Genomic DNA, 71,905 nt, shown 5'->3' with positions numbered 1-71,905 from the left:
CATCATTTGCATACACAAAGACTGAAGACGGTGTTGCCATGACTCAAGAATTTCATGAGTAGGCAGGCTTGGTTCTCAGGGCTGTGCGCACTGAATAGGTGCCTTGTCAGTCTTCTCATAATTTCTAACGCAGTAGGGAATACTTCTTGGTTCTGTGACTGAGCTGAATGTTGAAAGTTGGCAGTGTCCCTGGGGAAACACCCCACCATGACAGCAGCACAACTGCCAAACCCATGACTCCAGACAAGGCCTAAAGCTATCTGATGTGGAGTATTGCTCTGGATGAGAGATAACACTGTAAAGTACTATATAAGTAAACCTTCACATTGTGATTTGCGAGTGGAGGAAAGAGACTTAATCCTAATTATCTGTTTTGAAGTAAAGGAGTATAGACTGTTTCTTTCAGATGCTACCGATCCTCTAATGTCATCCACAGTCTTCTGAGTACTGTAATGACAGGCATGCACCACTAAGATAGCCAAGTTTCTGTTTTTGAAAAGATCACTGGTGTGGGAGAATTGTCTGTATTCTGTCAATCATGTTTTAAATAAATGCTGATTGGCCAGGCAGGAAATATAGGCAGGAAAACCAGACAGAAAGGAATGATATGAGAACAGAAGAATTCTGGGAAGGAGGAAGTTGATTCCTACCATTCCTGCCCAGATCACCAAAGCAGCAGGATGTGATATGCCCCACTGAAAAAGGTACTGAGCCATGTGGCTAACATAGATCATAATGGGTTAATATAAGATGTGAGAGTTAGCCAGTGAGAGGCTAGAGCTAATGGGCCAATCAGCTTATAATTTATGGAGACCTATGTGTGATTTTTCATTGGGGCTAAACAGCTGGGGGAACCTGGCAGGACAGAAAACCCCAACAACAAACAGGACCCTTCATGTTACAATCACAGGTCTCTCTCTCCAGGCAGGGGGATGAAGGTAGACAAATATTTTCAGGGTGTGCCTCTTCTCACTCCTGACACCTCTGGAAACCTGCATGCAGGGGCCATATCTTCTCAGGGCCTCGCTTAAGTATTTGTGCATTTTTCACTCTGGTCTTTTTTCTTAGACTCTTTGTGGAGAAAATGCAAAAACACACTAAATATCAAACACCTGTTACCACTGGAAGAAGAAAGAACATCCTCAGGTGTGTTGGGGGATAAGGACCCCTGGACCCTAAATGGGGGTCTGGCTTGTTTTCCAATGCTTGCAGATGCTCTGAACAAAACAACTTATTTTTCTCTGCTCTGAGCAGGCTGCAGCTGCTCTGAGCACGAGACCTTGCTGGCAGGCTGGTCAGTCTGCATGTGAAAGAGCCTGAGAGCTGGGGCATGGCCAGAGAGCCCTATAGAAGCTTCCCCTGAGCTCAATAAAATTGGCACTCTTAAATCAAGAGTGACCCATGTCTCCGTCTCTCTCTCTCTCTCTCTCTCTCTCTCTCTCTCTCTCTCTCTCTCTCTCTCTCTGTGTGTGTGTGTGTGTGTGTGTGTGTGTGTGTGTCTTTATATGTTTAAGTTTCTCAGCCAAGTTCCTGGTTCGCACAATTGGTCCTGTAGTGACACAGGAGCTACAGGATGGTCGGGAGCTATAGGCATAGTACTGTACAGCATGTAGTACAGGACCATTTGGGGCTCTAACAGTGGAGGCCCCAGCGAGATCGGGAAGTAAGAAAACGCTGAGAGATCATCCATAATTATATAGAAAAGGGACATTCTTGGCACTCTTGTGTCAAGAGTGACCCATGTCTCCATCTCTGTCTCTCTGTGTTTGTATGGTTTTAAGTTTCCAGATTAGTTCCCAGATTGCACACAGACCTGTAATGGCACAGAGCTACAGGCATAATACCATATAGCATGTAGTACAGACACCAGGTTCTAACAAGGGTGGGTCTTCCTTATTACTGTGGTTGACCTAAAATCTTCTAAGCAGCATGGGACTATTGAGACAGAAGCCTCAGGTCCCGAGCACCAAGCATGAGACCGGAACTAATACTGTCCTCACAGAGGGGTACAGACAGGCAGCATGGCAGGGCAGGGGTTTCGATACACGAGAGACACGGCTGCCTCTCCCGATCTGTCTTCTTTCTGTCACTTCTGACATTAGAACTATTCACATTCGCCATTTCAGTGCTGTATTTCAGACTGAAAAATCATTTTTTCAAAGCCAAGAGCCTGAAATGTGACCTAAAGCGATACACCAAGGAGTATGAACAGCATCTGACAGCAAGGTCAGCGTGGAGACCACAGAGACAGAGGACTGTGTGCTCCCTACTCAGCCTGTGCTGGGCTGCACCAATGGAGTCTGTGATTTTAATGAACCAGTTCATTTTGGAGACACGGAGGCCAGTAACTCAAAAAAATGGCCAATAGTGATACAGAGGATTCTTACAGATTCTGCCTACATGTATAAGAGGGTGACTGAAGGACAGATAGCTGTGACATTTCTGCTGTATTCACACTGCCCCCAGTGAACATTCTCGCTAGAAAATAAGGTTTTTTCACAGGGCTGCAGCAAGAAGTTTTGATCACATTTGGTTATCCCATTTGTAGTCAGTGATCTTCCCAGAGCTATGCATAGTGTCTTGTTGGGAATAGTTACTTTTAGCTCGAGGAAAAACATGTAGGGCTCAGCAGTGCTCCCTAGATGGACAAGCATACACACTGTCAGCAACTCCACACTAATTTACAGCTGTTTGCTGAGGTCTTCTGAAATCTGTTCTGTAAGGTATTCTGTTGTGCATCAGTAGAGGACTGAGCAGCCCTGCAGTATACATCTCAAAAACCTCGAGTGGAGGGAGTTGATTACTTGATATTTTGTGAAGTTTTAAATTTTAAATTTCACGGGATGTGAGCACCAGGAAAATGTTGCAGGCTTTATTTTCAGTTCAAATTCACTAGAGCCTGCCAATCAGCAGGGGTAACATTTACTGTCAGCCTTGCCTGGGATACAGAATATACATGTAGGCACAGCTACAGAACAGAACTGTAGATGACAGGTTGTCAGATACAGACAATGAAGGGGCACCAAGACTTCAGGAATGAATAACGTGAAGGTCTAAGAGACCCTCAGTCTATAAAAAGTGCTTGTCAGGCAGAGTGAGAACCTGAGCTCTAGGCCCTGAACCCAAGTATCAGCAATACTGATGATAATATAATTCAGTGGGATGGTGGTGCACACTTGTAATCCCAGCACTGGGAAGGAAGAGACAGGCTGATCCCTGGTATATGATGGCCACCAAGCATAATTAAATGGGTAAGTTTCAATACCAATAAAAGATTCTACTCCCAAAATCGAGGTAGTCCACAACTAAAGATTGACAACTGAGCTGTACAAAAACGTGCAAACACACACACAAAAGTACAGTGGGGTATTAGAAATATTGACTTCACTGTTCCTAAAAACAGCCTATATCAGTAAGGGTGTAGTAACTGTGCTCCATGGCTCTTGGGGTATGCTGGAGAGTATGGATTCTGTGCTAGTGAATTAGACCAGAGCAAACTACACCTTGGTTCATAGCCATGCTGAGACTTTTTGTTTTTTGATATATGAACTATAAGCCTAAGTACTTTTCTTTTTCTCTGCAGAAGAAAGAAGAGGAAGTGGCCCAGAATGTTGCCCTCTGGTATAAACTGAAAACGTTTTAAAAAAATTGTCTAGCTATTTCATCAAGGTGGACTCTGGTCCAATTAGGCCAGTGGTGACTGATGCAGAAAATAACTGTGTAGGCTTCACTACAGCATGATCATCCACTGAGACTGAAGCTCCTGTATAGAAAACACCCCAATCCACTACTGTTACATGGTGTAGAAGATGCCTGTGAAGATGTAGCCTGGACTAGGAATACTGCCATTTAAAAAGCTGTGGCCCCAGCTCATCAACATTGCCCTTTCTGGATGGACAAGCATTACTCTAAAGGAGGTAGTCTCCAACATATCAGCACCAGACACTCTGGTTATAAAAGAGTATGTCATAACAAATGTTAACAAGGCCAAGAAAATTACAACTGCTCCTGACTTGGAAAATTCTTATGCAGAGGTGGTCCTCGTCTCATCTGGTAGCCTGTGAAGTCAGCAATCCACACAGATCCAGATACAGGTGAGAGTCAGCATTCTTTGGCTTTGAGCCTGTGCACTGAGCAATCTTCACACTTTCAAAATTAATGGAGGTTCAGGAGAAAAATGTTAGTTCCATTCAGAAGTGAGAAACAAGAAAGAAGGAGATGACTAGTACCAATCAAGCCCAGAACCCTGTCTACTATGGCTTTGCGTGTTTTGGTCTACCAGCTGCTGGCACAGTTGGGAATCCCAGACTGCGCCTTTTTCAGGCTGCAGATGTACACTGATCGCCATGTCGTTACTGGCTCTCGATTAGACTGCCACACTCCTACACTTTGCCTTAGATGAGACTTACTGTGGAGATCTTCTCTTGAGAACAGTCTGTGTTGGCACTGAGTCTGGCCCCAGAATTGTTTAAAATATACGTGAAGTTCCTCCAAGCCAACAGCTCTTAGAGGAAGTGGCCTGCATGACTGAGCATTCTCATAACAGGCTTTCTGCAAGGTGGAGGAAGCTCTGGAATACTGGGAGATGGGCTCAGTCTATGTCCAAAATGCACAGAACAGACAAGCCACCTGTCTGAGACCAGAGATCTGAGGACTCAGCACATGTCCACAACCCAGATACCAGAGCTTAGCAGGTCTAAAGGCTTAAGGACAGAGGAAGAGCATGTCTGTCCCAGGAGACACACAGAGAAGATCTTTTCTCTGTTCCCTGCAGCTCCCGGCTGGCTGCACGCTGTCCACCTGAGTTGAAAGTGGACCTTGCCCACAGATCCCAGGCACCCACATACATACCAGTTTCCTTAGAAATTCATCATGGTCACATCCAGAAGTAATGCTCCTCCAGTCATGTGAACACTAAATTCCATCATATCAACATCCAGTCAGCTGTGGCCAAAGGTTGGAGAAGACTTTATACCCCCTCTATGGTACCATCAAGAAAGAGAGCCTCATGGAGGGAAGCCAATGACCTAGAATTTTTCTCATGTTCTCATTTTAAAACAGGGTGTTTTAAACTAACAACTTTTGGCTTGGAAGAAGTACTCTGCTGCCCACATAGAAGGTTTCATCCACATAAACAGGGCACAGCTCTCTTCTGTATACACATCAAAGAAGAAGAAATAAAGGCCATGTCTGCAGTCAGGACACAGAGAAAGATGAAGCTTATGGTCCTTTCTGAGCCACTTGGAATTTCAACTTTGTCACTCACTGTCCTAGCAATCCATAGTGACCGTGTATCTAGGATGCAGTAGGTAGTAGAAACAGGCTTTCTCAGCTTTGCCACCTGGATAATAAATGAAAAAAGAATTCATTTAATTATTGGTTCCTGAAAGTTCCTTTAAAATGAAACAGAATGGGACCAGTCAGATAAGAGTACAGATGAAATTTGGCTTACACAGGCAATGGAATATTCTGACACATGCTACAACCCAAATGAAGTTTGGAAACGTGATGAGTGATTAGCGACGTAAGCCAGGAAGATAAGAACATTGCATGATGCTGTTTGTGTGAGGTGCCTAGAAATGGCTAATTCATATAGAGAACAGAGACTTCTAGGGCTTGGAGGTGGGGAGAAGGAGAACAATGTTAAAGGGTCATAGAATTTCAGTTCAGGAGGATGAACTGTATTTAGAAACACTGACTAAACATTACAGGTCTTTCATGTTTCTAATATATCGAATATAGTCTCTGTACACATTTCTATGGGTGCATGCATATAAGTGTACAAGTGTGCACACCCTTGTAAAGGCCTAGAGTCAACCTTAGTGATCCTTCCTCAGGAGCCAGCCAACTTTCTTCTGGAGACAAATGTCTCTCAGTGACCTGGAGCTCAATGAATAGGATAGTGGCCTGATGGAGGAGGGTCATCTGTCTATGTGTTGCTTTCATTGGTTGATAAAGAAACTGCCTTGGCCCTTTGATAGGACAGAAAATTAGGTAGGCGGAGTAGATAGAACAGAATGCTGGGAAGAAGGCAATGAGGCACACACTATAGCTCTCCTCTCCAAGATGGATGCAGGTTAAGATCCTTCCTGGTAAGCCACCACCTCGTGGTGCTACACAGATTATTAGAAATGGGTTAATCAAGTTATGAGAATTAGCCAGTAAGAGGCTAGAACTAATGGGCCAAGCAGTGTTTAAAAGAATACAGTTTCTGTGTAATTATTCTGGGGCTAAGCTAGCTGTGCAGGACTCGGGCAGGACCAAAAGCAGGCCTGCCCGCAGCTCCTTACTACAGTGGCCAACCAGCAACAAGATCTAATACTTTTCTAGTTGGGCTGACAAGCACTATCCTGGTATCCCTACTTTCACATGGGTTATGGGGTTTTTGCTCAAATACTCAGGCTTGCAGGGTAAGAAATTTACTGACTATGCTATTGCCCCAGCCTTGATAGTGTTTTTTCGGTCTAATTATATTATCGAGGGTAGCCTTGAACTCATGATCCTCTTGCCCATTTCCAAAGTCCAACCTCCATTTGAGACACCAAATATAAACATGTTACTAAGGAAAATGTTAGATAACCTGTCAAAATTACCCATGAAAGGACAGACTTCATATCAGAAAAGGGTACAAGTCACTGAATTCTCAAAAGACAGCAGCAACGACAACAGAAAAACCTGATACTAGTAAAGTGGAGATCAGCAGATGAGGAGACGACTCAGTGTGTAAGAGAAGTCTCTATGCAAGCATGAGAAGCAGGGTTCAGATCCCAGCACCTAGGGAGCCAGGTGGAGAAAGGAGGACTAATTGAGCTTGCTGACTTCCTAGCTTAGTAGGAAAGAAAGAAAGAAAGCTCTGTGATTGTCATTCTTGGTTATCAGCTTGACTACCTCTGGAATTAACTAAAACCCAGGCAGTTGGGCACAATTCTGAAGGAATACTTTTAATTAAATCATGTGACATAAGAAGACTTACCCTAAATCCAGATCATTTGAGGTGGGAAGATGGTGTAGGAGTTCCTTCTGTTTGTGTGTTGCTTTCATTGGTTAATAAAAAAAGAAACTGCCTTGGCCTAGTTGATAGGGCAGAACTTAGGTAGGCGGAGAAAACAGAGCTGAATGCTGGGAGGAAGAAGGGCAGAGTGAGAGACACCATGAATCCACAGCCAGAGGTAGACATACTGAAACTTTTCTGGTAGGACACGACCTCGTGGTGATACACATATTGGGTAAAATTAAGATGTAAAAATTATCCAATAAGAAACTAGAGCTAATAGGCCAAGCAGTTATTTAATTAATACAGTTTTTGTGTGGTTATTTCGGGTATAAGTTAGCGGCGTGGCTGGGACGAACAAACAGGCCCTCTCCTTACAACAGGAAGATCCACCTTAAACCTGGACCACATTTGCTGGAAGCCAATGTAAAAGACATAGAAAAAGGACATTGTAGTTCTCGGTCTGCTTGCTCTCACTGGCAAGTTCATTCCTTCACTGGTATTAAAGCCATGGAAGGAATTTCTTTGGGATTCCAGTGTATACAGAAGACCAGATGAGATATCAAGCCTCATGGACTGAATAACTACTGGATTCTGGAAGTCACTCTAATAAATCCTTTATTTATGGATGGATGGATGGATAGATAGATAGATTAGATAGATAGATAGATAGATAGATAGATAGATAGATAGATAGATAGATAGATAGGCAGACAGAGAGAGAAACAGACATTTATTCTTTCATTCTATCAGTTCTTTTCCTCTAGAGAACCCTGACTAATATAGGTTTCACATTCAGGAAGAGGCCCTGCCTAAGAGGAAGAGAGGAAGAGTCATAAAAAGGACAGAGAACTCCTCTAATCTCAGCATAGACGTATACTACTCATGCAGGCCTCAGCATAGACGTATACTACTCATGCACACATGTACACACAGGCACATATGCAAAAACACACACAAAATTTCTTTTAAAAAATGCACTCCACTTACCTTGCTTCATACACGTTGAATTAATAATCAGTTTTAGCTCCTCATTTTATTGTCACATTTTAAAAAATCCAAAGGAGAAAAACATTATTTTGGAATTACAACACTTCATAAGTTCGGTCAGAGAGTGAAGTAAAAGAGAACAAGCCTTCATTAAGTCCTGTCTTTGGCTGCAGAGACAGCTCAGAGGTAAAGAACATTTGTTGCTCTTACATAGGACCGAGGTTTGATCTCCAGCACCCACACAGTAGTTTCATGACCATCTATAACCCAGTTCCAGGGCATCTGGTACACTCTTCTGACTTTAGTGAGCACCAACATGCATACTGTGTACATACAAATGTGCAGGCAAAACCCACAAAACGTAGAATAAATAAATCTAATGAATAAAGTATTTCTTTTAAAAAGTCCCATTGTAGTTTTCTACTGCCATGACAAACACCATAGTGAAGGCAACTTATAAAAGAAACATTTAAACTGGGTCTCTGTCATCCATGATCGTCAGAATGTAGAACATGGAAACGGGCTGGCAGGCACATTATTGGGACAGTAGCTCAGAACTTACATCTGATTCCCAAGCAAGAAGCAGAGGGAGAACACTAGGAATGGCAAAGGCTTTTGAAACCTCAAACACTACCAACAGTGATAAACCTATTCCTCCCTTCCTCTTCCTCCTCTTCTTATTCCTCCTCCTCCTCCTCTTCAAATAGCTCCACCAACTGGAGACCAACTATATTCAACTATATGAGCCCATGGGGACATTATCATTCAATCCACCTCAGGTCTTATACCACACTATGCATTTATTCCGGCCTCATGAGATGAACACACAATGACAAACACACACAATTACTGTGGAACAATCTTTGTACACTATAAATATGTATTACTCTCATTGGTTAATAAAGAGCTGACTGGCCAAAATACTGGACAGGTGGAGGTTGGGTGAGACTTGTGGACAAAAAGAGCACAGAGAAGAAGGGCGGAATCACAAGGAGTGACCAGAGCAAGCAGGAGATGAACATGCCATGCTAAGGTACTGAGCTATGTTGTAGAATTAGATAAAAATATGGGTTAATTTAAGTTGCAAGAGCTAGTTAGTAATAAGCCTAAGCTATCAGTTGAGCATTTGTAATTAATATTAAGTTTCTGTGTGATTATTTGGGAGCAACTGGCAGGACAGAGCTGACTGGTGGGACAGAGCTGACCAGCAAAGGTCCCAACAAAAACTCCACCTGTAGAGAGGGCAGTTTTTACTCTCCTGGAAGCTCCATTACGGTATCTATTCCAGAGTTTGGAAGAAAGAAAGCTCACTTTCAGGAAGGTATGAGTGTCTTAGGGAACTTGGAGATTGAGTATGTCATATACGCGCATGTATGGATTTACAGTCATTCACACATATGTAGAAGGCAGAGCACGATATCAGGTGTTTTTCTCTACTTCCTCTACAGCCTTGAGTGAGATAGGATCTACCACTGAAAGGGAAGCTCATCATTTTGGCTAGACTGACTCGGTGGTCAGCAAGCTCTCAGAATCTGTTTTCTCTGTCAACTTCTATACTGTGGTTACAGAAATATGCAGCCATGCCTGGCTATTTACACAAATGCAAGGTATTCAAACTGAGGTCCTCACACTAGCATAGCAAGGATTTGTACTCCTGACCTATCTCCAAACCCTAATTTTGAATTTTTTAAGGCAAGTTTTACTCTGTAGTCCAGGTTGGTTTGGAATTTACTATGAAGACCAGGTTGGATTTGAAACTGTCATTCTCTAGGCTCTGTCTTCAAAATACTGGGATAATAATGGGTACATCTCCATCCTTGATAAGCATAAACACACACACTGAACTTCTGTGCTTATTTGTGACCCACATCTGAATTAGCTGAGAATTTCAACATTAGAACAAAAATAGCAGAAAAAGTTCCTATTTATCTACATTTTTTCACCTGATTCTATTTCACAAATATTCATAATATTTTCTTCCCCCATAATTCTAATTTTCATTGAATTTCCAGTAGTAATCACCTTTTTGACACAGGAGAATGAACTATTTATGTTTCTGGTCTAGTTAAGCCAATGTTTCACACATTGAAACACATTATTATAAATTTGGCTTATTCGTTATGTTGGAGCATTACTATCATGTCTTTTCCTGAAACTACATGAAAGTAGATCAAACTGATCTGTGAGTTTCATTTCTGGTTAATAAAGTAATATCACACAGTCATTTTATTAGAACAAGGGTGAATGTTAGCAATCTTGTTGAGAACTGGCATTCTATTTGGGGAATGTGCATTTCTGAAAGAATCCTCAACTCATTTCACTCACCTTTCGCAAAAGGAACTTTGAAAGTAGCAAACTGAGTCCCAGTCATCCTCTGTCCACTGGATGCAGTCTTTCCACCTGTTACATAGGATTGCTGTTGGCCAAATTCCAAGTTAGCCTTGTTCTCTTCAGGGAATGACGGTGTCTTTATGATGGAAAGCCAATCCCATACAGCATGTCCCTTCTCTCTGCCCTGACTTTTGCCACTCAACCTATACAGCTCCTAGTAACCACCTCTACTTTCCTTCTTCCTGTTTTCATATCTGGAAAATAGATGCAAGGCAATAAAACAGTGTAGTGGTCTCCAAATATAAGAACAATACCCCAAACCAGGAATGGTCAGAACGTCTGTATACCTGATAAAAATGGCCTGGCGTCAAATACTAAGGAGACCGGAAGGACATATGAGCAGGACAGGGATTATGTCAGGGGAAGAAAGGTTCGAAGAGGAGGGAAGGGGCAACAAGAGATGAGACTGGAGACAGAGGAAAGACAAGTAGGATTTTCTCACATATGCAATTGTGTGTGTAGATAGGTTTAAATGCACACACACACACACACACGCCTGAATATGCAAGGTCAACAATTTAGGAAGCCAGTGGGAGGAGCAAAGGACACAGAATCGTGGGGAGTGAACAAGAGCAGCTCCTGTGCTTTGTTGGCTAACTAAAATTATTAATGAAAACACATTAATAAACACAGCTGAAAGAGACCAAGTTCTAGTCTTTCACTACACCGTATTTTCAGTCTTCACACAACTGACACCAATTCCGTCAGTAGAAATCTCCAGGTTCTCTTGTGAATAGACAACTTGAACTCCAGTCACACTACGGACCACCATGGAGAGTAAGGCTTGAGCTGGCTTCTGTAGCTACAGGACAGCTAAGCAGAGATCATCCATAAAGGTACCCTAAAAGTAAGGACTGAGTGGCAAGAGAGGGCTGTGTGAAGAGGACCCCAGATCACCAGAACCTTATGTTACAAGCCACAAGGGGTTCACGTTTTTTTTTTTTAAACTCTTAAAGCAATGCTTTAACTTGACCTGTCTCCCAATTTCAACTGCATTCTGGTTTTAAATAACTGCATAAAAGTGAAGAGTAGGTTGGAAAGAAAGAGTAAATAAATGAACGTTCATCTGTAGAACTTGTCTGCAGCTATGTCAGGCAAATTCTGCACCAAGACGCCGAAATGGGTAAGTTGACAAATTCGAAATATTTTCAGGGGATAAAACAAGGACTTACTAAAGTATGAGAAGAGGGAATGGACAGCCTGGGTCAACCCTGGCTTCAGGTTGCTACTTATATGTGGAAATGAAAGAAAGGGCCACGAGGGCAGAATGTCTCCTACTTAGACCGGATCCCTCACACGGTCAGCGCTTAAACAACCTGAGGCCTGTGGAAAAGGGGCAACCCAATACTAGCAGCGGTGCCCCACATTCCATGCAGGCCCGAGCTCCACTGACTGAGACCTGTCTGGATCAATGAGGGGAAGCAGCATGGGGCCACTGGGAGGAGGAAGACAGGCCCGGAGAACGCTGAGACCCAGGGAGGTGGAGGCACAGGAAAGGTCGAGGCCAAACCAAACAAGCCCCTAACCTACTCTGGACATGGTTCCTTCCCTTCTTCCTGAGAAGGGCACATCCAGCGACGTCCATAGCCCACTGCGACAACTACGGCCATGATGACCCTGGCTCATGTGAGCGCTGAGATGCTGGGAACTAACTCGGAGCAGCTCTAACGGCAAGAATGATGCCCTCTTGCACCCAGAACACAAACGGATCAACGGACGCCTAGTCTTGTGCCTGGCTAGTACGCATGCGCAGCTGCCAACGAAGCCTTGCGAGGCACTGGAAATGCGGGCTTTGTCAGCAGGCTTCTGGCCGCCGAGCACCCTCTGTCGTTTGAGGCCGGTAGCTCAGGAAGGTTTGGTAGTGCACTGTACTCAGGAGAAGCTCCAGTCACTCAGGACAGGGGTCAAAAGCTCAGTCTTCCTCCGACCCTGCTGCAGACACCTGTGGGTCTTTAGGACATTGTCAATCATCTGTCCAAAAGCAATATATTACATTTTATACAACATTTCTCCCAATCTATGTACATACCTACTTAGTATATCCGTTCTAGCTTTAAAAGCCACAAAACATTTCCCTGAGAGTAATCAACATACCTAAGAGTGCCATATTTAACTGTTTGATGTTGACATAACTGCCTATTTTGGAGGCTCCCATTCGTTTCAGTTGCGATTTTGATCTTATGGTACAGAAAGTGCTGTAGTGTGAGCATCATTTTAAGTGTGAACTACATCTAAATTCCTAGACGTGGAACTGCTGAAGAGAAAGAAACACACTAACAGTTCCAGCAAAACTGACGGACTGCCTCCCAAAAGCTCTATCAGCCCATCCTTCCACTCAGTCAGTTTTCCTGGTCACACACCTGGTGTCATAGCTGTGCACAGCGTGGCTTTATGTTTTAACCAATACCAAAAAGAGCAGAGAGCTAGATTTCCACACAAAGTTATGCATAGAGAACTATGGGTAATGTTTGAATTCATCTTCAAGAGGAAGACTAAATGACAGACCATCCGAAGTTAGAAGAGTGGGGTATGCTTGTTCCAAGTTGGAACGCAAATATTTATGAGGGGGCTTTTAAAATAGGTTTTCCCTTTCGGTTTGAAATGTCTGAAAGTGATTTACATACACTGCTAATATGTTTCACCATGTTAGATCTGGATAAACTACAGAAAAGTCAGCGACTGAATGAATGGCTGGATGAATGGGCAAAAGTCACTAACTATAACATTTTGGGGAAAACCATATTCTAACCAGTTTAAAGCCAATTACAATTCTGAAAATTCTCCCAATGTCAGGTGTGGTGACACATGTTTTTAATTCCAGCACTGATTCCAGGGAATCAGAGGCAGGTAGATTTCTATAAGTTCAAGGCTGTCCTGGTCTACATGGTAAGTTCCATTCCAATCAAGGTTACATGGTAAGACCTTGTCACAAAAAAAAAAAGAAAGAAAAAGAAAGTTCTCTCACAATTAAAAGTAGATCTGTATGCCTTTAATCCCAACACTCGGGAGACAGAAGTAGGTGGACATGAGTTCAGGGTCAGTCTGGTCTATAAGAGCCAGTTCCAGGACAGCTAGGGCTGTAACACAGAGAAACCCTGTCTTGAACCCTCCCCCCGAAAAAAATGTAGATCAATGTTTTCGATACTGCTATTTGGAAAAAATAAACAAATTAAGAGCACATAGTTTGTAGGCCTATACTTAGACTCACTCCAAAATGACATTAAATTATGAAAGACTCTTTTGGGAATGTATTGAAATTTCTTGATATGTACCCAATAGATAAATAATTCAAATTCCTGCTAGCATGATGATATACAAGCATGGCAGTAATATATAAAAAAGAATTCATCTTTGTCCTGATTAGTTTTTATCAACTCTACACCTAGACATATCTAGGAAGAAGTAATCTTTTATTTATTTATTTATTTATTATTGAAAAAAATTTCCTCCTCCTCCCAGCCTCCCATTTCCCTCCCCCTCCTCCCACTCCTCTCCCCCTCCCTCTCCAGTCCAAAGAGCAGTCAGGGTTCCCTGCCCTGTGGAAAGTCCAAGGTCCTCCCCGCTCCATCCAGGTCTAGGAAGGTGAGCCTCCAAACTGGCTAGGCTCCCACAAAGCCAGAACATGAAGTAGGATCAAAACCCAGTGCCATTGTCCTTGGTTTCTCATCAGCCCTCATTGTCCACCATGTTCAGAGAGTCCGGTTTTGTCCCATGCTTTTTCAGTCACAGTCCAGCTGGCCTTGGTGAGCTCCCAATAGATCAGCCCCACTGTCTCAGTGGGTGGGTGCGCCCCTCACGGTCCAAGGAACTAACTGGGCAGCATGATCATCTACAAAGGCTAAGCCCCTTCCATGGGAACCAGACTTGCCAAACCACTCCCACTGTGTGGCCTAGAGGATGTCTCTAAAGACAGTGACATCAGCCACTCAACCTGGGGAATGTGTGATGCTAACAAGGCCAGGTAAGTCACCACAAGCTCCTGACTTGGAAAAGACTTGTGTAGAAGTGGTCCCCATTGCATCTGGATCAGCCACACAGGAGTGAGACTGGAGCTCACTGGTAGGGTAAGGCAGTGCTGGTGGACAGGTGTCTGAAGTCTGGAGCCCTGAGCACCACAGAGAATGCTGTGCCCCCGACCAGGTCTCAGTCTTTTGCTTCCAAGGTCACACTTACTCTGCTGTGGTAACCGAACCTCGTGTGACGAGTGATGTGTTTGACTATCCTGCCACCCTGACTGTCGTGTAAAAATGGTGTTTAACTTGCCCAGGGCGATGTCCCCAGTTAGTTCCTGGGGCAGCTGAGGATAGGGAACCTGAAATGACCCTATCCTATATGAATATCCTATATGAATATCTTGCATATCACCGTAGAACCTTCATCTGGCGATGGATGGAGATAGAGACAGAGACCCACACGGGAGCACTGGACTGAGCTCCCAAGGTCCCAATGAGGAGCAGAAGGAGGGAGAACATGAGCAAAGAAGTCAGGACCACAGGGGTGCACCCACCCACGGAGAAAGTGGGGCTGATCTATTGGGAGCTCACCAAGGCCAGCTGGACTGTGACTGGAAAAGCATGGGATAAAACCGGACTCTCTGAATACGGCGGACAATGAGGGCTGCTGAGAAGCCAAGGACAATGGCACTGGGTTTTGATCCTACTTCATGTTCTGGCTTTGTGGGAGCCTAGCCAGTTTGGATGTTCACCTTCCTAGACCAGGATGGAGGGGGGAGGACTTTGGACTTTCCACAGGGCAGGGAACCCTGACTACTCTTCAGACTGGAGAGGGAGGGGGAGAGGTGTGGGGGGAGGGGGAGAGAAATGGGAGGCTGGGAGGAGGCAGAAATACTTTTTTTTTTCAATAAAAAAAAGTAAAAAGAAAAAAATGGTGTTTAACTGAAGCAAGGTCAGTTTTCTGAAAGCTTGTTGGAAGTCAGACCCTCACCTTTTAAGGGTTCTGTAGAGATTTGAAGAATTACAAGTTAGTATCTACTGAAATCATTTCCCGTCATAAGGAATGTGTTTTTGTGCACTGTAATTCTCAGAAAGCTGGACTCTTGATAATCTTGTCACATAAAGAAGAGAAGCAAATTCAAGAGAATTTCAGTTGCAGGAGATCATGTTCTCAGCCCTTTTGAAGATCCTCCAGAGATTCTCAAGTAGGGCCAGGGAGACGATGACTCCATGAATGAAGGGCTAGTAGTGACTGAGATGGAACCTCCAGAAAGCACATGAACAACAGGTAGAGTTCTCACCTCTATATACAAGGTTCTCTTAAGGTGTGGGGATGTGGAGACAGGAGAATCTCTGGATTCTGACAGTACAGAGAGCTGGGCAAACAAGATAGCACCGAAGAGACTGACCAAAAGGCCAGATACTTTAGTCTGTCTTCCAATATCAGTTATGAAGGAAAAAAGGAAGAGAGGGAGGGAGGGAAAGAGGGAGGGAGGGAAGGAGGGAGGGAAGGAAGGAAGGAAAAGTGGAAGGGGGAGAGAGAGGAAGGAAAAATTGATAAATGTCTCAGAAAAAATAAAATTCTCAAATTATCTTAGTAAATTTGTAGCATCTGTCTTTGTAGCCTGAATAGACTTGACTTGAGATCCTGCTTCCTTAGCTTCCAAATGCTGAAATTCCTCATGTGCATCACCAGGCCTGGCTTTTGGGAAGATCCTAAAGTACTGGCTGATCCTTGTCTTACCTTGCATGAGTCAAAACCTCTTCCTAATGAGGAAGATCTTCACATTGCAATGCTTTTTCTCAATTAGACACCAGTGAGACAGTCAGCCTTCCCCAGCTGTGGGCCTGTGCAGTCAGCAATCCACATGCAAATACAATGGAGGTTCAGGAGTAAGGTGTCCAGTTACATTTTAGAAAGGAGAAAGAAGCAAGAATGGGGTAAGTGGTCCCAGCTAAGACAAGAACCCTGTCACTATGGCCTCACAGGCCTTTCTACTGATTTTGCCTCACTTTTAAGAATCTGCTTCCACAGGGAATACATGTACCTCAGGATCTAGCTATACTACTCTTGAGCACCTACTCAAAGGATTGTATATCCTACGACAGAGACACTTGCTCAGTAGTGTTTGCTGCTGCTGTGTGTTCATAATATCCAGAAACTAGACACAGCTTAGAATGTTGATGAGTGAACAGGTGGATAAAGAAAATTAAGTAAATTTACCAACCTATAAATTTTAAAAATATCTTGACTTCAAAATTTAAGTCAAAAGATACATTACTGTCTCAGCAGTATTCAACTATGTAGTATGTGATCTTGAACTCTGTAGTGTCCACGTTTTATTTAAAATCTCTTGAAATTACCAAAGAACTACCAAGTATCTATACAATAGTGTTGTTTGCAATGAACTGTGAAGGTTAAGTGTGTTACCCTTGGCTGAAAACACCTCTGTACTTGAAAAGAAGGTTGGAGCCAGCTGGTAAAGCTCCTTGGCCTTGCCTTCTGTGGTGGACCAGGCATGGTAGCTGGGCTCACTGGAAATTCTTGCCTTGTTTCTCAGACCCATCCAATCCAATAGCCCTCCTGCTCAGTGTTGATTTATACACAAACATTTTTGTACGTCAAAAGATTCTGCCTGAATCATTCGCAGTAGTGTGTTCTCCCAAAACTGTGGGTCTCCTTTTCCTCATGGGTCATTACTAGCAGCCCATGAGGGTGTAGAGAGCAAAAGCTGCCAGTAGTAGGGCTTGGAAAGCCACTAACTAGTACTACAGAAAGAACTTCCAGGAGTCAGCTTCAGAGAGACAGCTCATTTTATTCTTCCAGGGGTAAGGTATATAAGGGTTCTTAGGGTTACAAGCAGGAAGGGCTGATTGGTCATAACACAGCACCTAATTATCATATGAGCAAGAAGAAGGAACAAGACTTATGTGCTGAATCATACAACATTTGCAGGGAGCTCTGTGCAGGGTCACCCTCCAAATAAGATCAGGCATCTAAGCTTAGGGACGCTCTCCAAACAAGGTTAGACAGAGAAGAGAAAACCTGGCTGAGAAAGGGAGTACTCCATTTTGCACTGAGCTCGGAGAGCTATCTGGGACATGCTGAACTGCCACCTTAATAGCAGGTTTTTCCAACAGAATACAGTTCTGAAAGGTACAGAAACAAAAGGGCTCTGTGGTCAAGACCTTTTAACAAACAAATAAAATCCATAGATTGTCTCCATTGGCTGCTCTAAAGACCTTCTCTTAGGCCCCATTTCCCGATACACATAACCTTCTCTTTGGAAGATATCTTAACATTTTTGCTGGTTTTCTAAGAAAAGCCCTCAAGAAACCTGAATTATTTGATGTGAATGGCAGGATCTTGAGAGCCAAAGGTTAAAGAATTCCCACACCCCAAACAGTTTTTGAGTATCAGTTCTTTCCATTCAGAATATCGAGTTTGCTCTGAATTCCTCAGTGGAGCTAATGTGGAGACAGTGATGCACCAGCCTGCTTTCTTTGTTTTGTAAAATTTACTTATGTTTTTTTTTTTTTTGCTGGATGTTATCCCACAGGGCCTTATGAACATTTTTACCATTTTTTTCTCTTTTTAATACCTCTTTTTACATTGAGTAATCTGAACAGACCCAACCATAATTTTTCCTTTCTTCTTTATATTCATTTTGGCTGTTGAGTTTCTGGAAGGAAGGTTTCAGTTACAATCTTCACCTTAAGGATTTTTGTTTGGTCTGTATTTATAATTTCTAGATGAATCAATCTTTATGATCCATCCACTGGAGAAAAGAACTGACAGCCAATAGACTATGAAAGCTGTCTCAAAATTACCTCTGCTCCACTGAGTCAGTGTGCAAGACATAGAGAAGGCCAGAGGAGAGAGGAGATGTGGGGATGAAAGAACACCTCTGCTTCATAAGTCTTTCTTTGGACTGCCAGTTCCCAAATAATAACATGGAGACTTATTATTAATTATGAAACCTTGGCCTTATCTAGTTATTCCTAACTAGCTCTTATGACTTAATGTATTTATATTTTTCTACATTCTGCCACATGGCTTGTTACCCCTCCTCCATACCGCACATCCTGCTTCCTCTATGTCTGGTTGGTGAATCCCCAACTCTCAAATTCTTCCCCAGAGTTCTTCTCTCTTCCCAGAAGTCCTGCCTAACCCCTCCTGCATAGCGACTGGCCATTCAGCTTTTGATTAAACCAATCACAATGAAAGATATTAGCTTTTTCTCATTTCAGAACTGGACTTTTTAAAATAACAACTTATGGCTTGAAAGAAATATAGTCTCCCCAACACAAAGGGCCCATTCATAGAAACAAGACTCAACTCTGTTCTGAATACATATCTATGTAGAGGAAATCTAGGCTATATCTGTAACCAGGACATAGAGATCATGAGGCATATGGTTCCTTCTATCAACCTAGAAGCTCACTTTTCACTAACTTTTCCACCCTTGTCTCTAACTTTTCCAGAATTTCACAATCAGGGATCTAGGAAGCAGTGGAAACTGGAAGTAGGTCTGGATTTCAGCTCTCTCGCCCCATGACTTCAGGTCTGCGGGGCTACTGACCCTTGCTGGGTCTTTCATTTGATATGCGTGTTAATAATAGCATGTACTCTATAGAGTGATTAAGAGGAAGTGAGACTAGGACATAGTTCAGTAGCAGAATGTGTTCTTGCTATTCATGATCCCCAGCATCACTGGAAAAGGAAGTAATCATAGAAAATACCTAATGCATTGTCTGCTTATTAAATGTTACTTTGTTCTCCATCAATCTCTGTGACTAAGTTTCAGTCAGCGGTCTGAATGCAAAGGAAAAAGCCATGTAAGATAGGTAAATTAAGCAGGTTTAGTTCTGAAATTTTGCCTAAGAAGTAGGGTTCTTGCCCCCTAGTTAGTGAATTCTTCTCCCAGATTAGGTTCCATCTAAATTGTGTACAATTTAGATGATCAAATCTCAGCACTTCAGATCGGCCTCAGATCAATGAGATTCTGTTGCTTGACTCCACACCAGCCCAAACTTTTTCAAGAAATACAGAGAAAGGAGCAAGAGCCCTGTTCCATATGATATGAAAGATCTGGAGACAGGTAGATGTGAGACCCCTGTAAGGTTAGGATCAGGGGATCTAAGAGCCGATTTTGCATGGTAGAACAGTAATTATATATGTATATTCATATATATCTATGGGGGCTTGGGTGTGTTTCACACTGCTCACAAAACTAAAATTAAGGCCTCATGAAATGACAGTTTTTAAAACAATATACATATATTATTGATTTATTACCTTTATGTTTACTCATTCACTTATTTCATTTGTTCTGACTTGTGAATAGATAATACTTTTCAGCTGAACATGAGAAAGAACTTTCTGGCAGATTTGTTCAAAAACCATTCTTCTATATTGGAATACAACAATGTATAGGTACCAGGATGTTAAAATAGAGACTACAGCATTTAAAAATTGTGTTTTCTACAGTGCCTGGGTATCCAGTTACAAAAACCCTTTCTGAACCTGGTCATGGTTCAACACATCTTTAATGACAGCACACAAGAAGCTGCTGCAGGGGGATCACTAGTTTGAAGCCAATGTGGGCTATATGACTAGACTATCCCATATTAGCAAATCAGTAAGGATTTGTATGGCAAAAGGGAACAAAATCCACAGGGATTTGTAAATAAGTGACCTTTATTATTGGATAATACCCATCAAAACTGAAGTGAAACCACTGATTCTTTTTAATGAGGAATGTCCCACAAGCGACTGAGTGTAAAGAGAGATGGGAAGACGACTCAGACCATGAAGTGAGCTCAGCGGGAGGGGAGGTTCCCAGACCCACTGCCATAGGGGCAAATGATGTCATGGTTTCACAGCATGGCTGAGAACCTCTGGCCTTTAGTGAGCATCTTAAGAAAGAAACTTAGAGCTGGGGTTGTGGCTCAGTTAGGAAAGCACTTGACTTTTGATCACAAGACCTTGAGTTCACTCACCAGCACAACCTAAGTCTGTTGTGGTGGTGTTTGCACACAATCTATTACTACAAAGGTAGAAGCAGGAAGATAAGAAGTTCAGGGTCATCCTGGGGTACCTAGGAGGTGTGACTCAGCCTGGGTCACATGAGGATCATTTGGGGTGTAATATAAAAACCAATACATGGATTCAGAACAGGGCAGTTCCATTCCTTAACCATACTTCCTTTTCTTCTATTTCAGGACGATAACCATGTCACCATTCTGAATAGCATGGTGACTGTCACAGATTTAAAATGAGTTGCACCCCACACACACCTATATCAGTGGAATGTGTGTGTGTGTGTGTGTGTGTGTGTGTGTGTGTGTGTGTGTGCGGTGCATCTGTGGTATGTATCTGTGTGTATGTTCCATCTGTGCCGTGTATATCCACTTGTGTGTGTGGATGGCATGCTGAGCAGATGCAGAGGCCCGAGGAAGATGCTGATATTCTAGTACCACTAATGGAGCTTTTATCCAGACAGGAAAATAAGTTTACAACTCCTGTATGTTGATTTTTGTTAGACAGTATGTCATTGAATAAGTTAAGATAATATTTTCTTCTGAAATAAAAGTTAATTTTTGTGCTGCATTCTAGAATGATATGTTTGATTAGGAATTCCATAAGCATATTAAATGAAAGATGTAGGCTTGGCATGAGCTTTCAAAAGCCCACTCCCAATGACACACTCCCTCCAATAAGGCCACACCTCCTAATCTTTTCAAATAATGCCACTCCCTGATGACTAAGAATTCAAATCAATGAGCTATTCTTATTCAAACGACCACATTCCCTGTCCCTGCCTTGTGTATAGCAGGAGCTTATGACCCTGGCACTCAATACTGTGACAAGCAGTATCCTTACTAGTATAACTGATTTCTTCCACCATATTTCATGTAGCATACTCAAGGAGGGAAGGGATCTCTATTAAGATCTTCAGGATAACCTGGAAAAACTCCAAGTTCGGAAGGAACCAGGATATATAGAAGTTTGGGGGGCAGGAGAGAGAGGTTTTGGATGCTGAGCTTGAAGAACCCACAGTCACCCGGATGCAGCTCTCCAGTTCACAACTGAACATTTTATAGATTACATGTTAAGTGAGGTGAAGTGGGAACTAACTGTCACAGAGCTGGTGGTGGGCACCGTGGGACATGGAATGGTGCCCAGGGAGATAATGTGTTATGTAAGAAAACCCACCAGCACAGGACTCTGGAAACTTGTGCCTGCCCATGGGTCTTGCTAGGTGTGCTCAGTCTTGAGGCTGGCCCTTCATTCTGCATTTCCCAGTACCGGGGGACTGGCGGAGCAACTCCAGGAAGGAGATCAGAAAGTGTGAAGGTCTACAGTAGTGGTTCTTGACTTGTAGGTCACGACTCCTCTGGAGATTACACATCAGATATTTATACCACAATTCATAGCATTAGCAAATTTACAGTTATGAAGTAGCTGCCAAATAATTTCATGGTTGGGGAGGTCATTATAACATGAGAAACTGTATTAAAGGGTTGTAGCATTAAGAAGGTTGAGAACCACTGCTCTAGTTTAAGGTCAGTGAGAATCCTAGGTTAGCAAGACAGTGGGGTACAAGGGATTTCTTCCCAAGTGTTAAGTTGGGGAGCATCACCCTAGCCCCTGGTATACATCCCAGCCCCCGGGGCCAGGGAGTTGCATTGGTCTGAACTCCAAATCCCAGCATGCCACTCCCACAGGGCATTTAAGTGGGATCCCAGAGGAGGAACATGTGGTCCTGGGTTTGCATGTGCTCCCTGGTTTTTTGTCTTCCCTGCCATGCTCTTGGCCACCTGAGAGCACGGGTACTTAATAAAACATGGGCATTTTAATTTGGTTTAATCTGACCTAATTGGATTTTTTGTACACCAGCGGAGCAGCTCGTCTTAGGATTTTTTTCCTAACACCGAGCATAGATAGAATTTCCCCTCAGCCTTCAGTTGTCCTGGGCTTGCACCCAACAAAGCATGACGGTATTCATTTTGTGGGCAGCATATGAGTATCCCAGGCAGACCCTGGGGGCAGTGGGCAGAGGGCCTGAGGAAGGAGACGGGGACAGAGGGGCCTCTGCCACAGTTGGTACAGTTCTCTCTGTCCTCCCTCTGGGCAGCTTTATAAGCCTACTGTGAGCTGTGTTTGTGCAAGCATGACTGAAAAGTTGCAAAGCCAAGCCTCATACTCTTACTACTCTAATAACCCTTTTGCATACATTTTTCAAATGATAGTTCACTCCATCCACACCCTCTCCCTAGCGGGCATATTAAATAATACACCTTACACTAACTTTGCTACCACACTATATGGCCTTTATGGGGACTCTGAAGAAGACCAGCTTTGAGGCTAAGAAGATGGTTTCACCATTAAGAGCACTGTGCTCTTGAAGAGGAGTTTCATCTCCAGTACTCAAGTCAAGCAACTTCACAGTTGCTTGTAAGTAAATCCAGCTCCAGGGGATCCCATGCCCTCTTCTGTCCCCTGCATACCAGGCCACCTGCACACATGAGGCATACACATAAAGAGAGACATGCACACATACACAGAAATAAAAACAAAAATAAATCTTAATAATAAAATCATCCGCATGGTTTTATGTCGCTCTGGTGTTTCTGAAAGAAGCTCTGTCTTCCAGTTCTCATGGAGAAGGACTGACTCCTGCAACCTCGACCTTTCTGAAGTGACCTGCTTCCTGTGTGCCTGAGGTGCCTTTAAACCAACTCAAGTTTCTCTGAGGCCGGCCCACTTCATTCTTGAAGGTCTATGTGGCAGAAGTACCTTGAGGCATATAGCTGTTGGGGGGAGGGGGAGAAGAAAGTATTTCTGGCCAGGGAGTGTCCTGGGGATGTGGTAGTTTGGAGGCAGCTGTGATGGGGGCCCGTGATCTCTATGTATCCTGCTCTCCTTGCCATGGGTCAGCATCTGAGGGAGGCTGTATTAGGGGAGAGTGTAGAAAACAGTTTCCTTTTGGGTATATGGATCAAAGTGGACAGTGTCGCTGGTATCCATGATCCCTACTTGTGATCCCCGCTTGTGTCGGAGATAGAAAACAACCTTCTTCAGTTGGCCTGGGTTGAACTCTCTGTTCTCTTGATTTGATCTTTGCTGAGATGGGTGGAGAATTTTCACAGTATCAGAAAGCTCTAAGGTCATTGCATGATGAGAAAACTCAGGGGTGAAGGAGGAACAAATGACATATGGTTTCCTGATGTTTTAGGGATAAACAGCAGCTAGCTTATTCTCCTCTGAGGTCACTGAGGCCTGAGCAATTAACTAACTTTTCCAGAAGATTTGAGCTTGCTGGGTGTATAGGCTCACACCTGCAGTCCTGGCACTGGGGAAACTGAGGTAGGAACATAACCATGGCAAGCCTGGGCTACAGAGTAAGACCCAGCCCAGCTAGGAGGTGGTCACCTCCTGAGGTACTGTTGCTTCTCCATCAAAGAGTGCCAAGAACCTCTCAGATGCTGTCCTTATCTCAACATAGACAAGAAGAAGTTGGTGTGGGGGCACAAGCTGTAATCCAAACATTCAGGAGTTCAAGATCAGTCTTGGTTACATAGCAAGTTCAAAACCAGCCTGGGCAACATGCTACCCTTTCTCAAAAACAGACAAAAAAGGAAGAAGTGATAGATGAGGAGGGACATTTTAAGCCCTTCATCCTCCACCCTTAACTTGACTCATTCCCCATCAATACACGGAGGAATTCGGATTTTTCTGTCTGTCTAGACAGCCAGTAATGAAAACAAACCTTCCTCTTTCTAAGGTTTGTCACAGGCATTGAAGTCTGACTGACACAGACTTAAATGCTGTAGCCCAATGTTAGAAGTTCCCAAAGATCAAAGCCTCTCAAGTCTAAAATCCCATAAGATCAAAATTTGGACAATACAATTCTGGAAATAACAATTTTAATGTTTTAAAAGACAGTTATTTTCATTTTAAAGGAGCATTATTGAAGATGTATGTGTATACAACAAACATGCTACTTCCAAATTAAAATAGGCATAAATAATATACATGCCTTTGCAAGAAGAAACACTCAGCTATAATATAGTCCTACAGGTATAGCAACTGTGAGCAAATGACATGGGTTCATAAGTAGGTTAAAAACAAAACTTACAAACAAATGAAAGGGCTGGTGAGATAGCTCAGCTGGTAAGGGTGCTCATGTGGGAGCCTGAAGACCTGAGCCAAACTCCCAGCTCACACAAGACTGGGAATGAGATGATTCCCAACAGCTGTCCTCTTACTTTTAGGCATAAGACATCATGCACACAAACACATACACACTAAAGAAATATAGCAAACAAAAATTTAAAACTGAATAGAGTAAAAAGAAAACTGTAAATAGGCATGTCATTACTATATTGGCTATTTTTCTCAAGCCACTGTGAGAAAATGCTTGGCAGAAACAACTGACATGAGGAGAGGTTCACTCTGACTCGTAGTTTTGAGGCCCTCCATGGTGGTAGGAAGGGCAAAGGTGATGGGCCTGCTGAGTGGCGGCAGCATCACGTGTCAAGCGTTAACTCCTCACATCTTGGTCATCCAGGAAGCCGAGAGCCTTGGCCAGAGAGCCATGTATACATTACCTTCAATGCCTGTGCCCAGAGAGCCACTTTTGCTAACTAAGCCATAGTTCCTAAGGTTCCACAACTGTTCCAAACAGTGCCACATCCTGTAGACCTGGTTTTTAAGCCTGTGGAGAATGTTTCTGAGTCAGGTCCTGATGACTGTGCTTGCTAACTGTATGCACCCAGCTTTTTTAATGTAGTCAAATGGAGTGATTTGATGGGCAACCAACGTCTTCTTGAAAGAACGAATAAACAAACAAAATGAACGGTAAGTGTGAGAGCCAAAGCTACATTTTAAGTTTTAATTACTATGCCTAAAAAAGAGATCAATGAAACAAAAATGTCCAAGGACAGTTTCTTAAATGCTGGAGGCTACTGTTTATGGGAGAAAACAAGTCACATGTTTTCACTCCCTAAACAAATTTGTTTGACCCATCTGCACACAGGTAGGAAATATGTCAGGATGTATAATTGCTGCTGGTTGGGTGTAGGTAGGCAGTATGAGGGATGCATACATTGTTGTTCCCAGATTACGGCCCCCAGAGAGAGACCACCAGAGAGGCCCAGACTATAATAAGCAAAGTTTAATCAGCATAATACAAACATGTTTGGAACTCATCTCCACCCCTGTAGTAGTGAGGTAGAAAGGAGTTGTATCTCCTCTATAGGGTAAGCTTTTAAAGGCATAGCTACAAAGAGGCTTTTTGAGGCTGTTTTGGCATGGATGTAAGGACTTTTGCTCCCTCTCATGCTGCTAAGTCAGCTTTCTCCTTGTTCTTAGAGCAAGGCCACTGTTTCTGGGTCAGGCCATCTTCATCAGCCTGTACCAGGTGGCTGGCTGGGCTGAGCTAAGTGACCTTGTGCTCAGAATCTCCCGGGTGGGAGGGGGAAGGCCGTCGTCTTCCTGGGAAAACATTTTGCTAGGAAATTTCTTTTCGCCCCTTTGAGAATAAGGGGTGAGGGTCCCACAACATCAGTATGTATGCTTGTCACCGATGGGACCTCATGGGAAATGTGGTGAATTGTAGATTTTGCTTTCTTAACATGACTCAGGGCTATTTCTAGGAACCCAGTATGGACCTGGCCAGAACCCATCCACCTGGCCAGTATTTAATTAAAGCTTGCTTCAAATTTGGCTTTAAACTGTGGTAGTGATCTGTCTCTTGATCTGTGGAATTGATGTTAGCTGCTATTGGGGAGAGGTATGCTACTAGTGTTATGACCCCCAAAGGTCTCAGCATGGAATCTGATGCTTATTGGAGCGACTGTAAACTCTGAGAGACCGACTTGCCATCTGGGTTTACTATATCTAGCTTGCCAGGACCTATTTAATGTCAATGTGAAAAGAACGCTCACCCCAAAGGAAATAACAGCTTTGGAGCCAAATAAGAGGCCATGGCCCATAAACACATTTCTGCCTTCTCAAATAACATGGTCAATGTAGAAAGTTTTTAGAAGTTTTTATAGTAACAGAAAAATGAAAGCCATAAGCCAATGCATTTTAAAAATACATTGGTAGAAACGTTAAGAGGACAGAGTGCAGTGGAGAAATCTCAGCCATAGGCTTCAGATGCTTTCTGGAGCATCCTTAAGCCCTTTGATTGGCAGAACTATTGCCTGCAGCATTCCGGAAACTCTCTCCATCTCACTGAAGTGCTAACCGGCCTCTGCAGACACAGCTTCTTTCCAGGGACTCTCATTCACACACAGAGCAGTTCTTCCTTATTCAATCAGCTGGAACACGTGCTTGCTTCTGGAAATCTCTCTGGTGTGCTCAAATATGGCTCTCTCTCGAGCTTTTAAGCCTGTTCATCCGATGGGTTCAAACAACGGAAAGTTCTCTAATTCCTCCCAACTCCCATAAGATCTTTCCCAGCAAGCAGGAGTTTCGATTCTCTAAGTCCTGTGCCTTGAGACGATCATTTGATTCTCCTTATTTCTGCACACATCATTTGTGCTTAATTTCATAGTCTATCCCTCCAGTTCTGGGCGGGATGTGCGGGTCCTATCCCGGACCCCAGCCATAAGAAGCTGCGACAACGTCCGGGACATTATTCTTGTCCCAATAAGCAGACTGTTTACGCTCAACCAACTGTAGTTAAGAGTGCGGACCGGCGCAGCACCGGCGGGGGGTGGGGGAGTGGGGCGGGGATCTCACAACCACGCCTGCGCAGCCCGAGGCGGGCGCTTGCGCAGGCGCCGGAGACCGAGCCCGGAGACGCGCGCGAACCGTACGTGTGTGGTGTTATGGCTCTCAGGCCTCAGAGGACTTTCAGGCGGCGTCAGGTCGAGTCCAGCGACAGCGACGGCCCAGAGGAGCGGCCTGCAGAGGAGCCGGGAGAGCCAGGCCGGCCATCTGCGGGTGGAAGAGCAGAGGGAGTAGAACCGCTGCGGAGGGCCCGTGGCGCCCGGGGCCGCGGTCGGGTGTGGGCGAGCTCCAGGCGCAGCCCCGGAACTGCTTCCCGCTGCGCAGGTGACCGAGGGTCGGGAAGGGGTCTGATCCGCGGGGCTCCAGCTCCAGAGGCCTCTATCGTCTTTGGGCTGTCGGAACGCTTCTGTAGACTTTGGTGGCACGTCGTAGTTTGCGTACTCTGACGACCCACACCGACTAGTGAACCCAAATCCTCAAAGAGGAGTCGAACTACTGATGCTCTTAAAAGTAGCTGAGAGTCAGATGTGCCATTTGGAAATTTCTTAACAGTTTTCTAAGAACACCTGACAATTCATTTAAAGACTAAGGGGCAGAGTTTGGAACATTGTCATTCTTAAAATCAGTTATCTGCAGTAACAATAAAACGTAGGTAAAGATAATGTAAAACGAGATATTTATTTATTTATTTTTTGTTTTTCGAGACAGGGTGTCTCTGTGGTTTTGGAGCCTGTCCTGGAACTAGCTCTTGTGGACCAGGCTGGTCTCGAACTCTCAGAGATCTGCCTGCCTCTGCCTCCCGAGTGCTGGGATTAAAGGCTTGCGCCACCACCGCCGGGCCGAGATATTTATTGTGACAGAGATTGGTGACACTATGGACTGTTCCATTCTGTCATCGAATACAAAGTCAGTTGAGGACTAGAAAAGCAGATCTGTGTTCAGTGTCCAGCAGCCACATGGAGGCTCACAATGGTCTGTAACTCTAGGAAGTTGGAAGCCCTCTTTGACCTTGTCGGACAGCAGACACACAGATCCATACCGCAGACAGAACACTCAACACTTCATCAGTCCTGAAGCCCCGACTTTCTCCTATTTTTAGCCCCATTAAAGAATATGAATGATTTTTCATATGTGTTCACTTGTAAATGAAAGTTGGGCATGTTTAGTGGTGTACAAGATGATTTGAGATACTTTGGGTTGTTTACACAGATCTAATTTATTTTCATGGTGGGAACCTATAAAATCCTCCAGCCATTTTCCAATAGAGCATACAGCAAAACACATCATTATTTACTGATACAATAAGCTTATTGTACTAAACTTATTCTTGTAAAGTTTTGTAACCTTTGCCAACATATTTCTACATTAGCTCATATTAACCACCATTCTACTCTGTCTCTATGACTTCCTCAGATTGTTTGGATTCGACATGTTAGTGTGTACTTGCCATGTTTGTCCTTGTGTGCTGAGCTTCTTTCACTTAAAGTCTTCAAGGGTCAGCCTCTTAGTGATTTTTTTTAAGTCACTGTGAGGGCCCTCTGTTCATCTGTTTCAGTGATCTTTTTATTTATAACAAAGTGTGTCGGTCCACCTTGAGTAAGAGTACTGAGGCCGCAGAGCACCAACTCTTCCCTTCTAGAACAGTGCTTCTCAATCTTCTTTGCCTTTGGACTTTCTTTGTAACTCTTTAGGGCCCCAAAGGGCTTTTGTTTCCATGGGTTATTTTGATTTTTGTTACCACTCTTCTAAAGAAGCTGTTTACTTGATTCAAGACTTAATAAAATTCACTATTTTTATTGCTTCATCAACAGTAAGCAAAGCTGCCTTTTTTCCCCTTCTCGTGGTTAATGGTGGTTGTTAGCTGTCTGACCCAGATGCTGGGAACCAAACTCGGGTCTTCTGCAAGGACAGTATGTGTTCTTGACCTCTGGTCCACCTCTCAGCCTCCCTTTAAAGCGTTTATCTGCTCCGGTCTTTTTGAGCTCCATGTAGTTGAACTAAGAGGAAATCTTATCAATTAAATATGTTTATTTTGGCTGTTGATTCAAATATTTTGACTTTCTTGCTTCTAAAGGTGTCCTCTTAGAATCCAAAAGAGTCAATCTCTCAGCAGATGAAGGGGAAGGAGCGCATTCCTCATCGGAAAGTAAGGAGGATTCAGCGGATGAAAGGGAAGGAGCACATCCCTCGTCGGAAAGTGAGGAGGGTTCAGCGGATGAAGGGGAAGGAGCACATCCCTCGTCGGAAAATGAGGAGGGTTCAGCGGATGAAGGGGAAGGAGCACATCCCTCATCGGAAAGTGAGGGGGATCAGAGTCCATCCTCTAACCGCTCTAGTTCTCTGGAAGAGAAAGAAGTTTCACCCACAGGTTGGTAATTTTTATAATTTTACATAACTTACTTAACTAACTTCCTTCCTTTTTCAAGACAGGTTCTCACTTTGTACCCCAGGCTGGTCTGGAATTCATTCTGTAGCTTAAGCCGGCCTCAAACTCACTATCTGCCTCCTGAGACTATGATGTATCGCCATGCCCAGCTCTAATATCAGTACTTCATACACCAGGAATTCTTATTGTTGATGAAACAGTAAAACGTATAGAGCAAATGGGTCATTATTTATAGCATGATATGCCAGAGATCCGACAGGAAGTCTCCTCCACAGTATGTTCTTAACTACTGCTCTTTGCAGTCTCATAACTAGAGGCCGGTAAGAGTGTGTCTGTGAGAATGTTGTCAGTGCCAGTAGCATGTCTCAAACCTGACGGAGAACATTATAGTATATGTAGGAAACTTATAATGACAATATAGTATGTGTGGGAAACTCATAATGGCTTTTTTTTAAAAAAAAAAAAAGATTGGTCATTAAAAACTTTGAGATATTAAGTCTGTTGTGGCATTGTACTGGCAAATTGAGAAGTTTTGTTCATCCAGGTCTTTAAATGTAATCCGGGGCTTTGTAGCTTGTTTTCTGATGTATAGACTCTTTCTAGTCTAGTGGCACTTAGACACCTGTGAGAAAAGTAGTGCAGTTCCCGGCACCCACGTTGGGCTGCTTACAGCCACTCGTAACTCTAGCTCCAAGCGTGTCTGATGTCTCCAGCCTCCTCGGGTACCAGCCTTCATGTGTCAAATACACATGCACAATTAAAAATATTAAATAGTTCTTGGTAAGCAAATGCAGTCTCGGGTAGATTCCAGATGCAGCACCGTCCAATAGAAGTTTTGTTATGATGGAAAAATTTTGTACCTTCACCATCTAGTACAGTAGCCACTGGCCACAATTAGCTATGAGCTCTTAAGACAGGGATACTGTAACTAAGCAGCTGAATTTTTGTTTTTTGTTTTTTGTTTTTTTTGTTTTTTTTTTTGGTTTTTTTTTGAGACAGGGTTTCTCTGTGGTTTTGGAGCCTGTCCTGGAACTAGCTCTTGTAGACCAGGCTGGTCTCAAACTCACAGAGATCCGCCTGTCTCTGCCTCCCGAGTGCTGGGATTAAAGGCGTGCGCCACCACCGCCCGGCTGCAGCTGAATTTTTGATCTAATTAAATTGATATAGTAAGATCTGGCTAGTAGCTGCTGCGGTCGGCAGTGCTTCTGTGTGTAAACAGTGTGAGAGAATGGTTCTGAAGTATTGAGGAGAGGCCAGTCTGCGACAATGTGTAGGGTAGTTTCTGATCAGAGAGTTGTGTAGTTCCCCAGGGGGAGAGGGTGGTCGGCTCCCTTCAGAGTGCAGGACAGCTCCACAGTAAAGAATTGTCCCTCCTCCACATACCGTTACAAACACGGCTGTGCTATCTAGAGAAGATGGTAAGGCTGGATCTGATGGCCCGAGCGAGCCTGTCGTCCCAGCACAAAGCCTCACATGTACAAAGAATGCTTTTGTTACGTGTTCAGATGATAGACCTAGAGAATTAGCCAGTGATAGACATTTGCCCTGAAATACTCTCTGTGGCAGATTCTTCTTACCAAAAAAGATCAGATTGTTAGGTGATTGCCTGGTAGATGGTGCACATGCAAACATGAGCTATCGGAGCATGTCTGTATCCATTCTGCCCTTATCTGACATCTGCTGTGTGGGAACCATGGAGGTTTGGAGGAATGGGACAGGAAACATAGTTTCCCTTCCCTCAACTTTCACTTAGAACTTGGGAGAGGCCTGCTCTCTGTGACACCAGCATCTCAGCAGTGAGCCCCGTGCCTGGAATGTAGTGTCTGAGCCCACCAGCTCATGCAGGTGACCCACTTCCAAGTCATGTCTGTCTCCAGTACACTTAAGTATTGGAGCCGAATGTGTTATTGTAACCTCCTCCACATTCCAGTCCTCTCAGAGGCTGTACAAACAGACCGTGCTCATCTCCAGGACCATAGGTTACTAAGGTCCCCAAATGTGTCCCCAGGGCTGAACCAGGTGTTCTCTCCTGTGATCTGACACTTTAATCTGCTTTAGATGCTAAGAGCTGCTCTTCTCAGTTTCAAAGATATACTGACTTGTCTTCACATACACCACCATTAAATCATTACCCAGATTAGGAAAGGCTCAGAGCTCTGGCAGGTTGCTCATAAGCAACAGTTTTCTTTTTCAGTATTCATTTAGTTAAAGAATTCAGCAACAGTTATTTGATTTACGCTTCATTCTGTTCTGTTCTGTTTTTTTGTTTGTTCGTTTATTTGTGGTTTTTTTTGTGTGTCTTTTTTGAGACATGGTTTTGCAGTGTAGCACTGGCCAGTCGTGGTGCCCAGGCTGGCCTTGAACTCTCTGCAGTCTTCTTTCCTCTGATACCCTGGGATTGTTAGCATGTGGCCCATTGCCACACATGTTTTATAATAATTATGTTAAATCCTGTAAGAGAATAAAGGCACACCTGTCCCTTTACCTCCTGATAATAATCTTTAAATAAATACTGGTCTAGCTGAGTGACACCTGTTTGTAATTCCAGAGGATCACAAGTTCCAGGCCAACTTGTCCTACATGAGACCCTGTCTCAAAGAGAAATAAATAACTGGGTTACTGAGATGGCTTCTGGGGTTAAAGATGCTTGGAACCAAGCCTAAGGACCTGAGTTTGATACCTGGGACCCAGGTGATAGGACAGAACCGACTCCCACAAGTTTTCCTGACATCTACGTGTGTGCTTCTATTCCCAATAAAATCAATAATGTAACTAGACTTTTTGAAAGGAAAAACAAAGTATGTACAAATTGCCTATTAAAAAACAAATAATTTGATAGCCTGATTGGATTAAGACATGATTTTTATTTATGTGCGTGTACATATGTACCAGTACATGTGGCAGGTGCCCACAGAGTCCAGAAGAGGGCGTTAGATCCTTTATGGATCACAACCTGCTCAAGTGAGCACTGGGAACCAAGCTGGTTCTGGGGAAGAGCATCAAGCATTTTTAACTGCTGAACCATCTCTTCTCGGCCTCTCCTCTTCTTCTCTTCCTCCTCCTTACATTCATTCATTCATTCATTCATTCATTCATTCATTTATTCTCTCTGTCGCAGTCTCACTGTGTGTGCATGCACATACACATAAGCATATACAGATCAGAGGATGGCTTCCATGAATCTTTTCTCCCCCCCCCCTCCCCATGAAGGTCCCAGGGATCAAACACAGGTCATCAGACTTGGCAAGCTTAAGCTGTCTTTCTGGCCCCATGATTGTCTTACTGTCAGTGAATACTCACTGATTTCTAGCAGTTGCTGTGTATTGTTTCATGATTGACTCTGCACATTTTATTTTCCCTAGGACTGCTGTCACTGAGTCTGTTGTATGATGACTGAGACTTCTGAAGTCTCGACTTTTCCTCTTGTGTTTTAAGCATTACAGCATTTGCATTTATGTTTTCTATTTGCCTGATACCTGTCTTGTATTCTCAGAAAGTTGAGGTCAGGGTTGAGGTATAGCTGAGTTGGTAGAGTAAATGCCCACCAGGTATGAAACTCTGGATTTGGATCCTCAGCATCACAAAAACTAGTCATGGTGGTCCATGCCTGGGGTCCTAGCATTTGGAAATGTGAAGAAGGCAGGAGGTTCGAAGTCATTCCTGCTTACGCAGTGGCTGCCTGAGCTTCATGGGACTTACATCTCTATTGTTTTCAGGTGCTTGAAGTGATAGGAATTTCTCCCATCATCTTATTTATGGTGGCATTTTCTTAAGAAAATATTTTTGTGAACTATAAAGGAAAATTTTATGCACAAAGAAACCTCAGTTCCTAAATTATAAGAATTTGTGTTAGTGAATATATGCTATACTATAGAAATAAAACAAAAATTGAAGTTTCACTGAAGTTGTCATTTAGGGACTGGAGAGATGGTCCAGCAGTTAAGAGCACTGGCTGCCCTTCCAGAGGACCTGGATTCAATTCCTAGCATCCACCTGAGTAGCTGACAGCTGACTGTAACTCCAGTTCTAGAACTTCTGATTGTCTCTTCTGCCTGCATGGCCACCAGGTTCACACATGTGCACAGACATACATTCAGTAAAACATTCATTCATATATATATAATCTCTAAAGCAAAACAAAAATGCCAAAACAAAAACTCATTTAATTAGGTTCATTTATCTGGCGAAAAGAATTTATTTTCTTTATGTTTAACTTCTCTCATTTCTTACATGTGGGTCTCACTGCAAAACCTTGATAAGAAAGTAAAAGGCACAAGGGAATGGTGCCAGTGTATTCTCTATAGTGCTAGATTACATTCACTTCTCTATATGCATTTTATATCTATTACATTAATTTTATTCCTTTATTTACTAGATGTTGAACCATTTATTACAGTCACATGAAGCTATCTAAATTGTGGAAAATTTAGGAACATGGTACCTTTTCTTGCCTTGAATTCAATGAGCATGCATTCTGTAGCATATGGTTTTCATTGTCCTCTTCATCTGTTTCAGTTAAGATCCCTGATGCAGCTTTTATTCGGGAAGCCCGCAGAAAACGTGAGTTGGCCAGGACCCCAGGTGACTATATTTCACTGGACGTAAACTATCCCTCCACCACTTCTGACCGGAAGAAGAGCAGTGAGTACGACCCGGAGAGTGATCCTGATGACGATGAAAAGAGAATACTGTTTACCCCAAAGCCTCAAACACTCAGACAAAGAATGGCTGAAGAAACGTGTATGTATTTAATTTATTTACCGGCATATAAAGATCAAGACATTTTCATTACAATAGTGAAATTTGTTTGTTCATGACCATGTTTTTATCATTTCTCAAAAAAATTGCTCTTGGAAATGGGGATGCAGCTCAGTTGGCAGTCTTCTTTGTTGTTGTTTTGTTTTTTCTATGATTTATTTATTATGTACACAATGTTCTGCCTGCATGTATGCCTACAGGCCAGAAGAGGGCACCAAATCTCATTACAAATGGTTGTGAACCAACATGTAGTTGCTGGGAATTAAACTCAGGACCTCTGGAAGAGCAGCCAGTACTCTTGACCTCTGAGCCACCTCTCCAACCCCTAGTCTTTCTAGTGTGCATGAAGGCTTGGGTTAGAGCCCCAGTTACACAGTTGGGATGGCACATTCCTCTAATCCTTGCACCAAGAAGTCTCTTGCCCACCCCCCCAAAACAGTGGCACCAAGCTGAATCCTCAGTCCATAGTATCATGGCTTTTTAAATGATACGATTCTGTCATATCATCTAACGTTCCTTCAGGGTGTGTGTTGTAATATTTACTAATACTGGGCTGTTCGCAGTTCTCATTTGTAACATGTGCCTCATCACACTTTTCCACAGAATAAAACTGGTCCCTTGTACCCAGAAATTTTCTTTGTGTTTGAGACAGCGTCTCGTGTATCCAGGCTAGTCTCAGACTTACCATGTAGCTAAAGATGACCTTGAATTTCTTATCCCTACTTCCCAAATACCAGGATTGTATGGGTATGTGCCACCACCACATGAGACTTACAAGGTCCTAGGGATTGAATTCAGGGCTTCATGCATGACAGGCAAGCACTCTTCAACTATGCTATGTCCTAGGCTCCCAGAAACTATTTTTTAAATGTTAATTCTTAGGAATGAATTAAGTATCTTTTTCTTTTAAAAATGTATTAATTTATTTTACTTTTTATTGATTTTTGCTTATGTGTGTGAGCTCACATGTGAGTGCTCGTGCGGTCATGTGGAGTTCAGAGTGCACTTGGGCTGTCAAGAGGATAAATCGCAGTAGTGTTTCTCTTCCATCATGTGTTATGGGTCCCAGGACAGAACTCAGGTCATTGAGCCTGATGTCAGACACCTTTAACCATTGGGCCATCTTGCTAGCCCCATTTACTTATTCTGTGCTGTGTGTGAGAGTATGGACACACACATGTCACAGTATAACTGTGGCGGTCAGAGAACAACTTGTGGGAAGTTGGTTCTTTCCTTCTTGATTGGCTGGTTCTTCAGGGTTGTCAAGATTGATGGCAAATGTACTTGCTAAGCCATCTATTCTCCCCAGCCCTTCCATATGGGAACGTGGGTGGCTGGTGTTGAGCATGCTGGCCCTGGACCCAGTGGCTGCATTTGAGTTCCCATTGCGAGACAGCACTGCAACTAGTTACTTAGCCCTGAGAGTAGTGAGCGTTAACGTGTGTCTTCTGGTGTATAGCAGTCAGAAATGAAGAGGCAAGCGAAGAGAAAGAGAGTCCGGAAGATGAAAATCAGGACATTTGGGAACAACAGCAAATGAGGAAAGCAGTCAAGATGATACAGGTAACTGTTTCTATGTCTGTGCTATATGTTAGCATCCTGAGGGCTCTGTAACAAATTACCACAAACCTGGTGACTTTATTTTTACTTTTAAAAATTGTCCTGGGGGAGCACTCAAGCCACGTGCATGTGTGAAGTAGGACGGCTTTGTAGAGTTGGTTCTGTCTTTCCAGTGGCGTGAATTGTGGAGATCAAGCGCAGGGCTCATGCACAGCTTTCCTGCTGAGCCATCATGTGTGCTGTGAGTTGTCAGGACTGCGTGAGAACTGCTTTTCCCAATTGTGGGTGCTCTGGGTGACTCCAGGACCCCCTGCCCCGTCTCTGCCTCCGCATGCCTTCTCTGTGTCTGCTCTGTGTGTCTTAGGAAGACAGTTGTGTTTGCATTTAGGATCACCCAGAAAATCAGTTTATTCTCGTCTGGATTCTTCCTTAGCTATAACCACGAAGACTCTTCATCACATGGGACAAGTCTAAGCCCTGAGTGAGCTCTGGGGGTAGAACTTGGGGAGGACCATCATTTAACTCACTATAAGAGCTAAAAAGTATAGGGGAAACCATGATCATTTTGGAATTTCAAACTAGAGAACTTACTAACAGATTGTTTTTATAATTTTTTTTAAGTCCTCACTTTTGGTAAAGCCCATGCATCCAAAGAACTTCCAAATAGCACTTTGAGAAGAAATATGTTCAGTTCTTGCTGTACAGCTCAAGTTTACCAATTCCCTTGTGTTTGCTGCTTTTCCTTTTAAAGACTAATTGTTACTGTGGTAAAATACCAGAGGTTCCAGAGCATTCGTACAGAGTACTTCATAGCACAGTGATTGTCATGGTCATCCTAACCAAAATAATCAATTTCATTTATTAAGTAGTTAAGTCTAGAGAGTTTAATGAGATTTGTGCCCTAACAGCTTAATAACTATCAGAAAAAGAGAATACAGATAAATTGAGGAAATGTTGGATAAGATGGCTCAGCAGGTAAAATGTTTACCACACAAGTCTGGTGACTTAAGATGGCTCCCCGAAACTCGATGTGGAAGGAGAGAATCAACTCCACAAAGTTGTCCTCTGACTAGACATTCGAAGGCCTGTGTGTGCCGTATTTACACAGACACTGTAACACCTGATTTTGTGTTACACCCTCGGTACAGTTCGCGCGCCACTGTACCTAACAGGAGTCTAGCAAGGGCCTGGAGATTGAAAGAACACACAGAGAGACCAGGGTCATTCGAAAGGAGATCAGCCGAATGCCAGTTTATTCAGACTTGGGGAAATCCTTATGTATCTAACTGCTGCACAAGGATCTCCGCCCAGGCAGGTGGGAAATTACCATATTAACAATGGAGTAAATGTCCTGCAGCTAATCACCGGGCGGGGCAGGGAGCACAGAAGCACACAGGAAGCTTAGTTAGCTGATCATAAACTGTCCCCGCGAATGCACCCCAGGAATAAGGGAGACCAGGGCTCTACAAGACACAGTAGTTTCATTAAGTATCCACACTGCATAGTAATGAGAAGTGTGCCTGTAAGAATGTTGTTCCGTAGTTCCTGCTTCAGTTCCTGCTGACAGGCTCCTGCCTGGTGTTTCCCTGAAGTCGAGCTGCTGTTTGGCACTGTAAGATAAAATCAGCCCTTTCCTCCCCAAGTTGCTTCTAGTCAGTGTTTTATCCCAGAAACTGAGAAGCAGATAAGGACACCTTGTTTCTGCCTTCTTATAACTCATTTTGGTGTCTAACATTGGTGAGAGTTGGCAGATCCTGATTTTCTTGAGCATCCTTCCTTGTTCCTTGTCTGAAATAGTGGACTTTGAGAATTTGCTTTACGTGGTAAGTGTGGTAGTGGTGAGCTGTGGTTGCCAAAAAGACTGATGGGAAGGGCCATAAGATACTCTTTCAGGAATGTAGTCTCTGCAGGCTCCAAATTCCAAACAGCCATGGCTTTACTTGTTCCCATTTCTTCAAGAACTCCATGACGTCCCAAGAATGCATCAGAATATCTGTAAAATTAGCTTTGAAATTTTAGGAACTAACTTTCGTGGAAATCCAAACTTTAAAATGTGTTTTGTACATATAAATTTAATAGACAGGGTAGAACTGTAGCTCAGTGGCAGTGCACTTGCCTAGCATACATCAGGCCCTAAGTTCAGTCCTCAGTACTGCCAAGGCAGGGGTGGGTTGGGGTGGGAGGCTGGGGTTTCTTGGTTTGGGGTTTTGTTTCTTTGAGACTAGGTCTCCCTATGTAGCGCTGGCTGCCCTGGGACTCGCTATGTGGATGAGTCTGGCACCACAGCGCCTGGCTGGAAAAAAAAAAAGCACTGATATATTCCAAAATTGATGAAGGATTTTTTAAAAAAATATTTTATTGTGACCATGATATTATAAAGACATGGTAACCTTATTTAGTCTCTTTTGTATGGTAAATGAATTTTTTTTAAAAAATTAACTCTTGATATCTCTTAGGGACAGAACATAGACCTTTCCTACAACAGTGGGTCTCAGACACTGAAGAAGTTTGATACTTCCGTTTCATTTCCACCAGTAAATTTGGAAATTATAAAGAAACAATTAAATAATAGGTGAGTAATGTTTATTTTGTAATTTATATTCATCCTCAGTGATTAGTAGTAAAAAAGCACTCTATTTTAATTATTAAACATTAACATTGAACAGGTTATAGGAAAAGGTCTCATTTTACCATATAAATAGCAGATTTTCTTGTTAGTCTTAATGACAAATATTCCCTACATGATTAAAACCAGTAATTGCAATTTTTTAAAAACTTAATATGATGACTCAAGGCATTTTTCTACACTGCTGGATTTCATTGGGGTTGTGTGTGTGGTCTTTAGAGGTGTGGTCTTGGTTTGTAGCCCAGCTGGCCTTGAACTCCTATCCTCTGACTTCCTCCTCAGAAGGAGTCCCCACGTGCTTCCGTGGTGTACCATCACGTTCATCTTCTATAGTAAATAGTTGATGCTTGTTCCTATAGTTAATTTATTTATTCGTCTGTTCTAAGTCTCACCTTGTGTTGCTATAGTAGTGAACACGTCTCTTAGTTTTGTTGCGTTTTGTGAGGCAGGGTCTTATTCTGCAGCCCAGGCCAGCCTCAGATGTAACTGTGCAGCCTTGGCTGCCTTTGAATAATGACTCTCCTACCTTGGCCTCCCTAGTGCTGGGATTATAGGTGTGTGTGACTGCATCTGGCTTTTTGTGTGTGTGCATGTGCTTTTTCTTAAACTACATTAGCTTAAAATTTACCATGACCAAGAGCTTATTTTTATGACTCTGAATACAGTGCCTTCCAGAAGCACAGTTCTTTTTTACACTCTGGGCCTTGATAATTACCCTGAGCCGATAGTGCTAACCTTATGACTTACACTTTGCTAAAATAATGGCATGTCCTGCCAGAGGCTATTGGTTCTGAGTACTTTATTACAGAATATACTCGGAATCCAGTGTCTGCTGGTCCCTGTTTATAAGAGAGTAGATGTGATGGTCAGGGTTTGATTAGCCCATGTGACAGTATGACATAAGGGCATTGATTCTGCTGCCTTTAGAGAATATCCTCATTTTTTTTTCAAAGTGTATAGTACACATATATATAGCACATGTGTGGAGTCAGAGCACAGCTTTGAGGGGTCAATTCTCTCCTTCCATCTTTACATGGGGTTCGGAGATTGAACTCAGGACATCAGGCTTCTGCATTAGTGACTAGCTCAAGATGGGTTTTTTTCTTGCCTGAGAATAGGTTCAGATTTTCCTTTCCTAATATCTGTACGTAAGCTTTAAAGTAACTCAGTTCCTTAATCACATTGCAGAGTCTGTCAACTGTAGCTGTTCGTTTAAAGATATTTTTATAGAAAAGATACTTTGTAATATTATGAAATAAATATTTGAAATCTTCAAACTTACCAGCACTTAGTATCTTTATTCTGTGGGGTTAGCAGCCTCCAGACCACTGTGTGTTGGTAGTACTGCCTGTGGGTACTTCGGTGATACAGCACAGAGCTGAGTAGTGCAAGAGCAATTATGCAGCTCTAAAAGCTGAGATATTTACTGTCTGACCTGCTACAAAATAAGCTTACCAACTTCTAAACAGATTCAAGATTATTTCTGAAGTACATTCATTATCATCTACTGGAGTTTTGATTAGCTTTCCTTAGTTAGAATAAAACAGAATTAAAGCTCCTACATCTCCTGCATATAAACCACAGGCCATCTGGTGTTTGTTGAGGGATTGCATCTGAGAGAATTGTCTTAAGTGATAGAATGAGAGGTAGTGGGTCACTGGGGTAGACTAATGTCTCAGATACTCTGAGTAAATGCTACTTTTAACTTTATTATGGTATGTTTTTCAAGTAGGCTTTTTATTTTAAAAGGAAAATGTGTTTTCTAATAAATCAGTACAAAATGATACACACTGAGAAGAAAACTGGCTTCCCTAAGGAAATTTGCCACCAGTTTGTTTTATTATCTTCTAGAAATTGCCTCATGTATGTATCTTATAGAAGTACATAGTATTTTTATATTGCCCCATTTCTTTTATTTAAAAAAAAAGCCGAGCCAATGTACACCCTGACGTATGGCTATCTTTATTAACATAATATATGCTTAGAAAGTCTATCACTTTAATGTTCTACTTAAAATAATTCATCCATGATTTTTGCTGCATGTTATTGTTTTTACCCCTCACTAGTGTGGAGGGGAGGGGAAGAGGAAGGGTGATGAAGGAGTTCAAGGTCATCCTTTTGATACCTAGTGCCCTTTAGGCCAGCTTGGGTTAAAGAGACCCAGTTTCAAGAAATTATTAAATGGAGAAATTAGTCCTATGGTCAGCGTCTGTCTCTGAGTCCTTGTAGGTATCCTTTTGTGCCTTTTTCTTTGAGATCAGCAATTGTCTTCTCCTTAGCTTCACACACCTAAACCAGGTTTCTGTGGGAATCACTGTCCCTAGCTGTGTTTGAAAACATCTTCATTAGCATACTGGTTAAAAGAAAAGGTATGAAAAATGAAACTTTTATTTTATTTAGATTAACATTACTACAGGATACTTATCGCTCGCACCAGAGAGAATATGAAAAATATGAACAAGACATCAAGAGTTCAAAGACTGCAATCCAGAACCTGGAGAATGCACCTGATCAAAATCTAAACTACAAATTCTACAAAGGCATGAAAATTTATGTGGAAAATATAATTGATTGTCTAAATGAAAAGGTATATATAACTATTCTTAAAGTTAGAACCCTCCCTTATTGGTCAATTAACAGAGAAAAGTCAGGCTGGGGAGATGGCTCCATGGGTAAAGGATTAAACAAACACAGGGACTGAGAACCCACGTAGAAGAGGTACGGTGGGGTGGGTTTTCAACAGGCTCTTACTGAGTTCTAGGACGACAGTTCCATGCTACCACACAGATCTTTAACAAGCTGTTCACATTCCCTTTAATGTTAGACATGGGCTGTTAGTTGGTTTTGGGGTTTTGAGATTTTTGTTTTCATTTGGTTTTTGGTTTTTTAGTTGCTATTGTAAAATGTTACATAAAACTTTTGGCATACATTTTTTTTCCATGTATATGGAGACTGCAGTTTCCCCTTTCTCCTCCCAGTCCCTCCCTCCATGTCCTCTCTCTCCCAGATCCACTCCTCCATTTATTTCCCTTCAGGAAAGGGCGGGTCTCTCAGTGATATCAACCAAACATGGCATGGCATGTTGCAGTGAGACTAGGAACATCTCCTCATATTAAGGCTCTATCATAACATTTCATCTAAGACATATTACTGGAAAAATTAATTGCTAGATTGGTAAAAAAAAATGGATTTTGTAAAATGTCTATTTTGATGGGGGGGTGGACCCTCATTTTCTTAGCTGGATTAATTTTGCTTATGAACAAGGTCCCAGTCTAAAGCTTAGGGTGACTTGGTTCACTTGGGGTGATCATCCTGCCTTAGCTTCCTCAGTTCTGGGAGTTCACGTGTGTGAGCCACCATGCCCTGTGGAGATCTTTTTCTTATAAATTCTCTAAGTCCTTTGCTCTGTTCAAATCTTGGTTCTTAGATTTTTTTTTCTCTTAGTTTTTAGAATTTAAACAAATCTTTATGGTTCCAAACATATTGTATTTAATTTGTTTGGTTGTTTTTGCCTGCATGTATGTCTGTACAGCTCATGCATTCAGTGTGTAGAGTCCAGAAAAGAGCGTCAGATCCCCTGGTACTGGAATTTCAGGTGGTTGTGAGCTGCCATATGAGTGCTACACGTTGAACTGGGGTCCTAGAAGAGCGGCCAGTGTTCTTAACCACTGAGCCGTCTCTGCAGCCCAATTTAAAGTTTTTAATTTTAAATAATTTTAAGATAGTTGTTCAATTAATCTAAAATTTACAGGGTTTATTTTGATACTTGTAGGTTTTAAAATTTCACACTGTAGGTCTTTAAGTCTTTTCACCTCACACATTTGTGTTTTGTGCATATTCAGTCCTGACATTGGAATCTCTACTACCTTTCTACAAGGTAAGTTATTTATACCACAGAACTAAATAAGATAGGGCTGGGCAGCGGTGGCACACACCTTTAATCCCAGCACTCGGGAGGCAGAGGTAGGCAGATCTCTGTGAGTTCAAGGCCAGCCTGGTCTACGGAGTGAGGAGCGAGTTCCAGGACAGACTCCAAAGCCACAGAGAAACCCTGTCTGGAAGAACAAAAAAAAAAAAAAAGAAGAAGAAGAATAAAGGAAGGAAAAGAAAAAAGATTAAAAAAAAAAGCCTACTTTTTATATCATTCTATCCATCATGAAATATTATCTGTCCTTTACATGTTAATTGTCAGTGATGCTTGCCTTCTGTGGTATTTTTTAGTCTTAATTATTTTCTTCATTTGTCTTTGGATTACACTTTTCATATCCTACTGACCTACATGGGGTTGCTGTAGCTGGCACCCTGGAAGAAGCTGCAGGACACTGGAGTAAAGTGACTGCTCTTAGGAAGTAGGATTCCAGTTTCATCTGGTTACAGATTTCTGTAGCAAAGCCCTCTTAGCTGTCCCTAGAAACTCTCTTCCATTTTATGAAGTTTATTCTGGTGCCGGGCCTCAAATGGGGGCCTTACGCCTGCTAGGCAGACCCTGTGCCCCTTGCTGCATCCCAGCTTCTGTCCTCTCATTCCCCTCCGTCCTTTACCAGTCACATGCACATTCTCCTGGCACTGTCATTTGGTTTATAATCTGTGATACTTGCACTAATACTAGAGTTATTTTTCAAGAATTGAATGTATACATGTGATCATAATACCTTTTACTCTTTCTATAATTCTTTATTGATAAACAGGGAAATGTCACATATGTGTTTCAGATTATCAGCATTGAGGAACTAGAATCATCCACGCGCATACTGCTTTTAAAAAGATCAGACGCACTTTTGAAACGCAGGCAAGATGAGCTAAAATGGGAATCATCCTATCTGCAACAGTTATCACGTTAGTAGTCCCTGTGTTCTGTTATTATCACTAAACTAGATTGCCGTCTGGAAGTAAAAGTACTTTTAGTTCTCTAAAAAAATTAGGCTTGTATTGCCGTGATGAAACACCACAACCAAAAGCAAGTCGGGGAGGAAAGGGTTTATTTTCGCCACAGTTCCATGTCACAGTTCATCACCAGAAGCAGGTAGGGCAAGAATGCAAGCAGGATAGGAATCCTGTCTTGCTTCCATTGCTTGCTCAGCCTGCTTTCTTACAGAACCCAGGACCGCCAACCCAGCGGTGACCCTCCCACATCAATCACTAGTTAAGAATATACCCTAAAGGATTTCCTACAGCCAGATCTTAACAAGACGTTTTCTCAGTCCTCTCTGATGACTCTTAACTTGTGTCAAGTTGACATAAAACTAGCCAGAAAAAGCTTTTTCTGTTTTCATACCGATCCTTCTCCCAAACATGACATTACAGAGAGGAGTTTCAATATACCGTGTTTAAGGTTAAAAACTAAATATTAGAATTTCCAGTCACTTAAGCATTTGAGACAGAGTTTAAGTGTTTATTTTCTTCGTATGTGTGTGTGAGTATATATAAGTGCATCACACATATGCAGGACTGTTCAGAGGTTAAAAGGGTATACAGTCCGCTGGGACTGCCACTACAGACAATTATGAGCCGTGTAGGTGCTAGGAACTGAAAAAAAGGCAGACAGTGCTCTTAACTGCTGAGCCATCTCCCCAGCTCTCTTGACACTGTGTATTTATATGCCATTAAATGAGCAGAGTGGTTGGAAAGGACTTTCCAGCTCTGTAGTTGAAGCCTGTGAAGGCTGGTGGGTGTCAGCAGAGTTGGTAAGGGATGGCCATTCCATGTCCTCACACCACACTGCAGCCACAGTTGTGTCTTAGCTTGAGGTGCTCTTGGGCGTGAGATCCAGTGTAGGTGACAAAGAACAGTAAAGTGACTGCCAAACCCCCATATTTGGTCATTCGTAAACAGTGGAACTTGGTGAATGAAGCAAGCCATACATAGTATAAGTAAGATGTTGGCAGTGTAAATATTTCTAGTATATGATTACAGAGGAAATTGGTGTAATTGCTAGAAAAGAAAAAAGAATGAGAAAAAAGAAACCTACTGTACTAAGTGGCACACACCAGCAAGATACATTTAGGGCAACAGGCTTGATGGTTGTTAACACTGGTAAGTAATGGACATTTAGATTCATTGATAATACAATTACATTTTGAGCACATTTCGTGTTCTTATATATACACATACATACTTCATATTATCTATAGCCTCAGTGATTCACTATTCTGAGACTGTAGTACAAAGCTAATTTTGTGAATTAACAGGCAAAGCTGAGACATCGGCAAATGGAAGCTTGGCCCTAGATGACAAGGATCAGCGAATTCTGGAAGAGATTGAAGCACGAAGGTATCTATACAAAGTGAAGTCTTAGCACACTGAGCAAGCACTTTTTACTATTGCAGTAGAATTAACTTTGTGAGATAATCACCCCGCCTGACGTGCCGAGTTTCAAGAATGATGTAAAACCAAAGCTGAGTTCAGCTGGCCTCACTACTTTAGAGACAAACTGGGGCTCAGGCAGAACTAGTGAGGTGGCCTTTGTTAGGCGGATTGCTTTGAACTAGAAACCACTTCTAACTAGTTGCACTCTCTTTAAGAAGTCTTTCCATTCAGAGAATGATCTGAGTTGCACAAGAACCAAAGAAGCTAAAGAAACAGAAAGTGTCTGGCATAGTTAGATAAAATGGTGTTAGTATGGTGATGTGTCCATTTGAGAACAATAACATTGTTTTTCAGTATTTTCTACAAGAACTGTTTGCTTTTGGTTTACTTTATTGCACAATGCAGGATGCAGAGAAGACAAGCAAGGGTGCTCGCTGGCAACTGTGACCATCAGGAAGGGACTTCTAGTGACGATGAGCTGTCTCCTGCAGAGATGACCAACTTCCAAAAACGCCAAGGTCAATTGCCAAGGTTCTAACCTATTTGAAGTGTTAAAATAGTGAGGAAGACTTGTTATAGCTGCCGTTAGATCCATACTACTAAGACAGGAAAATTTAAGAAAAATGAAAACATTTTTTGCATCAGACTTGCTCCTCCGGAGAAGTGTGATGTGCTCAAAAACAGACATTTGCCAAGTTCCCAACTATGAATCTCAGTGAACTCCACAGTGAGCCTGGAGCCTGCTTAGGCTTCTGTACTTTCATTATCAGTTACACTTGCTTTTCCAGTTTTGTAGGAAAAGCTTATTAAAGGTGTAATGCTCCTGCTGGACAAAGAAGGACGCAGTGTGCCTGTCCAACACAGTGCTGGTCCACACAGCCTTCGGAGGGTTCTCGTAGGAGTGTTGAGAGATGTTGGATCTTGAATTGAGGGCAGGGCACTAATACTTGGGCTCCTCATCCTTTCAGCTACACTTTATTTACCTCTCCACTGTTTGTGCACACACAGGAAAAACCATGTCAGAACTGAAAATAGAAAGCAAGTAGCTTTAGATTGTCTCATGACTGTATGCCCTTCACCTGTATTTTTGTCCCCTAACATTAGCCTTTCCTGTTCTCCTTTCTACAGTGCTACACTGTACCTACACTTGATTTGTTTCCATATAGACATGTATGCAGTATAGGGTACCATCTGCCTAGGAGGGAGAATGTGAAGTGTTTTCCTTTCTGAGATTAGGTGACCGCTCTTAATGTTAGACATTCTAAGTCCATCCATTTTCCTGCAATTTTGTGATTTCATTTTTCTTTAGCTCCAAATAGTATTCCATGTTAGATATGTCCCAGGTTCTCAACATCAGTTCATGGTGGACATCTTGGTTGTTCCATTTCCTTTCTTGTAGAGCATCAAGAAACAAGGGCTGCAGATATGTCTATGATAGGGTCTGTGGTTCTCTGGGTGTATGTACGCTCAGGAGTAAATAGCTTAATTTTTTGAGGAACCTTCAAACTGATTGCCTTCATGGCTGTATTAATTTTCTCTCGCACTGGCCGAGGATAAGGTTCCTCTTCCCCCACATCTCCAGCATTTACTGTTGGGTTTCCTGATGGCTTTTCTGACTAGAGTGAGACAGGCTCTCAGTAGTTACAATCTGTGCTTCCCTGATTTGAGGAGCTTTAAAATTGCTATTGGCCATTTGTGTTTCTTTTGTAAACGTTCAGTTACTAGCTCATTTGTTGATTGGCAGTTTTCTTTCCTTGGTTTTTAAACTCTGGTTCTTTGTAAATTCTGGGTTCTAACCTGTGCCTGAGTACAGTTGGTTAAGCTTTCCTTCCATCCTGTGGCCTGCCTGGGCTCTGCTGATGGGTGACCCGAGAAGGTCATGGTGCAGCCCAAAGGTTCTGGGCTTTGCTGTTCACGAGACTCAATGGAAAGGGGCTTTTTTCCTTGCCTGCCTCAGTTCAATATCATTTGCTTGTTTTGTTTAAATCAGTGGGTTTTATCTGCCTTAACGGGAAGGTGGCTATGGTAATGATATGGGACAATAAGTGTATAATATTTTGGCCTATGGAGATGGACTCAATACATAGTAGGCTTTATTAGTGTTGATATTACCTCTTTTGTTACAAGTGACTTTTTAAATAAAATTAAACTGAAACTCATAATTAATTGTTGGCAGGAAAGTAGGCTTAAAATACATAACATAAAGAGACTTACTTTGTTTGCAGGTGACATTTTACAAGATTGTAAGAAAGTTTTTGAAGATGTGCATGATGATTTTTGTAACGTCCAGAATATTTTATTGAAATTTCAGCAGTGGCGAGAAAAGTTTCCTGATTCCTACTACGAAGCCTTCGTTGGTTTCTGCTTACCAAAGCTTTTAAGTCCCCTGATACGAGTTCAGTTGCTTGATTGGAATCCTCTTAAGGTATCAGTGCTTAACATGTGCCTGTGCTGGTCATGTCTGCTACTAATGTGTCCTGCCCATCAGGCTAACAATAAAATATCACAACTTCAGCCTGGCCTGATGGCTTAGCAGGTAGCTACAAGGCTTATGACCTGAGTTCGGATTCTGGAACCCATGTGATTGAAGGAGAGAATTAAATGCCACAAGTTGTTCTCTGTCTCACACATGCCACCCCATAGCATACGTGCTGGTGTGCATGCAACACACACACACAAGTAAATTGATTCTAAGGCATAGTAGGACCAAACACCAGTAATTCAAACCTATTTTTAATGCTCTTATAATGTGTGAAAATTTCCCCAGAATGATGTTGCATTAAGTTTGGTAAATTTGACTTAAAAACCTGTTCCAAGGATTATGAAGTTGGAAGTGACAAACTGGAAAGAGTTGGTTAGCAGAACACATTGAGGAGAAGGCATGAAAGCGGGCCCGCAGGGGTGAGCAGGAGCTCATGAGAGCACTTTCCTGAGAGTGAGGGGGATGCCAGTTCAGGGTGAGTGCACTAGCCTTCAAGCCTGGATTCAGAGCTGAGGATATGAAAGTAATACGAAAAGTGATACATAGGGAAGGTAATGTGGAGTTCTAAAAAAATGGTTTATTCCATTTATTTGTGTATGCGGTAAGGTGCATACATGCTGTTGCATGCTTATAGGGTTCAGAGGACTGTGTGGGTGTTTATTCTCTCTGTTATGTGAGTTCCATTGATCCAACTTAGGTCATCAGACTTGTAGCAAGGGCCTTTCCTGCTGCATCATCTCAGGGCCTTGACAGTGGTGTTTTAGGAGCCACTGGGAGTAGCTACTTTGGAAGAATAAAATATAGAAGACTGTTGATATAACCCAAGTTCAGGGTGAGCCTGGCAAAAGGGGTGCTGGGTTTAAATTCTGTTACAAAGTAAGAATTAGTAAATACAGAAAAGCTCTAACCCTCCAATTGTGAAGACACCCCAGGGTCTGGATCCTCATGCTAGAAAATGAAGATCTAGAAGGAAAGCAATCAGCAAGACTCAGAGAGTAAATGCAGTGTATCTCCTCCTCGGTCTTAATCATCTGTCTTCAGGCTTCCATAGGACCACACCACCCTCCCAGCAAGGTCACTTCTAAGGATAGGAAGTTCAAGATATTTCATTCATCTACTCAAAAAGTATCAGCTATCTGCTCTTTGCTAACTGGTTAATTAACTAAACCACATGCATATTAAAATTTATTCTTACAAGAAGTGAAAAGACTGAAGAAAATTTTGTTTGAGTCAGATGAATGAATTTTATCAGTAAATCTCATGGCAATTCCTAATGCCTAGCTCGTACATGTTTTTTCACTCTGCCCACTGCCATTGCCGGTCTCTGAATGTCCTGGCACACAGTGGCCTTTGCTGCATTTTTGCTATATGGATGAATGCATAAAGCACAGTTTTTAGTTATCTTCCTCGATGCTCTGCCATGCCATCCTGCCTTACCGTGGTGGTCTAGTGGTGTATACAGTGTTAAAACATGATTATTCTCTTTGAGCCATAGAAAAATTCTAGGGATTTTGGAAAAAGTTAACTTATAAGTTTAAGAATGTATAACTTTATAATCTCATCTTATAGTTGGACTCCATAGGTCTAAACCAGATGCCCTGGTTCACATCCATAACAGAGTTTATGGATGGCAGCATGGACGATGCGAAGAAGGAAGATGAGTCGGATAAAAAAATTCTGTCTGCTGTCATCAACAAAACAGTTGTTCCTCACCTTACAGGTAATCTTAATTCTGTCATAATCATAAATATACTTTTAGAAGTTTGGAGACATGAGTAAATGCTGTATGCAGTAAAGAGCAATTGATTTCATATGTAATTAGCCTGGTTGGGAAATGCTTATTTGTACAAACGTTGCCCACATTAGTAGTGGTGGCACACGAAGTCATTTGTCACTATTTGTCAAGAGCAGCACACCGTCATATGTGTTACATACATTTCTTTCCCTTTACTTACATTTCTTTTCCATTTCCTGTTACATTTCATGTGTGCCTGCCATTAGCAGCTAGTGATGCCTTTACTTCTGTCCTTAAAGGCTTCTTTTACTAAAACAGTATTTGACCAGAATCTTTTTATTGTATTCCAGAGAATGAGTTTTGAACTTGGTTACACTTTGAAAATTATTATTCATTCTGAACAGTGGTTTACCTTTTTAAATCCAAAGTTTTTAATCCTAACTCTATAAACAGAGGCAGAGCTTTTCTTTTGTCCCAACTGCCTGGTCTCAAATAATCACACAACAGCATATATTAATTACAGAACATTTGACCTGTAGCTCAGGCTTATTACTACCTCTTAGAGCTTAAATTAACCCACTTTTATTCATCTACATTTTGCCACGTGGCTTTGTGGCTTTACCTGTTGTCTAGTACATCTTATTTCCCCGGTAGCTGTCTCACATCTCTCTGTCTCTGACCTTCCTCCTGTTTCTGTCAGAACACTTCTGTTTGAGCCCACCATCCCATAATAAGATAAATACAGCCCAGACCTTCTAGTGGTTGATTCTGTGTGTTCTGAAGACAGCACTTCCACTGTGGGGCAGGGGAGCAGGAGAACATTAAGAAAGGTTCCATGGTTTTGACTCAGTTGGGAATCTGAAGGAGGCAGCTTAGAGTAGAAGTGATCAGCAGCACTCTGGTAGGCTGTGTTGCTTTGGGTGCCTGTCTCTGCATGGAGTATCAGATAGGTTGCTGAGAATAACAGTCAGGAGTTCAGGCAGGAGGTGGCTGTGTTTTGATGACACTTAATCTCACGAAGTGACATGAAATAATAAGGAAGTGAGTGCAAGAAGGAGCAAGAAGGAAACAAATTGAGTCCTCATAGAAGTGACAAGTACCCTGCCAAGACCAGAGAGAAGACCAGGAGGATAGTGTCTCAAAATCCACGCAGAGTATTTCCAGGAAGAAAGATGGGGCCCAGTTTTGTTTGCTGACAGTAGCCACAGAAGAATTAGAATCAATCTTTGGAGCTGGCTATACAGGTGTCCTGTTTAACTTGAGAGATGCACTCACCCCTCTGTGGAGAGTTCTGAGGCCTGATTGAGAGGATTCCAGAAAGACAAATACAAAGTAGACATCTAGATGGGACTTTGAGCAATTTTGTTTTAAAAAGAGAGACAATGGTGGATAGCACTGAAGAGGGTATTAGGGATTATTGGAATTGGGGAGATAATGTAGTGTTTAAAACTCTTGTACTCAGTCATGAGGACCAGAGTTCAGATCCCCAGAACCCACATAAAAACCTGGTAGGAGGCATGGTGGCTGGCATGTAATCCCAAGTGCTTATAACAGGGAGACAGATGATCCTAATAGCAAGCTGGGTAGCCAGAATAGCAACCATCAGCATGAAGCTTCTCTCTCTGTCTCTGTCTCTCTCTCTCTCTCTCTCTCTCTCTCTCTCTCTCTCACACACACACACACACACACACACACACACACACAATCAAGTATTCACACAAACGTGCATCCATACTCATGAGGATAGAGAGAAGAAGGAAGTAGAGATCCTTCAACTGAAGTGAGAACCAGGAGAATCAACCAGGCAAGTGAGCAGGCCAGGGCAAGCAATTCCTGGCTGACACTGAGGCTCACTTGAATTTTGGAAGATCAGTTTTGTATACCTTTCTTTAAAACTACATTACATCTGCAGATTGCAGGCACAGTTAGTGAGAAGTGAGTTTATCTAGGGTTATAGATTAACCTGAAGTGTGTAGCAAAACCCAAGGACAAAGAAATTAGAGTGTATGCAAAGAGGAAGTAGTAATGATTAGAAATTGAGAGTATGTGCAGATCAGAAATGTTGTGATTGGCCATGGATTTTTAACCTCAGTAAAAAGTGGAACAGGTAGGCTAAAGATGAGAAGCATGATCTACTAACTTGTGTAACCACTGACATGTGTTTCAGATTTTGTAGAGTTCATTTGGGATCCCCTGTCAACCTCACAGACAAGAAGTTTAACAGTGCACTGCAGACTGGTGTTTGACCATTCCGCTTCTGAAAATGAAGTTAGTAAAAGCAAACAGGTAATGATTTCTGCCGATTTGGGTTTTAGCTCAATGGTAGATCACTAACCGTGGAACCATGAGTTCAATCCCCAATACCACACAAAATAAAATAATTTATACAAGCTCATATTTTAATATGTGGATATATTACCTAGAAAGTGATCTCTCTTTTTAAGCCAGAATAGAAAGTATTTAAAAGTTGGGGTAAAATAAAATTTGCATTTTGTTTTTGTTGTTATAACTACTAGTACAGGACTCTTAAAGTATGTTACTTATAATTAGGTGGAGAAAGAAATAAAATTTTATTTAGATCAGTATGCTTTTGTGGAAAAATGCATTTGCTTAAATTGTACATTTATGGGCAATATTCTTGGTATAAGGTCTAGAGCAGCTTAATGTGTTCTACATACTGCATCTTTCTATTGGTAGAAGCCATCGAGTGTCTAATACTAGTTTGTGCGTGAAAGTGATTCACCGACAACCACATGCATCTTCCAAGTTCCTACAGTGTTGTAACAGTGTTGTGCCTGCAGAACAATTCACACCATTAAAATTTCCTGATTTGGTTACTATATTTCCAATTATGGCTTGCTGATGCTTTCCAAATTTTTAAATAGGATTTACTTAAATCTGTTGCTGAAAGAATTAAGAAGTCAATAGAAGATGATGTTTTTATTCCTCTATATCCTAAGAGGTAAGAGCTCTTAATTTTTGTACTGTTGGAAATAGCTTTTCTTTGAGGAGGAATAGGGTCATGTAAGACACAGCCAGATATAGCTCAGGCTGTTCCTGAACTTTCTACAAAGTTGAGAATAATCTTGAATTCCTCAACATTATGTGTGTGCTCCTGCCCTCACCTCTCAAATGCTGGAATTAGAGGCATGTGCCATCCTATCTAGCCCTTAGAGAATACAAATTTGTAGGATGTAATGCAAAAATCACTTTAGTCTTTTCTAGAGCTAAAACACTTACTTATTGTTCTAAGATGCAAGCCGAGATTTCAGCAAGTATTTCTCTAAATCATGTGCCCCACATATATATGATACTTAACATTTGGACATTGTGTATTTGAGTGTTTCCTGTGTTTAAATTTACCCTAGAATCAGGAGGTTGTAACCTAGAGAAGTAAAGAACAACATGCTTAGCTCCACCATTCTGGGTTGTTTGACCTTGGGTCCTTGCTGTCATTATCATCAGTACAAGGCGGGAGAAATCAATAGCTACCCCCACAGGACAGCAGGATGATGAAGACACTGTTCAGAACAGAGCAGTGCCGTGTACAGAGGATGCATAGCACACGGCTTGATTTATGGTCATATACTTGCCAAGAAAACCTTCTTGGTAGTGATGATTTGTGAACTCTAGCTACCCAATGATACTCCCACGATGGAAGTTAGGAGGGGGAAACCTGGTGATTCTGGTTTATCTGAGTCAGGAAGAGATATCTGCAAATCAAAATTATGCCCCAGTAAGTTTTGGTTTTGTGCTGTTTTAGGTAACTAATATATTCACATAGTTCAAATTATGCTTGTGGTTTATTCATATTTAAGGCAATTACTTGAATCTTTTGGCTAAAATCAAGTATATCTTTAAAATGAGAAGGTGTTTTGTTTTTAAGATCTATATATTGTGGACATTTGCCTGTGTGTATATATGTGTATATGTGTGTTTAGTTGCCAGAAGAGGTCAAAAGAGAGCATGGGATCCCCTGGAGCTGGAATTACAGGCAGTTGTGAACCACACAACTGTGGGTACTAGAAACTGACCCCGGTCCTCTGCAGGAACAGCAAGTGCTCTTAACTGCTGGACTATTTCTCCAGTTCCCTAAAATGAGATATACTTACTTTATTCTGACTTTTGACTGCAGATTTTTGCCATTTATCTTATATATGCTATAACTTTATTTCCCCCTCATTCTATATGAGATGAAGTATATTATAAGCAGGTACAAGCAGTTTTGTTCCTTTCTCAGTGCACAGTAGGCATGTAGGTTTTCTATAACTGACCAGCATGTGAGTGATAATCTTACCAACAGCGAGGTTATAAACAAACAGGCAGATACACGGTTCTGTGCTCGGGCAGTTATAGCTACAAGACACACTTGCAGAAACTCATTGTTGGTTGAGTGTGGATGCATTTATAATTCTTGGTAGATACCACCACAGTGCCCTGATTAATTTTTCATTTAAGTTGTTTAGTTAAAAATAAACAAAAAGGGACCAGAGAGATCACTTGGTGGTTAAGAGTATAATGCTCTTCCAGAGCTGACTGGAGTTTGATTCCCAGCATCCAGGTTGGGCAGCTCACAACTGCCTGTAACTCCAGCTCCAGGGACTCCAGTGGCCTCTTCTAGCCTCTGCAGGCAATGCATTCCTGTGCACAAACCATACACAGACATACAGATATACACAGAATTCAAAACACAACAAACAACAAAAAGTTGTTGTAATAGGGAGCTGCGGGCTGCCTCCCCAGCACCCCGGCCTCCTGGCTAGCTTATACCCCGAAATAATTACACGGAAACTGTATTCTTTTAAACACCGCTTGGCCCATTATATCTAGCCTTTTCTCGGCTAACTCTCGCACCTGGACTAGCCCATTTCTAATAATCTGTGTAGCCCACAAGCTGGCTTACCAGGAATGATCTTAACCTGATCTCCCTGAGACGCATGAGAATCATGGCGACTCCCTGACTCAGCTTCTTTCTCCCAGCCTTCTGTTCTGTTTACTCCTCCCACCTATGTTTCAACCTATCAGGGCCAAGCAGTTTCTTTATTGCTTAACCAATGAAATCAACAGATTGATATATGACACTCCCACATCAAAAAGTTCTATTTTTTTTTTGCGGTTTTATTCTGTAAGAATAATAGTCCTTTATATCTCCTCTTTTTCCTTTCCTTCCCCCTCCTCCTCATTTGTTTCAAATTAGTTCCGAAGAAGAAAAGATGTCACCACATTCGAAGTTCCAAGAAAGGCAGTTCTGGGGGGCTCTAAAGGTAAGCAGAGTACTGTCTTTAAAATATATCTCTGTTAATCTTTGCATCCATACATATGTGCTGAAGTCCACTCTGCCACTACAGTACAAAAGCACTAATAGTTGTGAGACATAGTCTCACTATATAGTCCTGGCTCTCCTGGTCTTTGCTATGGAGATCAGGCTGCCTTGTAGTAGGCCTTCCTGTCTCTGCCTCCTGTGTACTGGAATTAAAGGCATGTGCTACCATGCCCAGCCTTATTCTGATTTACTTTTTTTTTTCTGTTTTGTTTTGTTTTTTGAGACAGGGTTTCTCTGTGGCTTTGGAGCCTATCCTGGAACTAGCTCTGTAGACCAGGCTGGTCTCGAACTCACAGAGATCCGCCTGCCTCTGCCTCCTGAGAGCTGGGATTAAAGGCGTGCGCCACCATCGCCCGGCTCTGATTTACTTTTTAATATTTCTAAAGGTCCTTTAAAAAAAAAGTTTTTGTCTCATGGACCCTACAAAAGAAGCACTGGGTTGAATTTAATCTTAGGCTACCCTTGATTGAAAAGCTAAAGTTAAAGCCACAGTCGAGTTAGTGGAGATCAGTTCCAGTGATGTTTCAAGTGAAGCATCGGAAGGATGCCACAGCTGACATGTGAGGAACATAAACCGTATCACAGCCAAGTGCCTGATGTTGGCACCTGGTGTTATACTATTCCTAACATGTAGGAGATACAGGCTTGGGGGAGACCGAAATCTCCTTTGGATGTAGTAAAAACACACAGAACTGTGGAGACGTCCCTGTTCCAGGGGTTAGGCCACAGCTGAGAATTTGACAGCAGTTATGCATAGGCAGTATTTGGCCATGATTGACAAGTTTTGAAAAGACTAGGATGGGGAATGGAGTGGGGGTGGGGTCTTCAGATGCACCTTATAATGAATTGTGAACCTTTGTGCCTCAAGGAGCTAAAGAATGAAAATGAGTATTAAATGCCATGATAAAGAAATAGGGGGTAATAAATATCCATTGTGTTTGAGAAATTAGAAGGACATAAATGTCCTTAGCAGGAGCTGTTTCAGTGCAGAGAGTGAATGTGTGTCCTGGCCAGACCAGGGAAGATGCTTTCCAGGACAGGCAGCGATGACAATGACAGTGTGAAGTGTGGCATGTTATTAGCCCAGATGTCATTCAGCACTCAGAATACTAGAAGACACAGATTTCTCACAATTCACAGAAACTTGAATTCAGCCCTCCAAATGCAACATGTATTCATTGAAGATCTTATTATGAGGCACTTAACCTGTTATCAGGAAACTCTTAGGTTGTCTTGTTTTACTGTCAGCTACGAGGTTGTTGGCATTGCCAGGCTTCCTAGAAGCACACGTTAATACCAGCACTAGCCTTGGCATTGCTTTCTGATCCTGGTAAACTACACTCTTAGACTCAGTGGCCGCAGACAATAAGAAGATAGGTTACAGTGGGGCACTGATCTAGAGGGGCTGCAGTGGAGTTGCATGATGTATATTGGGTTCGGTTACCCTAATAATAGAAGTAGGATGAGCAAATACATGGAGGTGAGGATCAGGTATTTACTTGAGAATGTTCTTTGTTCCAAAGCTGACATTTACAGGGCCAACTAGTGAGAGTTAGGGAGCTGGACCATTGTTCATCTACCATTACAGCTTTTAGGGCAGACACATATAATTACTTGGTATTTCTTTTAGCTCTTCCGCAATATTCTTCTTTGGAATGGACTTCTCCCAGATGACACCTTACAAGATCTAGGACTAGGGAAGCTGCTGAATCGCTATCTTATTATTGCTCTTACTCATGCCTTCCCTGGACCAGATGCTGTTAAAAAGTGCAGCCAGGTAAGCTATATAGAGTCAATTCTAATTGTGTCATTAATGTCTATAATTTTCAGTGTGGTGACTTAGATCTCTAATAAGTATTGCAAGCTCCAGGTAAGCCTGGACTACAAGGTTAGACCCTCTCTCAAAACAATAACAGCAGAGATTTAAGTAGTAGGATTGGAGAGATGTCTCAGTGGTTAAGACTGCATACTGCTCTTTAGTTTAGTTCATAGTTCCAACATGGGCAGCTCATAGCACCTGTAACTTCAGCACTGATGGGGAATCCAGTGCCCTCTTCTGGCCTCTTCAGGAACTTGTACATAAACATACGAAGACATGAATGAATCTTTAAAGATTTAGTTATTGAAATCTATATTACAGTGGGGCTGTGCTGTTACTATTTCACTAAAATCCCAGTTGTGATGTAAGCCTGGGCTGCTACCATTCTTGGGCTGTAGAAGCCTTGTGGCCTGTAGTGTCCAGTGTACTAGTTCTGGAAAATGGGTTCCACTGTCAAGAGAACACAGCTCTTCAGGGCAATGTTGAAAGCTTTAAACATTGACTTCTAAGAATTTATGCTAGGACAAAATCAGAGTTGAACATATAGATTTTAAGTACAAAGAACATTATAGCATTATTTACTGAAGGTAGCCCATACTACCTGCAACAGTTACTTTTGTGTTGTTGTGATGAAACACCATGACCAAAGGAGACGTAAAGAAGAGCGAGTGTGTTTGGGCTGTAGTTTCGGAGGGAGAGTCTGTAATGGAGGGGAAGGCCTGACAGCAGAATGCTGAGATTACATTTTCAGCCCCACCAGTGACAGACTTCTTCCAGTAAGGCTCCACCCCCCCCCACACACATAGGTTCTCTCACCTCCCCTAGCAGCGCAAGAACTGGGGGACCAAGTGTTCAAATTTTCAAATATGTGGACCTAGGGAGGCTGTTTTTATTCAAAACACTACAATGCTCAAATGTCTCCAAAACATTTGATCTGCCCGTAAGGTAAACGTCATGGTATTAAATGGTGCTTAGGAAGCCAGGCTTGGTAGCACAACCATAATCCCATCCTTACAGTTCTTAAATTTAAATCATTCTCTGTGTGGAATGTTCTCAAGTTGACTGCAAAGTCATCTCAAAAGTAGTGAAGGAGAAGTGTGTTTACACAACTTCTACAGCAGGTTTGAGAAGCAGGCCACAGGTCAGCACAACGGTCTCACCTCATACATGGACAGGCTCGCTGGCTCCATGAGAACTTCCAGACACATGTAAAATAGCAAAGCACCGGAAAGCACATACAAATGACAGTTCCAATCTAGTGAAGACAGGTTCCAAAACTTTTAAAGACAGGTAGTTCGACAAGCAGCTCTTCCATGTCTCTGTCTTCTGCAGTTCCACATCTGCATTTTTTCTCAATAATTAATAATACAGTCCTTTTTTTCTAGCCTTTACTTTATATTGCATTTGTTGATGCTGCTGCTGCTAAGTCTGGACTTGAGGCTTCAGATGCTTTAAACACCTACTCTGCCACCTACACATTCAGCAACACCCAGTCCTGTCATTGTTTTGAGACAGGATCTGTCTGCTACCAAGGCTGGCTGGCTTTGGACTCAAATCCGTTTCTGCCTTGGGCCTCTCAGATGCTAGAATTACAGATGCCTACCACCATTTTCACCATTTTTTACAACTGTTTTAAGGCTGGCACCAGCTCTCTTTTATAAGATACTTTCCAGAATCTGTATTCCATTACAGAGGTGCTTTTGCTTTTTCTCCAGATCCTGGTCTTGATGGTACCAGTGATAGCATGGCCTGCTCGACTGTCCAGAAACTCTGTATTTCCCCCTCTTCTTTCCTTTTCCTTCTTGTTGCTATGAGGAACTTATTTTTCTTTCAACATTTTTCTGACTTTCCCAATTGTTATTTTTGGAAAAGGCTTTTTTTTTTTTTTTGCTTGTTTGTTTTGTCTCATGTGCACTACAGTGATCTCTTTGGCCTCTATGGACATAGAAGGTGCACTGGTATAGGACGAATTGTCATTCCTTTCCTTCCATTTAACATATTTACAATCACCTGTTGATTTCTTCTCTTGAATGTTTATGTGAAATTATAAGCATTGCTAAACAATGCACAGAGCAGATTCCATCTGCTTTAAGCTTTTAGCAATGAAGAATTTTTTTTTAATCAAGTGACTTTTTTTCCATTTCAGTCATCTTGTATATATGGATGTTTTGCCTGCTTATATATTTGTACTGTGTGATTGCAGTTCCTGAGGTCAGAAGGGGACATCAACTCTCTTGGAACTGGAGTTACAGATGGTTGGGAGCTATCATGTGGGTTACAAGAATCAAACTTGGGTCCTCTGGAAGAACAGCCAGTGCTGCTACCCACTGAGCCCTCTCTCAAGCTATATCACCTTTGACACAGGAAAGGGAAATCTCAAACTTTCTTTGCTCTTGTGCTTTAAGCCTGCCATGTGTCTTGACAGATAGCAGCCTGTCTACCAGAGAAATGGTTTGAGAACTCTGCTATGAGGACATCGATTCCCCAACTAGAAAACTTCATTCAGTTTTTGTTGCGGTCTGCACGTAAATTATCCACAAGTGAATTCAGGTAATGTTCATTTAATCTTTCACACCTCCAAAGCATAGTTCAAGGATTTTGAATGCTTTCAGCAATTTTAAGGAAGATTTGTACTTTTACTATGATTTTTAACATCTGGATTTACAGATGTAACTAGTCCGGCATAGTATTTGCCTAACAGCACAAAGCCCTGGGTTCAGTCCAAGAACTCATAAACCAGGCATTGTGGCACATGTCTAGAATCCTTCAGTAGTATTGATGAAGTCTTGGTGTGACTGCTCCATCTGGCAGTATCCTGGCTGTAGAAGCTAATAGCACCGCACTGTGGAGACCCTGATTAGCAGGCTTGCTTGTTTTCTGCTTTTTATTGCCAGTCACATTCAGATTTTCCAGGATACTCTATTTGGGCTTTGCAATTACAATCATGAGGTGTATGAAGCTGGGGCCAGTCTAAGAAACCCATCATTGGGCTGTTTTGTCTGTGCTGGTACTACAGTATGCTCATTGCTCATGCAAATAGATATGATACAGGCCGCCACCGACATGCTGTAATGCACATGTGTCTATGTGGCGAATACAAAAATGATGAGTGTAGTCAGCGTCGAGTATGGTGTAATATGCACAGCTGTATGTGCTGTGCTTTTATGGAGCTATGAGCACACGTTTGTTCACGCCAGCAGCACAGCATGTAACATGTTTCTGTGTGGCATGATAGCTAGTGTCACTGTGCCTTAGGATTAACCAGCACTTCACCCAGTGATGTAACAGACCTTAGATACTGACTTAGGTGGAGCTCCTGTTTCAGGTACTGATAGTACTGAGTCCACTGTGACTCCCTTCACGTTACAGCACTTTTTCTTCTAAATTCATCTCTTTGATCATTTTATTTCATCTTACGTTTTGTCCTAAGGATCAAGCTTAGGGCCCACTGCACTAAAGACTTTCTACCACTCATACACCTGTAGGCTCTACTGCATTAGCGGGGAGTCAACACTTTTTGGTTTTGCTTTTCAGGAATGAAGTCAATGAAATAATTCTTATCCTGATGAAGGTAAAAGCTTTGAGTCAAGCCGAATCCCTTATAGAGGAGTATCACCTGGAGCCCCCCACACCCCCAGTTACAGGCGTTTGAGTGCACTGTGGGAGGTGAGAGTCATTGATGAGAGTGCTCAGTTCCACTCCTGTGCACAGTGCCTCTTCATCCTCTGCCCGCCGCAGTGTCCTGGAGGCCGTCCTTCCTGGCGCTGTGTGACCAAGGGCGCTACCTGCACAGCAGCACTGTTCTTCCTCAGGCTGAGGAGTTGAAGAAATCGGGTACACAGAAGCATGTCCAGAGTTAAACCCATTGTCAGCTTTGGCATCCCTTTTTTGGGGGGGGTAAGGGGGGTTCGAGACAGGGTTTCTCTGTTGCTTTGAAACCTGCCCTGGAACTAGCTCTTGTAGACCAGGCTGGCCCTGAACTCACAGAGATCCACCTGCCTTTGCCTCCTGAGTGCTGGGATTAAAGGCGTGAGCCACCACAAACTCCCACTGTTTACAAATCAGCTAATGAGGAAATCTTAGGATGAACTGCTTAATTATGAGATGGTTAACACATTTTTATAACAAATTGTCCTTCCAAAATCTGTACTAGTTGATTGTATGAACTCAGTACTAGTGAGTCTCCAGATTTTTAATTCATTGTTAATTTGTTAGGGAAAAAAAATCTTTTTTTAAAAAGGTTTATTTTTATATGTGTGGTTATGTATACACTTTATGTAGACCACTTCCATGCAGAGACCAGAAAAAGCCAGAGGGCATCAGATTCTCTGGAACTAGGGGTCCAGGGGATTGTGGCCCACCTGATATAGTTGCTGGGAGTTAAACCCAGGCCCTCAGGAAGAGATCTTAACCACTAAGTTGTTCCTCCAGCCCCTGTTGAAGAAGGAAGACATATTGGTTTGGGTCATCTGTAATTCTTTGTGAACTATATCCATCTTTTTCTAGAGACATTATACTTCCATATTAAAAATAATATTGATCTTTTGCCTGTCCTCTGGCAAATAATTTATCAGAAAACAACATTTTTCTTTGAATTTTAAGTTTTTTTTGATAATGGAGTTATCACTTGGTAGCAAGTTGGGCTTTTTTGTTTTGTTATCATTCACGGTAGAATTAAGAAGGCCACTGCAATTTTAAATACAAAAATGTAAAGTATTTGTCGTATTAAGGAAGTCTAAGGCAAGGTCATTAAGAAATTAGGAATTTTTTGCAAAATCATTTTATTTGTGTTAAGTCTGTTAAGCTACTCAATGATGCCCCTGTGTATAAATTATTGCCCTAAAGGTAGTTGGAAAATGTTGGTTATATTGTAAGATGTGACTCTGGCCCACGTTTACATACTTGGAAGCCCTCCTTTCAAGACTGCATGTAATGTGAACAGCTGACCGGCTATCGCTGTAGCAGTGAAAGCTTGTGGTTCTCTACGTGAAGATGTTAAAACTGTTATGCAAACTGCACAAACAGAATCCCACATAGACAGCCCAAACTCTGCTGAATCCTCAGTTCATGTTAATGTCGTTTTAGACAGCTGCTCATTACAAAAGCATGTGTGTATGTGTACAGAAAGTTTTGTATATAAATGGCAAAGACTTTATTACATTAAATTTTCCAGGATTTTGTTGTTGTCATTTTTTTGAGACAGGGTTTCTCTGTAGCTTTGGAGCCTGTCCTGGAACTAGCTCTGTAGACCAGGCTGGCCTCAAACTCAGAGTGCTGGGGGTCAAAAGCATGCACCACCACTGCCCGGCTTGAATTTTCTAGTTTTTTAACTGTTCCAGTGGACTTTTGGAAGCTGTTCTCTGGCTTTGGATTTTTTAGAGATAGATGTGGGTACAGATACTCTCATTGGTCTAACCTGGGCAGACACTCTGGAAACACTGGAATTGAAACACGCTGTGAAGCCAGCCCGGCCATCACTGTGGAATGGATGCACTGGCATAGCAGGGCAGACACTCATCTGGTGATTTGCTCACGGACTCCTAACCAGCTGGGACTACAGGAGACCCTGACACACCTTTCATTCTTTATCTCAGCTGGTCCCGTTCTATTCTCTCTGGAGACTGGGTCTCATTCTGAGGTGTTAGTGACAATGATCTTGGGACCCTTCTGCCTCCCAAGACCTCGGATTGCAGGCCATGTCACCACACCTGGCAAGAAAAACTGTAAAAGGGCCTAACTGGGGAGAGAGAGACTATGTTCATGAATTAGAAAACTAACTTGGGGTAGATTTTATTCTCCTTACACTAACTCATAAATGTAATGTCAACACTGAAACAGGTAAGGGAAATAAACATGCAGGTGCACAACCTAGGGCTGGTACTCAACAGAGAATCCCCAGACCAGTACTGACAGAACCAGCTGAGTGAGCCTTAGTTCCACCTCATTTTTCTACCCACCCACAACACACAAACAGACAAGTCACAGATCTAACTGGAAACTCTAAAACAGACTCGGGAAAATCAGAGATGTGACTCAGGCAGAGACTGGAGAAGCTCAGCAGAGTTTGGGTCCCAGCACCCATGGTCACTTAAGGAAGGAAGAGGTACTGGGTATCTAAACTCCAAATAACAGTTCCAGAAAGATGAGAGAAAAGCAACAACTGCCAAGTTTCCCAAAACATGAGTCACTGCATTGAAAGGTTAACCCCAAAATGTGGATACAAATATACCAGCACCAAGGCACAATGCTATCATTTCATTACCGTGAAGACTTAAAACTACACACTTTGAAGTCATAAGGAGCAGAAGCCAGATGACTGTTTCTCAACATGGCACTAAAGCGCTAATACCAGAATTGTAACGAGGAAACAGAAAGCAGATTGACAGTACAGGTCAGATCATCACTTTCAGGAGTAAAATGGCCACATGAGGGAAAGGACTCAAAAACACGAGAGGCACACCATGTATGCCATGGAGGTCAGTGCACATCTTCTCTGAAGGTAGTAAAGTTCCACTCCATCTACAGGAGGTAGACATGAAGACAAAACAAGGACTGCATAAAGTGCTCACCAGAAAAGCCACCCCGAGATGAGAGGCTCCAGAGGGCAGGTCTGGGCACTGACTCACTGATGGAGACACCAAGATCCAGGCTAGCTCTTGTGATGTTACAGGTGGGCTAGCCTTTACTCTGATACATTCCAGCTTTCCAACCCATGATGGATTACCAAGTACACTCCTGTCCCCACAGTTTTGACCCCCTAGGGCTTGACTCATGCAGAAAGTAAGAAAAATACACTTTTTGACCAACTTCCTGCTGGACACTCACCACCCAGTCCACACTGTGGCCTCCCAGGTGCTTGGGGTGTCTTCTGTTGAGCAGAATTGACTTACACTTGACCTACGGAATTCTCACAAGTGGTTTCTGTAAACTCGGAGGGGAAATGAATCCAGATGACAACTCAGACGGCACCTTCTCCTTGAAACTTCCACAGGAAAACAGCCCCCTTTTCTACCTGCTAATGAGCCTGTCAACAAGGCATTTGATATTCTGTGTAGGGCCGGAGAGATGGCTAGTGACTGAGAGTTCAGTTTGCCAGCACCCATGTCAGGTGGGTCATAGCAGCCGCAACTCCAGTTCCTGAGAATCTTATTCCTTCTGGTCTCTAGACACCCATGTACATACAGTACAGACTGGGGTGCTGGGAACTGAACTCGGGTCCTCTGCAAGAGCAAGTGCTCTTACTGATCCACCTCTACAGCACCTATTACACTTAACTCCCATACTGTTGTGTCTTTATGATTATTTCCCAATTTACTCCCCTTGCTCACATCCCAGTACATCTCATTTTGATGACACTGGCTCCAGAAAGGGAAGGAATGTTGGGTGATTTCTCATTGTGGCGCCATAAACTGATGTACAGACTTTATGCTAGGTACTGGTAAGGTGAGGAGTGCTCTTTCATTTAATAGCTAAGTTCTTACAAAGCACACAATGGCTTTCAAACCAAATCCTGAGCTAATACACCTGCAATTAACTAAAGACATCCTCAGAACAAGAGCTTAAAAGAAAAACACATTTTTACATGTGTATACAAGTTGGGTCCACACATGCCAGGGTGTGCATGTAGAAGACAGAGGGCAACTTTCAGAAATCAGTTCTCTCCTTCCACCCCAGGCTCCATAACTGAACTCAGGTCATCAGGCCTGAGCAGCCACCTCACCATTCCCAAGATCAAGACTTCTTTGATGCTTCTATTTCTTCCCATAATGCAGCTTCGATTTTTGAAGTGTCATATTCTCTCATCATATCAAATTCAAGCCATGGCTGGCTCCACTTCTGGGCTTCTTTCATTTGCTCCTCAGTTAAAGCAAGATCAAATCTGATCCCTTTAATGTTGAAGTATGGACGTTCCCAGCGTTTGGACCACGGCTTTGGCTTCATTTTAACTTGGAGCTAAGGCAAACAAAAATAGAATTTGGGCTGGGGAGATGCACACAAAAGTCTCCCTGAGTTTTCTGCAGGGTGCTTCTTCAAACTGGCACCTAAGCACAGGTGCACGGTCCTACCTTGTTAACAGGCACTTCCTGGCAGGACTCGTGTGGGACCGGCTTCATGTTAACATCAAAGGTGCTGAACTCGGGGAGGGCGTCCCGTAAATACAGCAGGCTGTCGTCCAGCCGCTTCTCCAACTTCACCACCTGGATCTCGTGGATTCGAGGATTATACAATTCAAAGCAAAGCTCCACACCTAAAAAGGGAACATGCTTACCCCCTAAGTCCAGTCTCCTGCAATACTTCATAGTACAGTCATGCACTTTGAAGCTAGCAAGTGGGACATGGAACGAACACATAAAATTTCTAAACTGGAGATTACTAAAGCAAAACAAACCAAATCCCATTTAAATGAAAAAGTGAAAATTGAATGATGTGTAAGTCTCAGATTGGCCTACAGGTACGCCGGCGGAACACTGTCTTCATGGCCAGCTAGTCCCCCATGGGAGCTACCATCCCTGGACAGGTGGTCCTAGGCAGGATGAAGAGTTGGGGAACCATGAGCTTAGAAGTGGTCCAGCGAATGGCATTCTTCTATGGTTCTGTCTCAGTTCCACTGGAGGCTGTGACCTGAACGTGTAAGCTGAAATAAACTCTCTTCCCCTAAGTATCTTTTGGACAGGAATGTATTATGGCAACAACAGAGGCTAAACTAGAACACTAGGCAGGGCCCTCGACTTGGTGAACAAGACACTGTTTTGAGTGTGACCCCTCCAAAACTCACCCTGAAGGGCTCCTCTCGCAGTAGCCATTCTCTGACAACTTCACGCCTGAGAACCCTGAGGTGCACTGGGAAGAGTAAACACTCTCGCTTGCCATTTCAATTCTTGATCTTTCTAGAACTTCACTATTTATTCCTCTACTGTGCTGGTCATGGCATGTATGATTGCTTCTGAATCCAGAGTGCAGTGCTGACTACAGCAGCTGTATCATGACATAAGCAAACTCCTAAGGACACCATCCTCTCTGTCCCAGAGGACTCCAGGAAAAGGAGGATCCTGCTAAATGTGAAGACTCACATCCCTAATCCTGTAATCTCAATCCTCAGAGGGCAAGAGACTGGAGGATTGCTACAAGTTTGAGGTCAACCAGCTCCATATAGCAAAACCCTGGCCACTCGTGGCCTGCATGGAAAGACCCTGTCTCACACACACTGCTAATAAAGCAAAAGGAGTCTCCCTCACTGCCTCATTCGCTGTCTCCACTCTTGAAGATGCCATGTCTATCCAGGCAGGGTCTCACTATGTAGTCCAACCTGGTTTTGAACTAAAAGATATCCTCCTGCCTCAGCATATTTCTTGTGCTACGAAAACAGGCAAATGTGCCCATGCCCAGCCCAGAAAGTCTAGTCCTAACGGGTGTTGTCCATATAATAAAAAGAAGCTTTCGAAAGAAAGTAGACCCTCCAACAGTCCATTAAACAGTGAACACAAATCTCTATCCTCTGCAAAGCACATGTTATCTCTTGGGGAAAACCCACTTTCACATTCTGGAAGCACAAGAAGAAATATACCTTGTCCTTCAATCGTATTTCTAAGGGTGAAAGTAGCCCCAAGCCCTTTTCCCGACCGCTGGATGCAAATCCCCAGGAACTGGCTGGTTTTTCCACTGGCATACGGGTCGGCTGTGGTGACACGCAATATGCTTCCTACAGGGTCAGAAGAGAAGCAAGCTCAGGAATGAGATGCAGGAATGAACACATAAGGTCTACAACTTAGTATGTTAGAAATAAATAACTAATGGCAAAACCCAGATACCTGGAGAATAATCTTTATGCAAAGAGAACTATCCCCCACACCTGCTGACGGACACTGGACCTCACTCACCGACGTAGAACTCTGGGATGTGAAGCACCTTTCTCCTGTCGAGCATATCTTTTCGTTCTAGCTGAAATTTCAGAGGGTTTGTTCTGCCCCTTGGAGGAATGAATTCAGGACTCAGGAACCTATAAAGGAAGGCATTTTAAAAATGAGAAGGTAATTTGGGCCAATATAAGGGGGTGGGTGGGGAAACTGGTTTACAAAGAAATGAAAGGGTTAAATGTTGATGTATTCCATTTAAATAAGAAATCATGTTGTTTCTAAAGCTGAACTCTCAGCATTCCCGAGTACCCACCAGGCATTTTGCTTAAAAGCTTATAAAACATCTAGACCCCCACAGTCTGGACCTTAATTGTCCAAGAAGGCACATTTGCTAAGAGCTTAGCTGCCAGCCTGTGCAGTCACTGGGGGTTAGAAAGCTGTAAGAATTGCACTCGGGAAGCAGAGGCAGGTACATCTCTGTGAGTTCGAGGCCAGCCCATTCTACAGCGTGAGTTCCAGGACAGGCTCCAAAGCTACACAGAGAAACTGTCTCAAGCAAAACAAACAACAACAACAACAAAAATTACAATCCAGTAGAGAAAACATGTCATGTAGTCGGACGTTTCTGTCCCATCTGCCTGCTCCCAAATAACCAGAGACTTACTATTAATTAGAAGTGCTTGGCCGATAGCTTAGCCTTGTTTTTAACTAGCTCTTGTAACCTAAATTAACTCACTTTTATTAATCTATGTGCTGCTCCAAGGCTTATTTATCTCATGTATGTACTCCCATCCTGCTTGCTCTGCATCTCATGGTGTTTCCGAGACACCGCCCTTCGTTCTAGCATTCTACCTGCCCCGAAAATCCCACCCAGTCATCAGCCAGTCGGCTCTTTGTTAACCAATGAGAGCAATACATATTTACAGTGAACAGCAGGACTATGCCACAGCAATGTCACTGGGCATGTACGCTGAAGGCAAGGATGAGACCCAGCCCCTTTCTGTTTCTTCTTTTGCTTTACCTCAACTGATACTTCCTGCCATGTCGCACTGCGTCACTGCAGGGCCAAAGTGACAGGGCCAGGATGACGCAAAGTTAACTAAAACTGCTAAAACCCTGAACCAAAGTCAATAGTTCCCTTTAAGATGATTGACTCAGTACCATAAATTAATCTTCATAGAAATTAGGTAACTTTGCTGTCATCTATATATTTAAAAAACAACAACAACAACCTGAAGCCTACGGACAATGAACCACTGACACGTTACTACTGCTGTTAGTTATAATTCTGTCACAGTTTAGTGTAAACACTGCGTGCCTCTCAGGCTGCAGAGCCTTGGCAACAGGTCTCCTGCTGAACTGTAAGTATGGAGAAAAAATATTAAAATCACCAACTGCAAACCTCCCAAGGTGCTCACCTTGATCCGAACACTCAGTAGGCAGCAGCAGGCAGATCTCTGTAAGCTCACGGCTAGCCTGTCTACACAGGGAGACAAAACCTACACACACACACACACATATATTGTGTACTGGGAGTGGGGTGCAGACCATAGCATCCACGTATGGGTGCGAAGACGAATTTTGGAGTAGGGTCTTTCCTTCTACTGTGTGTTCTAGGGATGGACCTGGGTGGACAGGCTTGCGCAGGACACACCTTTACCACTGTTGAGCCATACTGTTTGTTACCTTTTGAAAACTGACTTCTTTTTAAATGTCTATGAGTGTTTGCCTGCGTGTATGTATATGCATCACATACATGGCCTGGTTCCCTCAGAGAGCACAAAGAAGGTGCTGGATCCACAAGAGCTGGACTTGCAGATGGTTGTGAGCCACTCTGAGGGTCCTCTGGAAGAGCCTCAAGCGTTCTTAACGGCTAGCCATCTCGCCAGCTTTTGAAAGATTATTTTCCCACTTCAATGAGATAATGTGGTCATAGAAATTTTTTTTTTCTAAATCATTAGCTTTCCTAAGTCCAAGCAGATTTCAATTCAGAACTACAGGATATTTAAAATATTTAAGCCCAGGGACAAGCCACGCCCCTTTAACGAAGCCTATAATCGCACAAAGTTTTTCCCATGAAAAGTCAGGTTTGTTTTGGTTGTGAGTGTTCTGAAACAGGTTCTAGCTATGCAAACCTAGGTGGCTCAGAAATCCACTGTGTTAGCCAACAGACTCTACCCAAGAGGAAAGCTTTGGGGACGTCAAATCAACTCATACGTTCACAGGTGCAGCTAAGATGAAAAGTTTAGAACACATAAAACAAGCCTGCGTCCCTTCAGGATCTAGACAGGGGCAGACACGGACCAACCGTGCGAACACCCAGGCAGCTACGAAAGCTGCAGACGCCCGCGCGTGCGCACGCCCTCTAGGCCGCGGCCGCCTCACCTTCTCTGCTCCTCCAGGGCCTGGCGCCGGTCCACCATGACAGGTTTCGGAGGTGGCTTGAACCCACTGGGCTCGGAAGGTCCTGTGCTCTGAAGCCGGCTCGGTCCCGTGCGGACACAGAAGACATCAGACGCGACTGTAGCGAGCCGCGGCCTGGCCGTTCGGAAGCTCCGGGCCAGGTTCAGGGACACCCTACAGCCTTCTGCCATGGGGGCCGCCATGTCGACACATGCAATACAGGACTACAGCTCCCAGAAGTCAGTGCGACGAGGTATGGCCAGACGGTGGCTCCTATGGGACCAATCTGCTTTCCTGTGAATCACTGCTAGTTTGAGGACACTGTATTGCCAAAAGTATATAATGTCCTCTTCTCCATAATTTACAAAGTTACACTCTCCCTAAGGGCAGGCAGATTTGTACTTTGCCTAGATACTGTGACCTCATTTGCATTGTGAGTGAGTGTGGAATGTGTGTTTGTGTATGTTCGTGAATGTGAGTGTGATTGTTGGGACCCATGGAGACCAGTTCCCTGGAGCAGGAGTTACAGGCAGTAAAGAGGTACCCCGCATGGGTGCTGAGAACCTGGGTCCTCTAAAGCATCAGTAAATGTTCCTAACAGCTGGAACGCCGCTCCAGTCTCGTTTCCACTTGTTATTTGCCCGTGCCTGTATGCAAAAACACAACTGTCTCCTCAAAGGGAATAAGAGATAGTTTTTTCTGGAGCCAAGTATTAGTGACCATGGCTTAGGAACATAGATTTAAGTCCCATAAATCCATGTTCTGATGAGGTAACAATTTCATGAAGTTTTCATGATATCACAACAAAGAAGGCTGTAAAACACTCCTTAAATACATTGGTGGGTCCATCAATTTAGGTGCACCTTTGATGTTAACATGAAGCCAGTCCCACACGAGTCCTGCCAGGAAGTGCCTGTTAACAAGGTAGGACCGTGCACCTGTGCTTAGGTGCCAGTTTGAAGAAGCACCCTGCAGAAAACTCAGGGAGACTTTTGTGTGCATCTCCCCAGCCCAAATTCTATTTTTGTTTGCCTTAGCTCCAAGTTAAAATGAAGCCAGAGTGATCAAATTCAGGCCATCAGGCTTGGTGGCAGGTACCATTGCCCACTAGCCATCTCTCTGGTCCTGACCCTGAATGCTGATCCTCATGCTTCTGTCTCCCAACCACTGTTTTTAATAACCTGCATAGATTACCCTGAAATGATGAAGAAAAACCAAACAAACAAACTGGGTGTGATGGCTCGGATAAGAGATGTCCTCAGAAAGGTTCATGTAATGAAACCTTGGTCCTACCTGGAGGTGTTATTATCAGGAGGTGACTCCATCATGAAAGTGACCAAATGGGTGATAAGGATCTGGAGCCTAGTTGTTGGAAATGGTGTGCCTGAGTGACTTTGAGGAGTTTCTTTGTCCCAGGCCCCTTCCTTTCACCTTCTCTTTGCTTCCTAACTTCCATGAAGTGAGCTGCATCCTGCCTGGCTCACACACCACAGCTGCCTCACCTCTGGTCAAAAGCAATGCAGTATGTATGCTGTAAACTGAAAATGTCTCCAAAACCGAGGGCCAAAATCAATGAACAAAACCAAATTCCTCTTCTGAGTCGTCTAGTCACAGAAAGGGAGAGCATGGATCTACTGAAAATTCTGGGGAAGTCAGAAATCAGGCAGGGCCCTGGAGGGATGGCTCACACTGTAAAACAAACACAAGGAGCTAGGCTTAGTCTCCAGCACCCACATAAACGCCTGGCATGATATCACCCTCCACACACAAGTACAAGTGTGCCCACACCCAAACATGTGTTCAGAGGCAAAAAGTCAAAATACATAAAACATCTTTCACAGAGAAGTCACGTGGTCCATTTGTTGAGCTTTCGACAGATCAGCTGGTGGGTACTATGTACGCACTGTGGTCATCAAGGAGGATTTGGGGAAGTGATTTACTCTGAAGAAGTCACTGTAGATGGTAGGAGCATGTGGGAATACATTTTTTCCCAACAAGCACAACCAAGAAAGCTTCCAGAAGAAAGGAGACCTGGAGTCAACCTCAGAGACATGCTTAATGAGGCCAGTCAGAAGAGATTAGGATTAATCTGAAGAGATCAGAGAATGCTAAGCCCTTGTCATGGTTAATCTTGATTACCAACTTTACAGGAGCTAGAATCACCAAAGAGACAAGCCTATGGGCATTTCTGTGAGGGATTATCTAGATTAGATTAATTGAGGTGGTGTATTAGTCAGGATTCTATAAAAGAACTAAACCAACAGAATGGATATGTGTATGCATTGATTACGTGTGTGTGTGTGTTTACATATATACACACATAAAATAGTAAAAGGGGATTTATTAGGCTGATTTACAGAATGTGGTCCAGTAGTCTAACGATGGCTGCCTCACAAGTGAAAGGCTGAAAGCATGGTATTTGTTCAGTCTGTGAGACCTGATATTTCAGTAGTCCCAGTTTGGTGCTGGAGATGCTGGGGTGGGGGTGGGGGGCGCACGGGTCTTCAGTCTATAATGTATTACTAAAGAAACTGGACTCAATACCCACCGCAGCAACAACATAGGTGATCATGTCTTTGAGAGTAAGGGCAAGCAGGAATAAAGGAAAGCTTCCTCCTTCCACGTCCTTCCATCTTGGCTGCCACCAGAAGGGATGGCCCAGATTTAGGGTGGGTCTTCCTGTTTCAAGTAACCCAGTTAAGAAAACTCCTCTGAGAGCAGCTTGGGTTTTAGTTGATCCCATGTGGTCAAGTTGACAACAGATGGAAAGACCGGTCCTCAAAGAAAGCAGTACATTCCGTGGGCTGGGGCCCTACACTGCGCAAATGAGAGGGATTGAGCTGAATATCAACGTTCACCCCTGCTTCTTGACTGTGGGTGTCATGTGACTACCTGCTTCCAGCTTCTGCTGCCGTGGTGGACCACACCCTTGAACTGTGACTAAAACAAAGCCTCCCTTCTTTCAGTTGCCTCTGTCAAGTATTTTGTTGAAGCTGTAAGAAAGGTGATTAACTCACTCCTAAAACCTAGCCCGGGAGATCATGCTTAGAAACCAGATGTAGGTCTGGAGAGATGGCTCAGGGGTTAAGAGTACTGTGGGTTGCCCTTCCAGAGGTCCTGAGTTCATTTCCCAGCAACCACATGGTGGCTCACAACCATCCGTAAGGAGATCTGGTGCCCTCTTCTGGCATACAGGCATACATACATACAAAACAGTGTATACATAATAAATAAATAAATCTTAAAAAAAAAAAAAAGAAAAGAAACCAGATGTAGACTATTCCACCCAACCTTTGGTAGCTCCGGAGTCCTTATACCAGTCAACAACTTCTCTAGTCATTGTTATGATCGGTATTATTTTTATTTCAAAGCAGATACTTGAAAATGCATTCCAGACAGATTTGGTCCCCAAAAGAGCCTCCTAATCTTCTGTAGATGGTTCTTCTTCCTCTTCTGGTTCTCAGTTTCTGAACTAACAAAGTCACCAAGCCCACCCCCTCCCGGAGTCCCCAGGCCTTCTTTGCAGAACCACCCAGAGTGAGTGATGGGCACTCTCAGCACTCAGAACCCTTTTGATTGT

General features: G+C 42.8%; 2 protein-coding genes across 2 annotated transcripts; one reads left to right on the top strand and one right to left on the bottom strand.

Annotated features, from left to right (window-relative positions):
* The first annotated feature begins 27,125 nt into the window (after positions 1–27,125).
* Positions 27,126–61,242, top strand: Gcfc2 (GC-rich sequence DNA-binding factor 2). The gene is made up of 17 exons (XM_075983789.1): positions 27,126–27,397; positions 29,148–29,441; positions 33,975–34,199; positions 35,677–35,780; positions 38,234–38,349; positions 40,804–40,990; positions 43,116–43,239; positions 44,592–44,673; positions 45,115–45,227; positions 46,935–47,134; positions 48,761–48,911; positions 51,094–51,212; positions 51,812–51,888; positions 54,124–54,190; positions 55,880–56,026; positions 58,494–58,618; positions 59,603–61,242. Exons 1-17 carry the CDS (start codon positions 27,172–27,174, stop codon positions 59,718–59,720), a joined length of 2,475 nt encoding a protein of 824 aa, XP_075839904.1. The 5' UTR covers positions 27,126–27,171; the 3' UTR covers positions 59,721–61,242.
* Positions 61,243–63,501: 2,259 nt separating this feature from the next.
* On the bottom strand, positions 63,502–68,541 carry Mrpl19 (mitochondrial ribosomal protein L19). Its single transcript, XM_075983790.1, has 5 exons — positions 68,308–68,541; positions 65,947–66,065; positions 65,634–65,768; positions 64,135–64,316; positions 63,502–64,021 (listed from the first exon to the last, which is right to left on the bottom strand). The coding sequence occupies exons 1-5, from the start codon at positions 68,526–68,528 to the stop codon at positions 63,800–63,802; spliced, it is 879 nt and encodes a 292-aa protein (XP_075839905.1). The 5' UTR covers positions 68,529–68,541; the 3' UTR covers positions 63,502–63,799.
* Between the last annotated feature and the right edge of the window lie 3,364 nt (positions 68,542–71,905).

Source organism: Microtus pennsylvanicus, chromosome 8 (genome assembly GCF_037038515.1).
Source record: "Microtus pennsylvanicus isolate mMicPen1 chromosome 8, mMicPen1.hap1, whole genome shotgun sequence".
In the NCBI taxonomy this organism is placed as follows: Eukaryota; Metazoa; Chordata; class Mammalia; order Rodentia; family Cricetidae; genus Microtus; species Microtus pennsylvanicus.
The sequence above is the reverse complement of the archived record's forward strand: the minus strand, read 5'-3'. Positions and strand labels throughout refer to the sequence as shown.

Coding starts and splice junctions, on each gene's coding strand:
- Mrpl19 (XM_075983790.1), bottom strand. CDS start 68,528: ATGGCGGCCCCCATGGCAGAAGGCTGTAGGGTGTCCCTGAACCTGGCC. Junction 65,769..65,946: donor CATCCCAGAGTTCTACGTCG/GTGAGTGAGGTC, acceptor CTGACCCTGTAG/GAAGCATATTGCGTGTCACC. Junction 64,022..64,134: donor AGGAAGTGCCTGTTAACAAG/GTAGGACCGTGC, acceptor TGTTTGCCTTAG/CTCCAAGTTAAAATGAAGCC.
- Gcfc2 (XM_075983789.1), top strand. CDS start 27,172: ATGGCTCTCAGGCCTCAGAGGACTTTCAGGCGGCGTCAGGTCGAGTCC. Junction 48,912..51,093: donor AGTTGTTCCTCACCTTACAG/GTAATCTTAATT, acceptor CATGTGTTTCAG/ATTTTGTAGAGTTCATTTGG. Junction 58,619..59,602: donor TTATCCACAAGTGAATTCAG/GTAATGTTCATT, acceptor TTTGCTTTTCAG/GAATGAAGTCAATGAAATAA.